Source organism: Frieseomelitta varia, unplaced genomic scaffold (assembly GCF_011392965.1).
Source record: "Frieseomelitta varia isolate USP_RPSP 00005682 unplaced genomic scaffold, Fvar_1.2 scaffold_778, whole genome shotgun sequence".
Taxonomy (NCBI): Eukaryota; Metazoa; Arthropoda; class Insecta; order Hymenoptera; family Apidae; genus Frieseomelitta; species Frieseomelitta varia.
The window spans coordinates 270,182-342,270 of NW_025110565.1; the positions used below are offsets into that span (position 1 = coordinate 270,182).

The window sequence follows — 72,089 nt, forward strand, 5'->3', positions numbered from 1 at the left end:
TTTTCGTCTTCCAGCCCGTCTCGACCGAGTTAATTTCAATCGCTATCTACGATCGCTTCCGGCTCCGTCGTCGTGAAGTTTCGCGAGCTTACGAAGAAAGTGCTAATGCGAGAATTCAATTAAATTTTCACAGCAGCAACAGCGAAAGACAATGCGATCGAAACGTTTCTTCTTCTCGAGCTGCATTGCTCGGCTCGATAACATCTTCAACCTTACGAATACTAACGAACTCATTACCAGGAGAAGGATAGGACGTGTTCGTATGGAACATATTAGAACGAAGATATTTAGAAGAAAGAGAGGCGTTAAATTTAGTATAATATATTTTCCATATAATAATTCTCGCTATACAGACATTATTTTACAAAGCATGATTTATACTACGTACTTCTTGCTGCATTTAACTTAACGTTAAGTCACACGATACTGCGAGACTCTCTCCGATCGTCACGGATTTACAACAACAAAAAAAAACGCCGTCTCCCCACTCTAAAGTGTTCCTTTTTTTTTTTTTTTTTTTTTTTACTTCGTACACCTGTGCCCTCGCCATCGTACAGCCTAATTTTATGCATTCGTAATACTGGTATTTCTTCGCTGAACAACGCGATAACCGTGTCTGCACCGTCACGAACTTCATCTCTGTCTTCCTGTTCGAACGCCTGAAACAATATCTGTCTTTCTTTTTTTTTTCTTTTCTTCTACGGATCACTCGGATACGACGAAACGATTCTGGGTCCCGGACGGTTCAGACACGCGTCCCGCGCGTTCCTCTACGTATACTGAAAATCTGAAAAATACTTCGTGATACCTTGTTTGATCACGGTTGTTCTCGACTTACGTCCTAGAAGTGTCTGCGCGACTTCGACGCGTTCGACCGGCCACTATTGCGCACGATACGACTTCGTCCTCGGCTGCGTAGCTATTTACAATTAAATTGTCCGCGAAAATTATACCGACGTTGCAGACCAATCTATTTACAGCTCGGGAATTTATTCACCAAGTAACGATCGATTAGCCAACTCCCTCGCTACGAACGGAATCCATCGAGGGGAATCCTCGCCGCTTGCTGAATCGCTCGGACAGCCTCTGTTGGACCCTGAATGCCATACCTACCATACTCCCCGAAACTCACCGTTTTCTTCTTCCCTACGGTTTCATTTTTTGTCCAACGACCGCGTGTAATTTCGTGTCATTTCGGATTTCTTCCCCCGCAGGCCAGGTCCCCCCCTAATGTCATATTAATTGTAGATTCGCGTTCGTGCGCGGATCGGCTCGTTTCCTGGCGCGACTCCGATCCTCTGGATCTGGCTCTCGATGGTGGGTCTAGCCGGCTCTCTAACCTATTCCTCTTCCCTTTCCCGGACAGGTGAACAGTTTTTATTTACACGGCGAAAAGCAGCCGCCTCGCAGTCGTTCAACGACGTTTCTACCAATTAACAATCATTTCCTTTTGGCGTTTCAACGTCTGCACGCGCAACAAACACACACACACACACACACACACACACAAACATACGAACGTACGTAGACAGCCATGCATATACGTATAGACAGACGTACACGATCGCCGGACCGTGCGAGAGCATAACCGTACGATAAATCTGTCGAGACGTCGCCGATTGGCCGATTCGTTCTTTCCCGATCTATACCGGGCGTATAACGATTATTACATCGAGTATGAATACTGTTTCAAACGTGCCGTTGGTTCGCTGAATGTCCGGGTCGCGAAACTTTGGTTAACCGCACGGCGTTTCCTTTGCGCGCGTTCTCATTATCTAGGAAATCCCGGACGTCCCGTGCCGTGTCACTTCCCGCGTTCCACCGTTTCATCGCGAGATCGACCATTTTGCGTATGATACTTGTCGCCGGTGGCAATATCGAACTCGGCTCATCGCCAGAACCCAGTTCCACGCAGAACGACGACAGAATCTTTCTTCACACGCTTACGTAACTTACGTAGCAGACTGTAGCTTGGCTTGAAAGGCCAAGTCGCGCCGTGATTTCTCATCTCTGACCTCAGCTGCTCAAGTACCATCGACTTCTCGCTAGTTGAAGAAACTCTCCCTCTTCGACGAAGCGCCAACCTTCTTCCAAGGGGGGAGGGGGTCAATCCTCCTCGAGAGAATTCGATCGATCTTCCTCGATCTCGACGTAGTTGCATCCCAATGGTTCTTTCGATTCGTCGAACCTTTCCACGACGATGTCTGTACCCTAGATGTCGTTTATACTCTCGTCGTCGCTGTCCGCTCTTATGCTCTGCGGGCTGTCTTCTCTTTTTGGCGAACGACTGGTGCTCCTGTCCCTCTGCCTGCTCGCCCTGCTCAAGTGTTCCCTCTCCCTGCCCTCGGCCATGTCCGGACTGTCTCTGTAGTAGCTGCCCAAATTCGACAGGCCCGAATTGGCGGTCAGCGAGCCGATACTGTTACTAGGCCCCGCTTGGAGCATCGTTGCCGAGTAGAGCCTGTCGTCCTTGCACATTGGCGACCTCTCTCTCAACGCGGGACTCTTGCTCCTGTCCCTCTGTCTCGACGCTCTGTTCATGCTTTCCCTTTCTCGACCGTCCACCGCTTCTGGGCTGTCTCTGTAGTAGTTGCTCAGATTCGAGAGGCTGGAACTCGCCGTGAGAGTTCCAAGGGTGTTGCTCGAGCCGGGTTGCTGCACCATCGTCGGCGCGTACAGTCTTTCCTCCTTCATCAACGGCGACCTGTCGCTGAGCACCGGGCTTTTGCTTCTGTCCCTCTGTCTCGACGATCTCTCGATGTTCTCCCTGTCCCGTCCGTCCGCCATTTCCGGCCCGTCTCTGTAGTAATTGCTGAGATTCGACAGGCTGGAGCTCGCCGTCAGAGATCCGAGAGGATTGCTAGGCCCTGCCAGTATCATCGTCGGTGGGTACAGTCTGTAGGGGAGAGGTTTCTGCAAGGTGACAGCCGCCGAGGCTTGCTGATAGAACAGACCGTTCGTTGGTAGCGCGTGTGCGCTCGGATACGGCCAATATCGTCCTGCCGCAGGATGCGCAGGGACCGCCGCCGCTCCGCTTCCGTACAGCTGCTGGAACGCTGCCACCGCGAAATTGTTCTCCGCCATTATCTCGAAGCCCACGATCGTCTGCCTCTTCCACTTCGTTCTGAAAACAGAACACACAGAGAGAGTGTTAATTTTCCTCGCGCCCTCTTCCTCCACTTTGTTTACGATTATTTACACTCCTCGATATCGAGATTACTTTTCTTTTTTACGAAACGGAAACAAAAATGGAGTCTAAGCAAATAGATGTTTTTCTATGTTTTTCATTCGCGGTATTCTTAACCCTTTCGTGATCACCAGTGTGTGCGTTAGTTCAGTGTTGGATTGAATCAGCTTGGAAAGCTTTCAGCCCCTGAAACGTTCAGAGGCGATTTACAGAGTAGAAATCCCACTGGCGGCTTTTTACAGTTTCTTCGAACTCACCCCTGCACCCACTTTTCCTCCCCGTCTGTTTCGATCGCCTCCCAATCTCTGTTCGCGTATGTAAATCTTCGATCTGGGACAATTACGCTAAAACGGGATGGCGTGCCGCCAAGTGGTTACGTTGGCCACACTGTTGGCGAGCTTATTATACTAACAAATAGCCCGTGGAGTTTCACTGCCTAATCATCGCGTATCATGCCACCACGCGCTCGAGGTTCGTACGCGGTACGTAAGCTCTTCGCCGAAGATGTGTCCGTGTGTCTCTCCAACGCGAGTTACCATTGTCGTTGGACAACGCGCACGGTTCGATAAAAGTTAACTGCGCGGCGATAGTGAATTATCGCGATGGGTGGGAAGAGGCAGCGTGTATACGTGTAGGCATAAGTCGTAGAAGCGAGGCACGATGACTCGAGGGAAATTGCGATCATTTGTAAAATAAAAGGGTAGCATTCGCTCGATCCCGTACAGCGATAGGGAACTGTTTCCGGCTATGAACTTGGAAAAAAGAGAGAGAGAGAGAGAGGGATTGAGAGAAACGTGCGCGAGGGGTCACGATTTCATGCTGTACACGTTCCATTAACCTCTTGCGCTGGAATCACGCACGTCGAGAATTTTTTTTTTGACCTAAAATTTCGATATTCTCTCGGTTTTAAGTACATTTAAGTATTGCCCAATTTGTTACTTCTCAATAATTTCTATCCAGTGATATCGTACCGACGAGTTCAAAGAGAAAGCGACGAACTATTGTACACGGTTTGGTCACTCGTTATGGTCCGCAATCGGTTGCCAGGGCAAGTGGTTAAGGCAGAGTTGTCTGAATGAATAAAATCCCTTACAAATCATGCAGTGTGTCATGGTCTTTGATCCTGCAGGAGTGATGCTGACGCTCTAATTTCGTCCTGCTCGCCAATTCTTCGTCGTTATTTAACCCCTTGCGCTGGCAACTAATTCACGGATCATAACGAGTGACCAAACCGTGTACAATAGTTCGTCGCTCTCTTTTCAAACTCGGCGCTGGAATAATATCACTAGATAGAAATTACCAAGAAGTAACAAATTTATTACTTACTTTACTGGATTATATTTAAATGTACTTAAAACTGAGAAAGTATTGCGATTTTGAAGCAAAATATTAAAACAATTAAGCTCGACACACACCTGATGTAACAGATAAAGCTCGAAAAGCTCTAAATTTCTGCATACGGTGGTGCGGCCGTTATAATGAAAACGGAACGTACGTAAGGCGCGTTCGCAAGGTGGCGATAGTGGAGCACCAATTGGACCAATTACGCAACTCGTTGGATCGCCGCGTAATTATCAAAGAGCGGAGAGGTAAATTACAGTCTTGCGTCCGAACCGACACGTGGTGATTTAGCTCTTTCTCTCTCTCTCTCTCTCTCTCTCTCGCTCGCTCGAGTTTCAGCGTATCACTCGTTTCTATCATTAACGTAAACGTAATGCCATGTCGCATTGTCTGGATGGATTACGTGAATGCGGCGCGCGGCTCACGACGCTGGAATGTCCCCGCGACGCGGACGAAAACGGCGATCAACATTGTCAGTCAAATGGCGTTGCGGTAACCAACCGGAGAGCGCGTGTGCGAGCTACGTGCGTACGTGTAATTTAGTCGGCACGAACGACGGTTAATAAAAACAGTTTTCCCATCGGCGCAAAAATAATTTGACGCGGCCGCGCATACTGGTTGATAATTAACGGCAGTTATACGCGTAATCGATTCCCGTTTAATATGGATCCATGGCTGCCGGTAACCTAAACGGCCAATGGTTCGGTCAATCCGTTCGTGGTAATTATACCGCGGGGTTAATTAGAAAAATTTGCAATTCGCGAGGGGGGAGGGAGGGGATATCAAAGAATTTTTCGGCAGCAACGAGAAGCCCGGTGGCTCGAACGAGCATCGTCAAACGCCATGATTATCTCCACGACGATAAATCATCTCGGCCGGTCGGCTATCCTCTCAATTAAAAGCCGACGATTCGCTGCGGAATTTCGGACGATAATTAACGAGCTACCCCCTCCCGCAACCGCCGACAACAGGGACATTCGTTACGTTTTTCCATAAAAACCGGAGGCGCGGGATAAAAATTAAAAAAAAAAGAAAGAAAAAAATATACAGCAGAGGGGGGGAGGGAAAAAAAAAACGTTGTGCCTTCGAAACGAGGCCGCGAATTTCACGGGAGGGTAGGCGAGCGAGCAAAAGGGGCGGGGGGAGGGGAGGGGGGGGGGACGAAGTTCGCTGTGAAGGGTAATTAATAATCAGGAGATCCGTGGCTGGCAAGGGACAAAGCGAGTTCTAACGGATATGCAGTTCGCACGGAAAATTCGACAATTAATATATTTCGTGGGGTGCGTGCTTCCCACCACGCCATCCGCGACTTGCTCTCTCTCTCTCTCTCTCTCTCTTTTCCTCTGCACGCGTACCGTTCGAAAATGTGGGCCACACTTTCTCTCTCTCGATATGCCCTCCCCTCCTGCTCTCTCGGCGCTTTTGTGCGATGCTCGACGATAGGGGAGGTAGCAGTAAAATCGTTCATGAATTTTAAACAGGGCCCTCGCTGAATCGGAGCGAGCACGATCATTTCTCATTTTTCCTGGCTGTGCGGCACGTTGGCGAGACGGAGAGACGACCAGGCACGAGAGAATACGAAAGATAAAGAGAGAAATGAAGGGTGAGCACGAGGGTAGGGGGAGGAGGGATGAACGGAGACGACAAGTTACTGCAATGAAAACCACTCGGCGCGATTATGTGATGAGTAATGTTTTTTAATACCCCCCCCCCCCTCCCTTGGGCCAGGGGTGGCCGGTCATTTTTAGAGTGCAGCCACTCTAAAACACCCTTAATTGCCGTGCCGGCTCTTTGTATCGGTATTGTATAGCCACGCGGGAGCGAGCGAGACGGGGCAAGGGTCGGAAGTAGCCGCGGAAAGAGCAAGAGTCATTGATTTATCGTTCGTCGAAAGGCTCCCGGTGAAGCCGTTCTTGCGACGAATAAAACCGAAGGGTAAAACCCGGGGGGGGGGGGACACGGAGGGAAGTGTTAAGAAAAGTGTAACGATCGCTTCCATCGGTGCTTAATGATCGTCGACTTTTCGAAGACGATGAGAAGGGGACTCGTCCGGCTCGAAACTCTGGGAAACGACGTTTCTTCTCTCGAATCAGAATCGGGAAATTTTTCGTTCCTCTTTTCTTTCTTTTTTTTTTTTTTTTTTTTTCTCTGTTTGACGTATTTTCCTTCGACTCGCAACGCAACGAGACAATGAGGGAAAACGCGAGCAACGTATGGCTGAAAGGGGAGGAGGATAAAGCCAAGGGAAAGAGAGACTTAATGCATTTATAATGGTGTTTGGGACTGGTCGGTGGTTTTGCGGTTACGAGTCCTCGCGACGCTAATGCAACCAAGCTGTCGACTCGGTTTGCGATAATAATGGCGACAGACAGAGAAAGGAAGCGGAGAATGGGGCGACATATTTTCAAATTATTATTTGCTCGACTGGCTACGGAACACATGTTCCTCCCGGATAGACGGCTGTAACACACGTATCAATTTTCATCCACGCATGGCCGTGCAAAAGGACGAAAAGGAGAGGTGAATTAACATTACCGCGTGTAACGTTCGGTAACCAGCTTTACAAAGTTCGCGTTCATTCTTTAGAGAGAGAGAGAGAGAGGCGTTACAAAGTCTTTCGAAACGGAAGAAAAACGATCGCCTAAAGGGTAGCTGGTAACGAGCCGCGTTTTCTCAGGCGAAATTACCGTGCTACTTGGTATTTTTAGACGAGGGGAGGGGACAAATGCGCATGCAAATATATCTTTACTACATACACTGTTAGTTATCGGTTATATAGCAGCCGGTTAGCCTCGTTTTTCTAGCTGTTTCGCGAAATTCCGCGGCCGCCTTCCACCCTCCGCCTCGTTGTACTTGAAATCGTACACGAAATCGGCGGCGGTTTCGTGACACGAATTTTCCTTCGATCACGGCCAACCGTGGATGGCTGGCTCGGTTCGCCACGGAAACCAGTGCATTTGACTAGCCGAGAAATCAAGACGATCCGTTATAAAGCGGTTTACCAGAGGCGTGGGAAGCTCGTGTGTTCTTCCGGCTGGTGTCGAGAAGCCTCAAGAAACAACGGAGCCCGGATTCTCACGATCGCGATGTATCGCGACGCGTTGGAGCGATGTCGCCATACTGTTACGGGCGCCGCGGCTTCGCGGAAAGACGAAGAGAGAAGGGAGAGAGAGAGAGAGAGAGAGAGAAAAATTGCTCGTGTTCTTTCGTTGGCATTTCTCCTCGTTGCGTTTCTTTACAAGCCGGTGCCGCGGTAAAATTTACACCTAATTTACTGTTTCAATGGAAATGTGTTTTGCGCGCGTCTCTAATTAACAGATCGCCTCGGGTGAGCCTGCTCGTGTTTAACAGCGTCTCAATCCGACGCTTTGGGTAATTGCTATATTTACGAGGACTTTCTCTTCCCTCGTCGTGCCCTTTCCCGCCGTACCCTTGTTTGCTGCGCGATGAATAATTGGACGGTTAAGTCGAAACAGGAACGACGTAACGGTACGAACGAAGCGCCATTAACGTGAAAATATCGTTCGACGATGAAACGTAAACGTGGAATGTGCAATAGTTCGATAGCGATACAAGGTCTGTGTTCTTAGAAACAATCGAATCTCTTGCAACAGAAAAAAGAGAGGAATTAATAATCCTTTATTCGTTCCTTTATTTGTGATTGAATTTTATTTATTTATTTATTTTGTTCACTAGTTGAGCTGTAGAATGACTCTTGTTATATAATATATAGTCAAGAAAGAAACTTCCATTTTTTTTTTGAAAATGATTTGGAAGTAATATTCAGATATTAAGGTCTGTAGACGTTGCTTAAATAGAAAAATTTAAAAAACTGGGACGTTTGTGTGCAATTTGTAATGCTCTTTGTCGAAAAATCCTCCTTTGCTTTTCAATACAGTTTTTACTATTTCGAACATTCTTTCAATTAATTTATAAATCTTTGAAAGGCATATTGTTTTACATAAGTGTTGTAAAATCTTTCAGTTGTTTTTGTTAGGTTGGATCTTCCTTCAACTCATGTAGGTTAATTAGCAGGTGACTGAAACGGTCAATTCACATTTATTAAAATTTTCTGATCTTTTTCTTTCCAATACCCTCTGCACGACTTGAAAGAACGCTTGGAATCATTATCGTGTCGCAGAATGAATTTAAAGGCAAAAATATTAGCACAAATTCTATAATCAATAAAAAGTTGAACTTTTAACTTTCGACTGGCAGAAATATGCATACGTTGTTATTGCTTTTTTCGCAAAATAAAAATTAAAGTCTTGTCATATTCACCGGATCTGACTTTTGATTCTTACTTTCAAGAACAATTATAAATAATAAACATCCTCAAATGATAAGAAAAAAATTATTCGATTAATTCATTAATTCTCCCAAATTGGTTGTACATATATCGACAGAACATATATATATATATATATTAATATATATATATATTAATATATTTCGAAGAAAATAGTAAGCACTTCGTAAAGAAGCTCGTGTCCTGTTATCCCTGAAGAGGCTCTTTTTTTGCAAACAAACGCCGTGTTTATAGTCGTTCACGTTAGCATAAACAATGAAAGACAAATTTCGACTTGTTGATAGACGATGGAAGTCCTTGGTCGTGTCGTTTAGTCGTAATTTACCCAACGTGGCGTTCGCGTCGTCGCGTTATTATTTCTATACGTCGTCAAATTCTATACCGCTACGTTCCGTTTTAATGACCATCGTGCTTCGTTACCGTAATGTTTCCAAGTACGTGACTCATTGTACTTTTAATATCAACTCCGTTCAAGTGTTCAAACGTTTCGACGAGAGATCCTGCTTCGACGAAAGAAAGAAGCTTCCTCGTTCAAAAGGTAAGCGAACAAATTAAGCTTCGTGATTAAGTCTTAACCTCTTGCGCTGGAATGACGTGCTTGCAATATTCTCTCAGTTTTTAAGTATACTCTCAGTAAAACAAAATAGGCAAAACAAATGATAAATTTATTACTTGTCAATGAATTTCTATCCGGTGGATATCGTACCGACGAGTTGAAGAGGAAAGCGAATTATTGTATACGAGTCGGCCGCTCGTTATGGTCCGCAATCAGTTGCCAGCGCAAGTGGTTAAGGCGTAAAATCGAATCTCTCGGATCACTTGGACGCGTGGCGTGTTCCAGGGTAATTTTTAATTCCTCCCCCTCCCCCCCCCCGGGGTTGACTTATCAGTATCTTATTATCGCATCGGCGAATAATTCTCTATCGCGCGGCCCGTTATACGCGTATCACTCTTGCCTCTTATCCAATGTGTGTATGAGGTATTACTTCTAGATAGCCGTGTAGTAAAATATTATAGCGTGTTCATGGTTGATGGTGTTTAACGTTGATGGTATATAACGAGCGCAAAACCGTGTGAAGGATTCTTGCTTCCCCTCCCGGGGGGCAAATTCTGCCTCGCTAGTGACGTTTTCACTTGCTCGTATGTGTTGTTTTCATATCGCGTGGCGCAGATAGTTTCGTCCCTCTCTTTAAGAATTATTACTCTTATTTGAGAGTCACTCGATTATTTGTTTTTTGTCGTGTCAAACGAGATCACGAAAATGTTTGAACGCTTAGCGCTTTATGAGAAACACTTCGAAATTTTTGATACCAGTATGAAGATATATTATATTTTGAAAAATGATAGACGATATTACAAATAATAACTAGATTAATATTATATATATTTAGATCATTTGGATACCTTCGAGATAATTAAAATTATTAAAATTAATTAATTAACCCTGATACGAAAGCTAGAAAAATAAATTTTACTTCTTTATTTTTCAAAGAAATTCACTTTCATTGTTTAAAGCTGTTAATAATATTATTAACTTTTAATTATTACTAAAATATATATTTCTCATTATAAAACTTTGTTTAATTGTATTAATTTAGAATTATATATAAATAAATTTATATTTTAATTCCATTCTACAGCTTTCTTGAAAATAATATTAATAAAATTTCGACTTGACGTTAGATTCGACATATCTCGTCCACTGTAAAACAATGATTTTATAATTATTGCAATTGAAATCCTTGATCGATCGTTGTTAATAATTATTTCGAGCTTCATTGTTCGTGTTTTTTAATCTAAATAGATCGTCCGCTCTCTTAACATAGCTTTCCGATAACATGTATTACGATCAAAAATTACAGGGTGTTACCGGATGGGTGGTACGATCGAGCAGGTGATGATTCCACGTGCGAAAATAAGTCGAAAAAAGAGGAATAACATTTTTTGGTTTGAAGCTTCATTTACGAGAAAATCGAGTTTGAATGTTGTTACGTGCCCATATGTAGTATGATCATTTTCGTTTGCACCTTCACATTCGTTGTTTTCTGTGTTTATATTCTGTCCTCGGTCGTACGGCTACCAGTACTACTCTTATTGTTAGTCTTTGTATCAGTCGTTTTGTAACAATGTCTCGCTACAGCAGCCGTGAATACATTGACATGGTGAAAGCGTTACGAGCTTGTTAAAGAAATAGTGTATGCTGAAACATAGTGAGAATCTTTCACAGACAAAGGAAAGAATAATAAATGTTTTCGATCAAGTAAAGCGACGAAATAATGTGGCATGATAAGAAGAGCGAGGTTATATATGCAATGTCAGCAATGTCGACACTTTCAACAGTTCAGCCTTAATGTAATGTAACTAATAATAAATAATATGTATAATATGCGTATTACCTACACATATTCAAACTCGATTTTCTCATAAAGGAAGCTTCAAACCAAAAAATGTTATTCCTCTCTTTTTCGACTTATTTTCGCACATAGAAATGGTACCACTCTGTATGTCGTGTTCCAAGTTTTATAAAAAGATTCATTGAAATCTCATAATCATTCGTGATTTTTTTTTTTTTTTCTCTTGATGTTTGAAATATAATCAAACGATTGACAAAGCATTAATCAATCAAGCTTCTAATCCTGCGTTTTCTCGATCATTTCCGACTCACTCACGTTTCTCAAAAATTAAGAAATATCCCAGGTTTAAACAAAGAAATTCTTAATGGATCCTGCGTAGTGATTCTTTGATTAAATTTTAAACAGCTTTTTGAATATATCGCAAGTCCTGAATTTAGAATTATTATAAAAAGACTCAAGGTCCAAGTTTCAAGCTTCAAATCGATAAATATTATCTGACGCTGTATATGCTTTTGTCACAATATTCTGAATACGATCGTTGCACATACGCGGGATCCGCCATTTCGCGCGCAGCAATCTAATACTTCGCGCAACACACGTAACAACTTCATAAGAGGTTTCTACCAGTGTTTCGAAGCAACGTTCGTAAACAACCGTAGAATTTGAAGCAGAGAATTCGTTCGTCTGAACACGGGCGGAAAAGATAACGGATTTAAGGATCTCTGGCTCCTTATCACGCGAGTACGCGTGATATTCCGCCTTTCCAGCGGTGAGTGCTTTAAGCAATATCGGTGTAATTTCGTTTTGCGACTCCGGCGTCTGCCCGTGTATGCACTTACGCGTCGCTATAAAGGCGAAGTTTCAACTTGGGGCAGATTCGGCAGCAATTCGGGTCTCGTGTGCATGCGAGAGAATCCCGTGCCCTCGGGACGTGACTCGTAATTCTAGAGTATTATGCGGTAGCCCCGATGCTGCTTCGCAGCTCGGCTTACGGTTTTTTTTCGAAATCGTTACCCGTGTACCCTTCCCTCGTCACTGAACGATCTCTCCTCGAACGATCGAACCACCGTTTATGAAATATCCCCGCGTTTTCTCCATTCCTCTGACAGAAAGAACGTCGGTGCGTTTAGCGTAATCCGAACAGTCGAATTGGATCATAAAATTCCGTTTATACGAGCTTGTCGCAGGGGAAAAATAGTTTTTACATGTAGAAGATGTTACACGCGCAAACTCCTGTCGCCACTTTAACATACCAGCGTTCTACAGCATCCGAACATTCTTTTAAGAATATTAAACATATGCAAATATAATTGCAGAAAGAAGTTGCTAAAATATGGGATCCAAGATTTTACATTAAGAGAAACGGTACTGTGGGAATACACGTGTAAGAAACGTGAAATGTAAACGATAAAGATTTGTCTGCACCGAATCGTTCAAGGCGTTTAAAAAAGGAGTTTGACGATTCGAGGTACAGGGAGAATATTATCCTACAGAGCCACATGTGTCTAAAGCAAAAGTTTGGTTAATTCAGCAACCATCGACTTAAATCGAGTTAAACAGATAAATTTCTTAATCCTCCTGTTTAAATATAATTTAATATTAGAAATATTAAATAAAACACGTTGAACGTTACGCGAGTTTTATGTAGTAGGTGACTATTTTCTTTTACAAGCAACTATAGTTTGAAATGTATTACTTTGTAACATGTAATTTTGAATCGTTGAACATTTTTTCAACGCATAAAATTGATCTCATTTTAATTAGTACCTTAATGTTCAATTTTAATTCTCCAATGTTTTAATCTTTTGATACTAAAACGTCGATCATTGTGGCAGTCAACGTGTTAAATATATTTTTAATTTTAAATATGATTTGATATTAAAAAAGTGGTAGTCATATTATTTGAAAAGTCCATCAACCGAGTACTTTTGTTTCTCTATTAGTTTGGATTAGAATTTTTAGAATTTATAGGTTATAGTAATTTTTAATTTATCCTTTATATAGCACGTCATGTACCTACTAATCTATTGCAAGAAGTTACGATTTACGTTATTGAAAATAATCTTTTTAATGAAATATACATTTTTTTTTCTTTCGAATTTTCAATCGAAAAAATATTTGAAAATATTCGAAAATATTGAAGTCTTTCATGTTGGCGAAATTAAATCGAAATTTCATTTTCCCAATTGTAATTTAAACAAATTCAACAGTAGGTACTTTATACTTCAAGGATTTCAATGTTTTCGAATGTTTTTGAATAGTCAAACTTCCGTTTGATCAAAAACTATATCGTATTATTATAGGATCGTTTTTGTCATGTAAATGTATAATGTTCGTTAGTTTTTATTCATCAAAGATGAATAAAATCAATTTTATGAACGCGGCAAACATGTTTAACTCTTTATATTACTTAATACTCAAAAGTACCGCTTTATATGTAAGACTTTATATCTTCATGGTACTAAAAAAACACTTGCCTTGTACAATACTATATCTTATCTTTACCAGTTTACTATCTTAAATATAATAGTATTACATGTACGTAGAGATGATAATAATCAAATGTTATGTCCTTAGAATATAATGTCATAATGATGATCTAACGAGATGATCTTCTAATCATTAACAGATATTCTGTTCTAACAATACAACATTTGAATTATATCCACTACATATTAAATTATTAAAAAATTTCTTTACAACACTTGCAACGTGTCGAAAGTCGTCCAATTTAGGCGTAAAAATTTCATAAAAGTATCTTAGACAATTGAATTCTAAACAAAGTGAAGGGCTAAAATATTTATTACGATTAGTCTTTCTCTTACCACACCAAAGAAGTTTAATCGTTTGTTTTATACGAATGATAATAGATCCAGCATTCGTCAGATCGAAAGAAGTTTGTCGAATTCGACAAGCGAAATCCCCTCGAGATAGACGAACGGTTTATTCGTCTGAACAGAATCGAATTTTCCGCGACGAGTCGTGAAACGTCACAGCCGGGGGGAGGGTTAAGGCCGCGATTCGAACCAATTAAAGTAACAGGATTTCAGCCGGTGGCTTTGGAGCGGTAAATCCAACCGCAGCCGCATAAATCTGCCGCGGGCGCATAAATCCGCGTGTCCGAGTGCATAAATTTCGATGCGCGTCGCGAATTACATAAACGAGCGAGCGGGACTCGTTTCATTAGAATGCAGTTTTGTGAACGTGCGGCGATAAGTGTGCCGGGGACCGAAAGCACGCCACTTACGGGTCCGCTGGATGCACGGCCGTGTACGCAATTAGCCGATAAGTAGGGGACCGTGCATGGCGCAGCAAACGTAACGAGTCCTAATGACTTCTAAATAACCAAGTTGCGTATGGCCGGCATGCGGCCGGAGAAAAACTGGCGAGCGTACCTCGTTTATCGGTCTGCTCGACGAGGCAATTTAACCGACGAGCTGCCCGACCCGATCGATTTCGCGGAAACTGACTGACCGCCCGCCACCGAGAAAATCACCGCTCCACGACGCTCTCGTGTCGATTAGAGAACGTGGCTAATGCCACGAGTATCACTCGATGACGGCCCAGCATCGTTCATTCGCCCGTTTCTTAGCTTGGGTCGTTTACGTGTCACTCGCTCAAACTGGTTAATCGCTCCGTTCACCGTCGTGTGTTTACTTTTGCCGATGAGATTCGTCGCGGTTATCCAACGTACGGAGAGACGAGAAGAAGCCGCGCATATCGAAGGCCGAAGGTGATAGTTTAGCCGAGAAAAAGGGACGTGGGGACCGTCTAGGTGGCGCCCGAGGTGTGGTCGGCGCCTCCGCGAAAAGGCGCCGAGTCACTACGGCCGCGAGTCACACCGAGCAACAAAACTTTAAGCGGGCACTTAAGAACCCGGCTGACAGAAGCGTCACTAATTTTCCCGGGGTTTTTTGCGCCCCTCCTCGCCCGCTCTTTCATCCCGAACCGGCGATAATCATGGCACGCGTATCATCATCGTGCTTCTTCTTCTTTCGATTAATTAACCCTCCCCCTCCCCCCCCCTTTTTCGTTAAATACGTATCACATGTGTGTACAATCAAACGAAAGTTAACCGCGAATGAGTCTCGAGTGGCAGCGATTCACCGAGAAATTCACAGGTGTTCGGATGGACAGTAAGTAGCAAAATTGCATCAATTTTTGTGGAAAATATTTTTTAAATAAAGTGTGTACAAACAATGGAAATAAACTTTACTATCTAAACTGAAGCTGGTTTTTAACTTTTAAGATGAGGTTTCTCCCTGGTTGGAGAAATTAAAACGCACAGAATCAGTTCTGCACCAGAATTTTCTCATTTACAAGCTTTATCATAATACCTTAATATTTTGTCCATAAGCGACTTTGCTTTGATAATAGCTCTAATACTTCTTGGAACACTTTCAAACAGTCTTGAGCAGAAATCAGGTGGCATTTGATTCCACTGATTTCTATAATACGAACACGTAGTTCAACTAGCGAGCTAGGAGGAGATTTATGTGCGTCCTGAATTTTTTTTTTTTTTTTCAATATACCTCGTAGATTCTCTATGGGGTTTATGTCGGGTCTTTGTGCAGGCTAATCTAAGATTGAAAATGCTTGGGTAGTCCTTTTCGGATCCCGATCATGTTGAAAAACGATTTCTTCTACAGCGAAGAGCAGTATCTTGCATACAATTTGGCAAATGTTCCATCGTCAAAGCAAATGTGTTAAGGTATGATAAAGCTTGCAAATGCTGACTGTGAAAAAATTCTGGCGCAGTACTGGTTCGTTTCCGTGCGTTTTAATTTTTGTCAACCAGGAAAGAAACCTTATCTTAAAAGTTAAAGAAAAACCAGCTTCAGTTTCCTAAAACTATAAAGAATCAGACTTCATGTTTTTGTACTTTATTGAACAATGAGAAATATTTCTCTCAAACATTTTTGTCATTGTCCTTTACGGTAGTACGCGTGACACGCGGCCAGTTGATTCACATTCAGAGAATCGAAATGGGAAACGATCCTGTGTTCTTTGGCCGCAATTAGATATCGGGCAGGCCACCGAAATACTCGCGGCTGACAACAGTTGGACGTCTGTCATTACGGCGTTCGGTTCGCCTCGTAATTGACAGTCTAATGGCACGGTTTTAGAATCTAAGGCTTTTGCCCCCTCTTGTCTCTCCACCCGCCGTTTTTGTCCGAACCTCGTCACGAACCTCGAGAGATTCTCATTAACGATTCGCTTTCTTTGAGCCCGATCGGGGCCGGCTTCTAACAAACTAAACGGCCCGAGAAATCGCGCAGTCACGAGTCGTGGGTGTTTCGAAGCTAATCACCCTTGCCGGAGAGGGTACGCTAAGGTACGAGAGCGTCGCTAACGACCGGGGGTGAGAAATTAGCGTGAAGCCGTTTCGAGGACGGAAAGTCACTCGAGAGAAATTTCGTTCTTAGCGAAAGGCGGAGGCTGCGACGCTGTTTTCAACCCTGGCCTGAGTGATTCTTCCAAAGTCGTGCGCGCCAAGAGGCGGTTCTCACGGCTCCTTTGAATATTCCTTTGTCCGTCAAACCGTGCACACTTTGAAATTCACAGTTTTTTTTTTTTCTATAAATTCGGAGGTGTTTGAATATTCGGAGGGGGGGATGGAGCAGCTCCGGGAAAGAATGGCCGCTTAAAGGATGTTTCAATGGCTCCGTATTAAAATGCAAGCAGCGTCGAGAGTCTAATTGAATCTGCGCGCTTTGATTAGAAATTCTTCCGCCGTCGAGAACGTCGTCAGAGTCTAGGAAGATTATTCCGTTAGACTCTGAGAGGGTTCAAGGAAGTTTCAACGAGGCGTTTTGTTTTTTTTTTTTTTTTTTTTTTTTTTCTTTCTCTCCGACACGACGCTTTAGAAGCGAATTCAAGAAGGTACCGCGAGATGCCTACGAATTCCATTTTCCCCCGGTGAGATTTTAAACATCCGGTTCCTCGTGACTAACGAGCGTGGTGATCGAGAAGAGATGGAACGTTGCCACGTATCGACAGGACGAAATTGCAGGCGCCACTGGATGACTCGGTGAAAAAACACCGTCCGAGTACAAAGGATACCGCTGAAGATACGAAAATCGAGTTCTAAACCTCGTCGCTTCCTTCGTTATCAATATCGAGAATATGTGCTGCATTGGGTTGGAATTTTGGATTCGTGTTTGAACAACACTCTGAAATTTTCGACAGCTTTTCAAACTTTCAAACTTTCGAACTGCTCGAAATCCTGAGGTTGCTTGAATTATTGAATCTTCAAATTTCCAAATATTCATTTTAACTTGGAGATACTTTGGAGCTGTGACACTTGTTCCAGAATTTTCGTTCATTCAATTTTTATTTTTGCTTTCTGTATTATTTCACACTTCTATTTACATATTTCAGACATTCAATTTTTGCTAGCGAGTCTTTGTTATTCTCTGACCGTCAGAACAAGAGTGACAAGTCAGTAATAGATTATAACTTTGGAAACGAGAAAATATTTTGTCGAGTAAAGTGACTTTGCTTCAAGTTGCAATGCAACTATAATACTCTACAACGCTCTTTGCGATGATCTTGAAATTAGAGATCGTCACGAAACGTTCGACAATATGTAACGTCGAAGGGAAAATGAAAAACATACACGCCACAACTGAAAATTAAATTTAGCTACTTGGTAATGAAAGTATATATTCGAACTGATTGTGAATGCGACGCATTGATGTCATGTATTGTTGAATTAATAGTAAGTCGTATCGTGGCGAACGATTCGTGACAATTTCTGAATTCAAGGCCATCACGAAGACGTGGTATAGTAGTTTGTCTCAGCATCGATTACAATGCTACGAAGTTTCAAAAATATAGTGCTATTTAAAGAAGTGAATGTAACCTTCACCTTTCACTCGACAGAAAATAAATATTGTTTGAAAAGTAGTTTTGAAAGTTGTAATTTATTGCTGACTAAGTATTGATTAACTTTTTGTTTCGAGTATCCTTTCCTCAGATTGGTAGAAGTACTCCAAAAGTAGAGAACTCATCTTGTACAAAGTGAAATTAGTTGAACATAATAAATATTAACTGCCTGTGAGGCACTGTAATAGTAAGCTTGTACGCAAGTTTTAACAAGGGTTTAATAGGGTTTGTAGAGGTTCATAAGGGTGAAACTTAGAGAAAATAATACAAATCAAGAAAATATGTTTTCCAGGAGAAGCTAAAATAATTTGAGTAAACTTAGATATTATTTTATTTTTTTTTTTTTATCAAAAATAAAGCAACTTACGATAATACACTTTTCATCTTATCAACACACACTTGTTGATAATTATATAGTGAGTTGTCCCAATACCTTTCTTCATGCAATTTTTTTACCTGTTTAGAATGCTTTTATATAAAGTTAAATGTCGTGAATTTGTAAGAAATTTTATACTATTTTGAATGATAATAATCAAATTAAAAATATAACAACGATATTATTGTTTTTACTGATATCTTTTTATTTACTTGTGATAGGTGATATATTTTTCTAATGTGGTACAATTTAAAAAATGGGATATGAATGAGCAAGTAACGCATCTGATAATTATCTTTATTTTATAAAAAATGAAATTTATTATTTGTTTGCATAAAATTAAAACCAAAAGTGTTATCAGTAGTTATCAGTCGACATCAATTAGTATTTGCATTAAATTTGTATTTTGTTTTACAACAATCAATTATAATTTATCAATCATTCATTTATATTTTGAGTAAATAAATATTTTTTTAAATCTTACATCTCATACTGAGATGTTTGAGGCAATCCATATCGAAAAAATCATTTTTATTTGAATCTTCAGAAATCATTGTATCAACGAAATGAAAACTAATCACATTTGTAATGATTACACAAAGTTAATTATATTTGGTAGATAATGACGTATATAGAAATAAAGATTGATATGTATAATATCAGTTTAACAATTCCTGTACAAAATCTCGGATTGTGGATTTTTGTTCAATACTCTTTCGCAAATGTGTATTTTTTTTATAATATTTGCATATAAGTAGACGTGCATTTGCATAAATAAACATAACTGATTGATATATTCGCCGTCAAAATTTTTAAATATCTGTGATTTTTCGTACTCTGATCTAAATAAAATTCATGATAAAATAGACAATGGCAGCGTATAAATCAGTATAAAATCAGAAAGTAATTCCCTTCTATATTCGTTCAAATTATAAAGATCGTCATAATTGGTTCAAAATTCACGTTTTCTAACACTAGGACCAACGACTAAATTGTCAAAAATTGTATCAGAGAAATCAGAGCGCAAGCAATGAGGAAAAAAGTTACAGTAAACACAAAATTGTACATTTTTCTCCAAGAATCACTCGAATCTCTAAAAGCGTAACACTGATAGATCTGCTGAACACTACTCACAGAAAATGCTAAATTACTCGTTTCGAGCATTTTTTTTTTGGTCTTCTTCGATTGACCAAGGACATTCGCGACAGTCGACGACGTTTCAGACAGTGGACTCCACTTCCGTCGAGTGTTCGAAACGTATCACTGTGGCTCGCGCGGCAAAAAATCGCAGTTCCCAGGGGTCGCAGTTTTTCAAAGGATCGGTTCACGCTGCCACCGATTACCGACGACGTCCGCGATGCCGGCCAGAAAGTGGCTACATGACTTTCGAAATATCGGCGAACGAACGTTCGTACGGCCGGATGATCTTTGCGTTTAACCACGTAAACAGCGCCTTTGTTGGCCGCCGCGATTTCCATTTACGGATTCGACACGGGCTGTCACGAAAGGCCTCGCCGCTACGCTACTCATTCCGGGGATGCCTTGATGAGGAGCATCCTCCGATTGACATGCACGGAGTAAACGAATGTGTCGAACGACCCCCTTGATCGATCGCCTTCTTCCTCCAGCTTCTTACCACACTGTTTCCATCGTTTTATACAGTCAATTCTCCATTGTTTGCCGCGGTTCTTTTTCTGTTTTTCATTTTCCTTTTCATCCTTTTTCTTTTTCTTTTTCTTTTTTTTTTTTCATTTACCGCGTACTGAACGCGGCCGTGAATCGCGCGTTTCTTTGTTGAACGATAACAGGACCTCGGCAGTTGATTAAATGGTTGGAACAACAACGTCCGTTTCTGTCAGTTTGCTTTCATTTCATGATCCGAGATTGAAAAACATTGCGTCGCTTGTGATTCGTATTGTCTCCGTGATACGTATTTGATTTAATTTAAGTTTTTATTATATTTATATATTATATTTTATATATTATTTATATATTATATTATATTTGTAATATATTTATAACATTTATATTATATCATATTATTTATAGGTATTATATTTAATTATATTAATTTATTATTAATATTATATTAATTATATTAATTAATTATTAATAATATAATATAATAAAAATAATATAATTAATGGTATTATATTAATTATATTATTATTATTATTATATTATATTATATATTTATAGGTGTTATAATTAATTATTAATAATAATATAATATAAAAATAATATAATTAATGGTATTAATTATATTATTATTATTATTATATTATATTATATATTTATAGGTATTATATTTAATTTTGATTATTTAATTATTATATTTACTACATTATATTCATATTTAATTTAAATTATTGTTGTATTGAATTTTATAATCTGAATTTTTTCACGTATTTGTGGGGAAGTTAACAACGTAAAACTGCACGTATGTAATATGCAGAGATATACAGAATGTTTCGAAGCAGTATTGAACGCAGCGTAGTGCAAATTAATTTCTTTATTAACACGTTGACTGTCATACGAATTTCATATATTTCACGACTTTAAGGGTCGTGATATTGTATCGGAAAATTTAACTTACTCGAGTATCTTTTATTTTGTTTAAGCTATTCGCGTCGTTCACATTAAAAACATTTTAATTTATGTAGTTTACCTTGTCTTTAATTATTTTAAAAAGCAACGTCCATCACCGATAATTACCGTAGCAGTCACGTTTTAAAATGACCTAAATGGAGATTCGTTTCACCTACTGAATATTGTAATACACACAAATATTGTATAACAAATATTACAATACGCGATTTATTTTGGAAATATTGGCAGACCTGATTTTCTTTTTGTGAAAACAAATGGTAAATTAACAAAATTTATTTCCATAAATAGTTTACTATTTGAAAAAACAATGCGCACAATAGCAATTACCAATAATGACAAAAATGGTAAAAATGGTAGAAACTCGAGGATCAAACGAGAAGTTTTTTTCCAGCTCTAGCACATATTTGAAATGTAAAATATTTGCAGTTGTTTAAAGACAAGCGTCATTTCCTAATGATAATGGCACGATATCGATTCAATAGCATTCCAATACTCACGAAAGGATATTTTGCAATTTTTCCAACAACATTCCGCCATTAAATACAGATCAAGCTTTGGGATTACAAATTTAACTCTCGAATTTTTATGTTTCTTGTATCATTATCGCAAGTATAATTCATTACTGGATATTGCTACTGTGCAACCGTCTGAAACAGATTTTGCCAACGTGTCATAAACGATATCGTCGAAAAACTAGGTGTGCGAATATTTTTTGTCACGAATTTCTCCGCGTCTTCCAAAAAACTGCACAGAAATCCACGGTCTAGTTATGACAGGCGAAACGAGTCGCTGCTCAGCTCCTGTTTCTCTCGAGTCGCGTTCAGAAAAACCGCGAATTTGCATAAATATCCGCAATGTCCGGTGATTACGGTATTACACAAATAACACGTCGGTCTATCAAGATATTCGTTCGCTCGTTGCCGTAGAATCTTTCGTAGCAACGATCCTCTAATTGTTCCCGGGCAGCGTATCATCACGCGAAGCAGCTTATTATTAATCAATTTACATTCAGTGGCAAACCTATTTAGCATCGTACGTACGATCCTCAAAGAAGAATACTGTTATTCACCGTCGTGTAGTCAAACGATATCGTTTACCTACTTTTCTTACTATTTGAAAAAACAATGCGCAATTATCAATAATGACGAAAATGGTAAAAATGGTAGAAGCTCGAGGATCAAACGACAGAGTTTTTTCGAACGAGGAAGACTCCGTCCTCATTTTATTCGTCGTTCAGAAAAAAAACATCGGTCAACGAGCTAGTTCGCTAATTGTTTCGCGAGCGATCGTCCTACCTTCTGTTCTGGTACCACGTCTTCACTTGCGTGTCGGTCAGCTGCAGCTTCGCCGCCAGCTCCATCCTGTCTTGCACGCTCAGGTACTTCTGCCGCTCGAAACTCTTCTCCAGTGTTTGCAGCTGATGATCCGTGAAAGCCGTGCGCGCCTTTCGCTGTTTCTTGCTCTGCGCGGAGCTGAGCGTGCTGGACGAGGAACTCTTCGGATCGTCCTCCTTGCCACCTGAAATCCCGGACAGTGTTAAGTTTTCGCTGCGAGTCGAATCGCGGTACGTTGTTTCATTTATTAGCCACGGATATTGTTCTCTATTTTATTCAGTGAAAGGAGTATATCTCAGCTGGGAGGGAGGGCGTATCGTTTCCTGCGTCGTCGATTTCTTGCACTCCGAGGGGGGGGGATCGTCTCGCTGGTTAGGATGAAAACAAGGAGAGGGCATGTAAATGGTATAACTGTAAAAAAAAAATTATCAAAATTGCACGTCTAGTGATATTTGAAAAATTTTAATTTTAATATTGATTAATTAAAATATTAATGGCATAACTATAAAAAAAATTATCAAAATTAATATAATATTTATTAAAATGTTATTAATATTAATTTTAATATCTATTAATTAAAATATTAATGGCATAACTATAAAAAAAATTATCAAAAGTTTAATAATATTTGAAAAATTTTAATTTTAATATTTGTTAATTAAAATATTAATGGCATAACTATAAAAAAAATTATCAAAATTAATTTAATATTTATTAAAATATTATCAATATTAATTTTAATATTTATTAATTAAAATATTAATGGCATAACTATAAAAAAAATTATCAAAAATGCACGTCTAGTAATAATTGAAAAATATTAACTTTAATATTAATTAATTAAAATATTAATGGCATAACTATAAAAAGAATTATCAAAAGTGCACGTCTAGTAATATTTGAAAAATATTAATTTTAATATTGATTAATTAAAATATTAATGGCATAACTATAAAAAGAATTATCAAAAGTGCACGACTAGTAACATTTGAAAAATATTAACTTTAATATTTATTAATTAAAATATTAATGGCATAACTATAAAAATTATCAAAAGTGCACGTCTAGTAATAATTGAATTATAAATTTGATCATTATTAATTCTATTCGAATTAATGTTCCGGATCATAATGCAAAGATTATATATAAAATACCGATATTTTTATGATTTGTTGATATTAATGCTATATTAATGCTTCTGTTCGAATTAATATTCCGGATCATAATGCTGAGATCATATATAAAATGCCGATATTTTTATGATTTGTTGATATTAATGCTATGAAACGATAGTTTCGATAGTTCCGTGTGTGTTATTTATTGATTTTATTCTTACATAACGTTTTTTAGTGTCTAATCATATAAAAGTACTTTTGTTTCGTACGAAGTTGCTTCTCATTTCGATTCGAAGTCGGAGCAAAAAATTCGCGACGATTACACGAACGACAATGCGAAATAACAATTTGAAGATAATGAGACATTTCCGGTTCAGAATCGAGCAAACGGAATAATTCACGTGTTATTCCCAGAAGTTGCTGCCCAGCTGCAAAATGACGATTAAAAACATCGTTTCTCACAATTTAACCATGCGATCATTCAGACGTCTCGTTTCGAAATCTAGTTTATCGTAAACTTCTTCAAGTTAATTAGTAATCCCTAATAAACAGCGAGTTTACGAACTCTTCGGAGAAATCGTCGAATCGAGCACATACGCAAAAGATCTTGCGATTTAAACCTGACGAGCCCAACTAATTACACGTGATGATCGAAGATGAGTCCATATCGCGGAAGAGTTAAACGCCGAGATGATATACGATTGTCGAAGGGCGAAGAGAGACGTTGTCAAGTCGGAGTCCGAAGAGAGTCGCTTTATTAGAAGCTTCCCGTAGGGGAAGTAATCGATGCGGTGGCGCGCTCCGTATATACGTAGCTGGCCGTTTTTGCTGGTCCCCTGCATGGCGATCACGGCCGCCTCTCCTCTCTATCGGCAGAGATCCTTTTGTTCTCCGTTCGAGTCCGCGCAGCCGTGAGCCGATTGGCTGGTATCGCGGATTGGACCACGCAGCCGCGTCGAGACGCCGCAAATTATCCCCCCGGTTCGCCAGCACCCACGGAGAGGGTGGGATTCCCCGAGGAAACCGATTACACCCGATACTCTCGTCGGCAAGTTGCGCTTCTCCACGCATACACACACACACGAACACACACACACACACGCTCGCGCGCTCGTTTCCCGGATCAAATCTGACGCCAGCCACGCAACATCCCCGTCTCTCTCTCTCTCTCTCTCTTTCTCCCCACTCGATTCATCTCTCCCTCGAATCTCGTTAACGCTGCTCCTTTATTTTTCTCATCGTCCGAGAGACGGCAATTTCCCTCTCTCGATTTTCTGCGGGGAAACCCGGCCCGAGAGAAACGCGAGAAATCCGAATCACGATGCTCGACGAACGCGATTGGAAATTGATTCGTTCGGAATCGTGGATGAAAGACAGGATATCGTTGCCCGGTAAACTCGCAGGATCCATCCTGTTCGAAGTCAAGTTCGATGGAAATCCCGCGAGGGCTGCATCCCCCACGGGGGAGGACACTCTGCGGGCTTCGGAAAAGTATTTGAAGGACCCGTTGTCGCGAGCTCATCGATTGGAACGGTCGTGGGTGGCGCGGAAGAAACACGACTGACGGGAGGGGCAGGGTGGAGAGACGAAAAGGAGAAAGAGGGGTGGGCAGAAGTGCAGGCGCGAGAAGGACAAGAAGAAGAAGGGGCGGGGGTGGTTGGGATGGAATCGGGATGGTAGAGAGAAGTAGCGGATTGAGTTAACTCGAACGAAAGCGTGGCTCTTAGCCTCCGTTTGATCGGCCAGATTCGCTCGAACGGATCCGGGACTGTCGAGGTCCGCCATGTTGGGAAAGATGGCTGACGATCTCTCAGGAGGGAAGCTCGCTGAGGAGGAATTTCATCGCAGTGACTCGTGCAGCCTCGAGGTTGAAGGAGAGAGAGAGAGAGAGAGAGAGAGAGAAGAGACGGTAAAACGGAGGTTGGAAAACTAAATTTACTATGTGATACAGTTAGAGCTCCGGGTCTCAACCAACGCGGTTCTCTTTTTTTAGACACTTCCGGAGATGTTGCAACTTTTCCACCTCCCTTCCCTCCCCCTCTTGGCTGCAAGGAGCTTGAAGTAACTGGAGAACTATCGCGAAAACACGCAGCTCGTCCTCTCTTTCGTCTCCTCTCATATCCCCTTCGTCTGTAAAAATACTCTTTCCACGTTTCTTCCGCCGCTTACTCCCACAGCAACCACCTAGCTTTGGAAGCTTCGAGCGTGTGCGCCCGTTCAGCCTTGTTCGCCGCTTTGTACGTTTCACTTTGGCCCCGAAAACGGGTAATGGGAGCCGATGCTCTCGAAGGGGATTCGTAAAAACGGGATACTCGGCGATCCTCGATCGATCGAGGCGAACGTAAACGAGCAACGTCGTCGTCCGATCGCGGACGTTGAAAGATGTCTCTCTCTCTCGCGGCTCTTTTTATTTCTCTTTCTTCTTCTCCTCTGATCAACCGTCGGTTTAATTCGATGAGAAATGAAGGGATACTCCTTCTTGCCCGCGAGTTATACGCCGGGGCCATTCTCCGGGGCACTCATTTTTCTTCGTTTCCCCGGTGACAGTATTCTTTTGACTTTTCCGCCAACTCTCTTTCCGCTGTTACAAGATGCTCCGAGTTTTGATCCACTTTTTTCCTCCGGCGCGCCGTCTTCTTCCTCGCGACTTCTCAACAAACACCATATATCTTGTCTCGCCTCTCCATAAACTTTATTGTTCTGCTCGTTGAAGTTTGAGACCAGAGCTGTCGGAAAAAAATAAAAAACAACTCTCCGGATTGTTTCGTGATATATTTCCCATAGACTTCGAAGTCGATCGATCAGGTTGTCGGGAAGAAACACAACCAGAAAAAGACCAGAGGCTTTGGCTCGCAACGCGACAAAGATTGTCCCTCGTTCGAATTCCGCTTGCACGAGCAATCACGTCGCCACATTGACATAAAAAAAAAAAGAAAAACGTACCGGATACGCGGGCGTGTACGCGCAAATGGAAATTGTCGTGCTTCGCGCGCGGAAAGAAGAGAGAGAGAGAGAGAGAGAGAGAGGGAGAAACGAGGCCCTCGCGTGCTACAATGTTGTACGGGGGAACGTAAAAGTGAGATTAACAGGATGTTTATCGAGCAATTATTCGCTGGGGCAATTAGTGCCAGCACGGCTGCGTCCACATCAGCAACCGGGTATCGTCTTCGGTCAAGTCCACGCGAAAACGTTGCCTTCCCCGTTTTACGACGAAACGCGACACCTGCAGGATGTACAGACGATTACGGCGGAACGAACATACCCGGACGAGTGATTACGTCGTACCTTGGCTGAGCAACCACGCGTGTTCTTCACCGATCTGTTGAATCAATCTGCCGCGAGGATTTTTGATAATAAGTGAAATTCTGCGACTAGAGATTTTTCGTTGTTCTTGACGCCGATGGTTATTTTGTTGGATTATATTAATTTACGGCGATTGAAAATTGTTACGTGGGTATTTATATTGTAGCACTACGGGTGATCAAACTGTGAAATTTATATCAGATAAATTAAAAAGAATGGAGGTGGATTTGTCATGGGGAAGTAAGTTGAAGAAGAGGAACAAAATTTTGTCGTCAGAGCCTTCGTTTTTTGAGAAGATCGAGTCTGAGAATTGAGTATATTTGAATTTAGTTTAGAATTAAGTCTAAAAAATTATTCTACGCGCAATAATAAACAAGAAACGAAGAATGAAATTTTTTTGTAAGATGATTCACCTTCGAGAAAGTCGAGTTTGAAAATTTATCAAGTAGTGTATTAGGGCAATTCAAGGTCTGTTTCTTTGAGAATCTTATTCTACATTTTTCACTTATCTTTGTACATGGAATATCCGTGTGTTGATTGTTCGTGCTTGTCCAGTTACGAAATTTAATTATACTCGACTTTGAGCGAAAACAATTTTGCTCTTTCTTTTCGATTTATTTTCACGTGTACATTCATTTTCAGCATGTACCACTAGACATTATTTGACGAAGAATCATTTAAATCTCCAAAAATGCACCGTTGTGAATCTGTCAGATTTCTCTGAGAAACTAAGAATCACTCACTTTGACTACTTCGATAGTTATGTTTAATTCTTGTGACAAATTAAAAGACAATCGTTCAACCTTGATATTGAAGTTGATAAAAATGTATTAAACAGGTTATTATGGAATATTTATTAAATTGTTATAGTAAAATATTGCGAAACTTTAATAGTGAGACGAGAGTACTAGAGGTCAGATCAGAAACAAAAAGTGAGTAAGTAAAATAGAAATTTATGTTCGAGCTTGAGAGACGACTAGATTTTTATACGCTTAAATGTTAAGAATATTCGCAAAATACAGGTAATTCTACACGAAAAGGAAATAATTCCAAAAACAGAACGAGACTTATTTTCATTCGAGGTGTCACTTTCAAGGAAATAAACTTTCAATACGCTCAACTAGACAAATTTTCGCTTCGATTCATGTGAAATCGAAAATACTCGTTCCAGCATTTACCAACGATAGTAAATTTCCCGTTTAGCCTCCATTGCGTTTAAAGAAATGTAAAATCACAGTCGATTAAAATTGATCAGAAATCTCGAGCATTTTATGTTACGCATGATCGTTGTTAAAACGAAAACCGCGTTAGAAACAAAGTGTGTCGAAAAGCGACGATCGCAGCCTCTGTTACGTGTGGTTTTGCATCTACATTCCGCGAATGTTAACGGCATTGCGCCAGCTTTGCGGGTAAAAAAAAAAAAGAAAAAAATAACGCACACTTGCGGACTAGTTAACCGCGGATAAATAAAGCAATAAACAAACGAAAATCGTCGCTACCGGCGCGGCGGCACAATGGACACAAAGTACCCCTTCTGTGCCGCCACACCCCATGTACACCCACTTTCCTCCGCTTTCGTTCCTCGTCTTTCTTTCCCAACTATCTCCGCGCCGGTCGTAAAGCAACAACGGCGCAACGGTTTGCGAAACTTTTATTATCGCTGCCTGCACGATCTGTCCAGATTAACTCGTGAAAACTCCGCCGAGTTTCTGCCAACCGCGGAAAGCGATCTCGCGCGGTTGAGTCGCCGTTTCTCGTTGCTTGTTCCATTTCGTTGATTAAAGGAGGATTGTTGTGTATTTACGGGAAGTTTGGAGAGCCGAGGATGATCGCAAACGACGTGCAAAAGCACGAAATTGATTTTCTACGTAGATTTCGGTTTATTTAGTTGGCCCTTTAAGGAAGATGGAAAATGGAAGAGAAATGCTCGTCGTGTAGACAAAAATTCGCTTTTGCCGTTTATTGTAAAATTTAGGTGAAAGTGTATATTTGTAATTTGAGCACATTTAACAATATTTCAAGGCAACGAAACAAACGAAGGAAATATGCACTTGAAAGTAAGAACGGGGATTGTTCGGGGCAAACTGACTGAAAATCGACACAATGCAAAGACATAAATTTAAATTTATCTTTAATTATTTTAATTTTGCAGATATTTGATTTTTTTACTTCTGTTTGTGAACTGATGAAAATTCAAGTTCTTTTCTCCACATTTTGAATTTTTAACGATGCTATTTTTATGGAATAATTTTCAAAAAATGAAATGCCAAGTTCTGTAAATACCGTAAATATCAATTAAATTAAAAATTTTTCAAATGCCAAAAAAATGCATACAGCAAGTGTGCATTTACTGTGTTTTCATCGAGTATACTCGTCATCGCCTAGAAATAATTCACCAGTGCACATTCTTAAAGTAAAATAAAACGCTTAAGGAGTTAATTGTCTTCGATGCGCGAATCTGTTGTATATTGCATTTTATTTCTCTTGTAATAGAATGTGTTTACCAATATCTCACACTATTTTTATGACTTTTAATCGTTACTAATATAAATACTGATTTAAATTTCAGAAGTTTGCCGATCAAACACATCAAATTTGAACAACTTTAAGGAATATACGTGAATAGAGGTAAAGCACTTAATTTTGTCAAATTTTATTTCTAACATTCGGTATGCGTATAGATATGTCAATGAATGCTTAAATAATATATAGCGTATTATGCACAGGATGTTCTGTAGTATGTGAAAAGTACAAGAGGGGAATGAATCTCCATGAAAAAATAAATCAAAGATGTAGAATAAAATCTTTTCAATTTAAAGCTTCATTCTCAAGAAAATAGACATTGAATAAATTGCCTTAGCACTTAATAAATCTTCAGACTCGACTATTTCGAAAACGAAACGTCAGATGAACGACGAACGATGTACTTCGCACGTACCAGAAAACAACACAATATAAAATTATACGAATATCCCCATAGTCCAGTGATTCAGTCGCGATAATTAACAAAAAAAAAAAAAAAAAAAGACAAAACGAAACCAGATCACAGGAATATAATCATTCAGAATTAACAGATTACAAACGAGATATATATTCGTAGAGATTGAACAGAGAAATCCAGGGAACACGTAGGAATTTATTTTTCCCGATTCCAGTCGCACCCCCAGTTGGTACGGTGGCCTTTCTTAGCTCATCGTGTACGCACCCTCTCTCGTGTTATGTACGGGGGTAGAGTCTAACCCCTCCTCTCTCTTTCTCTCTCTCTCTCTCTCTCTCTCTCTCTCTCTCTCTCTGTATTGTGTTACCGTGTCGCCACCTTTGGGGCTCGAGAACACAGGGGACAATGTTATAGGGTTAACGTTTTATTGCCTGCCCACTCTATTTGCAGTCACCCCGGGGAACAAACACAGAGCCAGGGGTGAGAATTTCAAAAACAAACTACGACGAATCAGTCGGACGGTGTCGAATTAGCGGCGTGATTTCTTAATTATTTATCGTTGATTAATCGTCAATGTACGATACGTCGGATTTGGGAAACGATTTGTTTTTCTTTTTTCCCCCACCCGGGGATCACGAGAGGGAACTAATATCTAATAATCCTCCGTGGACGTGTCAATTTTGTCATCGCGAAGTCTCGCGGCCGTTTTTAAAGGGATCTCGGCTCACGGAATAAGGACAGGGAGGTGTCGAGTGTCGGCTTGTACAACGATCTGTCGCAGCGTTGGAAACATTATAGGGAAAAATGCAATCGGGAGTTACTGTCAGATCGAATTATGCGAGCCTAAGGTTTCCGCGGGGTGAGTAACGAGCGCGTTTCTCGAATTTCATCGGCGCATTCCGCGTGGCCGGTGAATAGGAATACGACTACTGTACCATGCGATCGTTCCGAAGTAATTAGTTGGGACACCGGAGAAGTTTTACGCAGTTTCCCTCGACCGCACGAGTATTTTTCTTCGTTTCTCTCTCTCTCTCTCTCGCACGTTACGGACGAGCGTCGCTTCGAATGTCGCCGAGCCCGTCGGCCGAAGAATTCTCGGACGCAACCCCTTTTCGAGAGAGGGGAGGGAAGGAAATTAATTCGATGGCGAGAGAAACATCACTTCCGACGAGGGGTGGTTCGTGGACGAGGTGGAAACGCCTGGAAACAAGATGGAGGGTGAAACGGGGGAGAGGGGGATGCAAGTCTAGAGGAACGAGTGAGCTTACCCTAATCGCGAGTGACCGACGGGGAATGTAGTCGAGGCTTGTCTCAACTTCAAATCCTGTATTTACCTGTATCGACAAATCGAGGCTCGATCTTCGCGTGAAACTCGCGAGTGTTCATTTGTCGCGACGAGGATCTGCGCTGGCAACCGATCGCGGACCATAACGAGCGACCAAACCGTATACAATGATTCGTCGCTGCTTTCTCTCCGAACTCGTCGGTGTGATATCGCCGGATCGAGAAATCGTCGACAAAGTGACAAATTTATTATTTGTTTTGCCAATTTTGTTTTATTTAAAACTGAGGAAACATATTACAATTTTGGAAATCGTCATTTCCACCGCCAAGCGGTTAATGTTCGAAGATTTCAAGCGAAGAGGCGGTAATGTTCGCGGGGAGGCAGAGGTGAGAAAATTCGAGAGGGGTGGTAAAGTAGAGTGATCGAAAGTTGGTGGCCGACATGGCAGCCACACCGAAACTCGGTCCTCCTGACGTCAAGGCCGGCCTCCCGGTCACGCGAAAGTCGTGTTAGCGACTCGCCCAAGTGGCCTCCTAGCAGTCCTCGACGTTGCTCTAGGGGTAGTCGGGTGTACTTACACGTGTCCACTCCCCCTGTACTTACGTGGTGGTCGGTGATGAACGGTGTGTGTGTGTGCGAGTGAGCGTCCTCCTTCGTGACTTTGGCCGCGCGTTAATTGCGGCTGCATCGGGCGTAATATGTGGAAGGAAATTTTGGCGATTCCGGTGGCAATTAACCGCGGTGACGTCGACGAACGTGGGGAGTTTTTTTTCCCAGCGAGGTTCCACACGAGAATCGTGGCTCCTCGTTATTGGGTTAATAACAACCCCATTAGAGGATCGAGCAACCGAAAATAATCGGACGAGGTCGTTAGAGATCTTGCAGAGCGAAGAAAGAGGCAGCGCACACCGTTTAGCGATTTCTCCGTGGGATTATGGAGATTTTTTTTTTTTTTTTTGTTTTGTTTTTACGGCGCGAGGCAATACGCGTAATCGGAGCAGATTATCGATACGGTTAATTCGTTACACGTGGAAAGCCTCTCCGGGTGTTTGCAAAGTGGCCGATCCTAGATTAAGCGAACGTGATTAATTATGTTGCTGCGTTCGCGAGACAGCCCGTTTGAAACAATACGATCCGACTTTCCCGATTAAGTTGGCGAGATGTTCGTCGCGCACAACGACGTTCCTCGAAGTCGTTACGATCGTTCGTCTTTACCTTCCGTGGCCGATCAACGATTCGAACGAGCCACCATGACGCGACGGTGCCTCTGCTGCACCCCTGTACGCCTCGCGACGCTTCTTTCCACGAGTCCAATGGATGATTTACTTAGCAGGCTGCTATCGTCTGGACGATCGCCTCGCTTTCAGTCAGTACAATAAACAACGAGGAATTTAGCCTCTTTAAGGGGAGCGCAAAGCGAGGTCAGCACTGTCAACGCTGGAACGAGCGTTGTTTAAGAGGATTTCCGATCCCGAATCTCGTTAGGAGAACGTTGAAAACCAACCGCGCGAATCCCAACGACAGCAATGTAGCTCACTGTTACTCGAGCGCCGCGAACGAATGTTTAGGAATTCTGACAGTTCGTCCCTCCGTCTGCTGTCTTTACTTTGAAAAATCGTTTCTTTTTTTTCGCATTAAGTTACTTGTAACTCTTTTTTTTTTTTGTTTTATAAAATTTGTATTTTGTTAGGGTGTTTCTTGAAACGTTGTAGCATAGCTCTAATAAGCAATAAATTAATTTAGTTTATTAAGATCAAAGTTGGTGATTATGACAGAATAATGCCACGCAAATAATGATATATCTGAGAAACCTACTTGCGTTACGGATGAAATTTTGCACGACAGTTGATGTTTATGCAAATTTATATTTTTATGAGTATCTCCAAGAAAGTGACGCGTTAGGCAAAGATTCGTTTCGTCCATTAAAAAACGAAACTCTACGCTTTGGAAATCTACGTGTATTTTTAAATTTCCGATAGTCGCATAAGTATCCAGTGTTTAGAAGAACACGACAGTTGTAAAACATTTAGAAGTAGTTTTGAACGCATCCGGCCAAAGGCATGTCTGACACTTCCAAGAAATTCTACTTTAAGATTGTAGTTCTTCTTAATCTCCCAGGCTCTCCAATGTTTACAGCAAAACTCCGTTTATACGAACAGTTTATGTAATTGCAGTTCACGTAACAGGAGTCCACTAATTCTGCCTCCATTCAGATAAGCGGATTCAATCAGCGGAACTTCGACCGAATAAACAGAGTTCCATTATATTTACATTCTATCGGTCCCGCAATTAATCCGTTGGGTCGTTTAAAACGACCAAAAGTCGAAGAGTTTTCAACCACATGGCGCTGGCAACTGGATTGCGGACCATAACGAGTGACCGAGCCGTATATAAATAATTCGTCGCTTTCTTCTTGAACTCGTCGGACACGATATCACTGGATAGAAATAATTGAGAAGCAATAAATTTATTATACGTTTTTCCTATTTTGTTTGCACTTAAGTATACTTAAAACTGAGAAAATACTATAATTTTGGAACAAAAAGATTCTCGACGTTCGAGCGCAAGGGGTTAATATATTTATTCAATACGTGTCGTCTAACAACCGTGTCAGTTGTTTTATTATTGATTAGAATGTTTAAGTAGATCAGTGAGTTTGTTACCGATTACAAAACCATCTGTACGACACTCTAGCCGAGGATTAAACGTTCAAAGGGTGAACTCATCTCGATCCGGATCGTCGAAGATCGACTTTTGTCAAGATTCTCAGCTACCCTTCTCCCTTTCGGTTCCGCCGAAAAATTTTCAAGCCCGTTCGGAACGATGTTCACGGCGACACCCTTTGACGTTTCTATAAAAAGGCGACTCCGGCCCTCGATTATTCGGGGCACGGATTAATCCTGGCCAGATAGTCTCGTCAGTAAAGGTGACAGCCGGTTCTCTCCGTTGTTGTCAGGGTGTGCTCTCTCTCTCGTACGGGGCGCGAAAACGAACAAGAAAAAGAAAGAGAAAAATTAAGAAAGGAGGAACGAAGAAGTCAAAAGTCGCCATTCGTCTCGCCGGCTACGTGGCCCTCTCATAGAATTCCTAATCCGCGCCCGAGATCTAAACGGTTGCCAATCATTTCCGGTTCTCGGATTAGTCGCGCGCGAAAAGTCGGCCCCGTTGCTAGAGCGTGAAACTGGCTAGCCTCCTTCCGGCCAAAACGTCAACAATGAGGTGCCAGAAAACGAATATCGGCCTCGTAAGCCGATTAGAAGCCGATTCATACACGCGCCCGAAGAATCTCCCTCTATTTCGCGTGACTTTTCACGCGTTTTTTTCACTTTAAGGCTATCTAGCTTAAGATTGTCGACTCCTTATTAGCAGACTGCACCGTGTTTGTGCATTTGTTTCATTTGTTTATTTACGTCGCGGAAAAGAATTTTCTCTGTGATTATAGTTTACAGATTATAGTGGAAGACGCAAAGGGTCTTAGGGTTTTAAAGCTATTGTACATTGTGATGTTCAGAGTTGTCATTCGACTAGGTGTAAGTTTTATTTTAATTACAGTTTCTTGGTTTAGGTTAGGCGTTTTCTATCATCTTGTACGTGGATTGCGGATTTGTATGCATGCATTAGGAAATTTCGAAGTGTACAAATTGTTAGTGTAGTGACAAAAGAATATATAAAATATGCAAAGCGCTTTCTGTAATATTTAGCTAGCAAAACAGTTTTTTCTATCTAGGTTTTATTTTTTTGTAATTATGCCCTCAAGAATTTGGATTTGTAGTCTAATTGTACGTATATGCTGAACACGCGATGACTATCAATGCTTTAAACAGCCATAATTTACAATTAGTAAAGGAATGTCATGTGACAATCTATAATAGTTGGTCTCGTTTTGAAACGTGAAGCGTGAGTTTGTTTCTTCCTAAAAGATATTCTAAGCAAAAATTTAAATTTTTTTAAAACATGAAAGTTTCTTTTTCTTTATATCTAAATTCATAGTCTTGCAAGTTGAAGTTTTCCTTGTAGAATGACTTATTGCAAGATTTTTCCTTTTTTTCTTTGTAGCAATTTTATTGAACTAAAACAAGGCAATCAAAACTTTTTTTTATTTCTAAATTCATAGTCTTGCAAGTTGAAGTTTTCCTTGTAGAATGACTTATTGCAAGATTTTTCCTTTTTTTCTTTGTAGCAATTTTATTGAACTAAAACAAGGCAATCAAAACTTTTTTTTATTTCTAAATTCATAGTCTTGCAAGTTGAAGTTTTCCTTGTAGAATGACTTATTGCAAGATTTTTCCTTTTTTTCTTTGTAGCAATTTTATTGAACTAAAACAAGGCAATCAAAACTTTTTTTTATATTTAAATTCATAGTCTTGCAAGTTGAAGTTTTCCTTGTAGACTGACTTATTGCAAGATTTTTCCCTTTTTCCTTTGTAGCAATTTTATTGAACTAAAACAAAACAATCAAAATAAAAGCTTTGCGTTCTAAATTAAGACTAAGATTGTTATATGAGATTGTAACAATTCAAACTATAGACAATTCTTCATCAAAATTAGTTATGGTACAAAATTCACTCCATTTCATATGAAACAGTGATGATAAGACGATCGTGAAATTTTTTTTTGGTAAACCAATGCTATATATTTTACTTCCCTTATATTCTACATATTGTAAATAAAAAAGAAATTCGACAAAATACAATGCACGTTCAATTTTGCTCCTCACTGCAAATAACAACGTCCACGATGTTATATTTTTAAACCGTTTAACGAGAAATTAAATCTCCATTATGAACAGAGTCTGCGTTCATTAATCGACAGAAGATCAAAAGATTATAGCCCGAGGTTTCGTTCGAGAGTTGAAAGAGTTTGAAATGCACGCAACATATCGAATAGAACGATGAGCTCGTTACGACACTTGGCGAATGGAAACGGCTCTCTTTTAATTGCACTCATAGAAATATGATCCGTTCCAATCTCGCATGGTAAAATTATACCTGACAAGTTGCAGGAATCGAATGCAAGATGCGAAGATAGAAGCTGTCGGTGGAAACGCGAGTTTGATTTTCGATTAGTTAGAATTTTTATCGTGTGCGCTCCATCGTATAGGAAATAATAGAGGCGCGGATGCGCATAAAAAATAAAGGATCTACGATTGATCGTGGAAAATTGTCGGAGCCGGAGCGAATGGCGCGAGCGTGCCCGACGGCAATTACATTGGCGTTACTCCTCTTAATTGGCTTTCATTAATTCTTTATTGGATTGAACGTGCAAGGTGGACAACGGCGCATGTACCGACAATTACTCCCGCGAGATTAGATATGCGCGTGAAACGGCTGTGCAAAATAGCTGCTCGCGTCGACAACCATGCTTTCCCTCCCCCGGAATATTAGAAATTCTATTTCGACGTCGTCGCGTATGTATCTCTCGATACTCGTCCCCCTTTGGGAGTAAAAATGGCAAGAGAAAACAATGTGCGAATAAAAGGGTTGGAGGGTGCGCAAAACAATTACGAATCGAGAGTGTTTTAATGAGCATGATTTTTCTAATCAATCAGAGAAGAAAAAAGCTGACCAGGTGGGAGAAAAATTTTAATAATATTAAAATTTTATATATATATATAAATATATAATAATATTAAAATAATTATATAAATATATAATAATATTAAAATTTTATATATATATAAATATATAAATATATAAAAAATAATATTTCCTAATGTTTGGAAAGAAATTTCGATTTCCTCGTTTTTGTAAAAGAAAATTTGAGAAAGAGTTAATATTCTGTCAAGGGGCGCGTGAAATTGAGCGTGAAAAAATTACAGATCGACAGCATTTTAACAGCACGATCGCTCAGAAGAAAAAAAGTTGACGAAGCGAGAAAGACTATTGGATAAAATATTAAGAATTTCTAGTTTGATACTAGTCTCTCTTCTTTGAGAAGTAAGAAACAAAGCGCGGAGAAGACGAACATCCTGTTGAGAGACGTGCAAACGTTTTAGTAAAATAGTTACGAATCGATGCGAACAGCACGATCGAAGGAGCTGACCAAGCGAGAAAAGATATCCGAAAGTGTCTCGATAGACCGAGAGGATGAATCGTGCATAATCACCGAGTCGATCGTCCGGAAAGCGTGTTCGCCGGCAATTACGACGGCGTTACTCTTTCTAATTGGCCTTCGTTAGTTCTTTGGTCGACGATTAGCCGCGTGTGAGGTTAACCGCGACTGATAACGGCCCTCGAGCATACGTTACTCGGTCGAGAGGAAAACGGTCGGCCACGACACGCGCTTTGCACTTCCCCGGGGATGTTTCAGCTTTTCGAATCGCGGTCTGCGATCGCTGCGACTCGACGAGGCTATAAAAACGTCCCCTTATCGCGAATCGCTCGTTTCGGCGAGGATGACGATCATCGATCGACGTTACGTACGCGATTTCTCGACTCGAGATGAATTCGTGATTTCACGACGAGCGTGGGTAATTGTTGTAGAGGAGGATGAAAGGCTTGTTTCCGTTTTTTTTTTTTTTTTTTTTTTTTTGCGAGGGACCGAAAGTCTGTTCGGTTCTCACAGTCAGAAGCAGTATTAGTGCACGGAACCGTGCCTCTAATCACGTAGCCGTAGTCATGCGCGTAATTGTTCCTAATGTACTTTTTGTGCAAAATAAGCCGATTACGGTGTAAGCGTATGAACGTAGCCTTCGAAGGAAAGTACCTCGTGGAGCGTCGATCGTCGGCCAACGTGAAACGAGCGGTGAACGTGAAACGCGGCGGAAAGAAGGAGGGGGAAAGCTGGTTGTAAATTGACGGAAATCGTCTCGAGATGATCGGTATTACTCGAGGCTTTCCCAATGCCTCTGTCAATAGCTGGAAACTGACGAATGCCTGCAATTAGCTTCCCTCTTTTTTTCACCAATAATCGTAACTCGAGGAACACTTTGTGCTCGGCCGCGTTTAATCGCTAACGCGGCTTGAAACGTTCTTTCTGACGGGAAGTCTCGTCCGATGTTTGGACAAACGAGGTAGAACACGATCTCTTACGGCGCTGTACCGCGCGTAATTTCGAGTCACGGGTCGGTGAATCAGTGAAAATACAAAAAAAAAAAGAGAAAAAAAAAGAGGAAAGAGAGAGAAAAGATATAATATCTATAAACGAGAACGAGTAGAAATAATGGACGGAAGTGTCGAAATGGTAAGTTTCGACCGCGTAATGATCATTCGGGATTCCATTAACCCGAAGAAACCGCGATGGCCTCTAATTAGGTGACCGGGGGCCCGAATACCGAAGAATCATCGTCGGACAGCGTTCTACGAAATTTCGAAAGGCGAATCGATCGCGAGGTCACGCATTACGCAGCGGCGTGATCCTTCGGAGGGTCAACAGCCGTGGAGAGCCATCGGTCAATCAAAGGAAAAGACCGGACAAGGTTCGGTAAACTACGAACGAAGAAAGAATTTCCATCCTTTCCTCCTCTCGCGGAAATTGATTGCGATTTAACGAGAGAGTTAAACACGTGGAAATTGCAACCTGTTTCATCCTCAATCTCTCGGTGGAAAGAGAAGGATTTCCTTTGCGCGTCCGAGACTCCGAGAAACGAAAACAGGTAAATTCACTTGGCGCTCGGTGGGCCCACGGGTGTCTAAACGCTGTGAAGGACGGCCGCGGGACAGGGAGAGTTGAACGAAACAAATGAGGGTAACATAATTAAAGCGTTCGAGCGCCGAAGACCAATTTGAGACCATTAAAATCCGTAAACGATGTCGAGACAGAGTGGGTAAGGGGGAGGGGGAGAGAGGGAAAGGGACGATACATAGGAGAAAGGTCTTTTATCTCACGGGAAATATCTCTGATTCCCGTGAGCACGGTCCGAGTTGCGTTTCGTGTGCTCGCAACTACCGACGGGTGGCGACAGGGGATCTCTCGCCGAGTGGAACATCCGGTCGGGACAGTCCGCCCCATAAATGTCCTTGACACCTTCGTGAAAGTCCAGGCGAGCGGTCAGGCGAACAAACCGAGTGGCGAAATTAATTTCGCGCCTCCTTCGCCTTCTCTGTCTCTCCTCTTGTTTTCACTCTCTCCCCCACCTCCCTCTCCTTCGTTCACTTCTGTTACCGGTTGGCCAATTAGCCAACGAACGACGATTAAAGTTCGCTCGCGTTGCGCGAATGTATCGTACGTTGCGTACGTTTCGAAAGGTACCATTCCGCAAAACGATTTAACCCCTTTGCGCTGGCAACTGATTCGCGGACCATAACGAGTGACCGAACCGTATACAATAATTCGTCGTTTTCTTTTCGAACTCGTCGGCACGATATCACTGGATAGAAATGATTAAGTGGTAACAAATCTATCATTTGCTTTGCCTGGGTTACATTTAAATATATACTTAGAGAAAATATTGCAATTTTGGGCCAAATATTCTCGACGTGCGTGGCACATTATTCCAGCGCAAGAGGCACCACTTGATTGCGGACCATAACGAGCGACCGAATCGTATACAATAATTCGTAATGCTTTCGTTTTCTCTTGAACTCGTCGGTACGATATCACTGGATAGAAATGATTAAGTGGTAACAAATCTATTATTTGCTTTGCCTGAGTTACATTTAAATATATACTTAGAGAAAATATTGCAATTTTGGGCCAAATATTCTCGACGTGCGTGGCACATCATTCCAGCGCAAGAGGTACCACTTGATTGCGACCGAGTCGTATACAATAATTCGTAATGCTTTCGTTTTCTCTTGAACTCGTCGGTACGATATCACTGGATAGAAATGATTAAGAGATAACAAACCTATCATTTGCTTTGCCTGGGTTACATTTAAATATATACTTAAAGAAAATATTGCATTCTCGACGTGCGTGGCACATCATTCCAGCGCAAGAGCCACCACTTGATTGCGGACCATAACGAGCGACCGAATCGTATACAATAATTCGTAATGCTTTCATTTTCTCTTGAAACACGTCGGTACGATATCACTGAATAGAAATCATTAAGAAGTAACAAACTGATCGTTTGTTTCGCCTGGGTTTGCATTTAACTATACTTGGAACTGAGAAAATGTTGCAATTTGAGAGACAAGAAATTCTGGACGCGCGTGGTGCGGTCCAACGTACGAGACATACGAGGACGTAATTGAACAAAGAACGTAATCGAACCTCTTACCATTGGATGTAACGGATGCGCCGTCGTGATGGCTCGCATCGCTATCCTCGTCGAGATTGCTGTTGTTCAACGACGTCCTCGACTGATGCCTGACACTGAGGTCTCTCGGAGTTGACGGCGGACTTCCGGGCGGCTCTTGGCTCTGCAGACCGGCCGCCTGGTGCATCTTGCTCGACGCACCGCCGAGTATGTCGGTGATCATGAATCGCGATCTCTGCGGCATGGTGGTCGACGCGTCGCCACGTTCTACCAGCCCGTTGTTGCCACCGTGGTTGTTGTTCCTGGCGTCGAGCCCGTTCGACAAACGTTCCACGCTGACGCCGTTCCTCTCGACGATGTTCTCGAGCCGGTGCGCCTCCAGGCCGGACATCCTGCTCAGATTCAGGCCGTTGTTGGCCACGGTGACGCCGCTCCGTGCCACCACGTGGTGATTCTGATGATGATGGACCGTCATCACGGTGCACGTAGGTGGTTCCTTCGGGCTACGGGCACCTGCAGGTGCCTCTGTCGCCACCCCAGGACTCGCCCGGTACCTGGGAGACAGAATCTTGCCGACGGTGACGACGTCGCCTTCTGGGTTAGCAACTTCGTTTCACCGAATCCCGCACTTCACTGTGATAACGATTTATCCCTTCGAGCACCGTTCTCTCTTCTTCCAGTGTCTCTTTCCGTCCGTTGCGAACATTCCCATCGATGCGAGATATTCCCACTGTCTCGTCGAATTGTCACGACGAAGGGACTATGCGAGAAGGAGGATTCGGACAGAGGGGGGTCGTTGAATCTCGCGGTCGATTTCGATAGAAGAATAGAGAGTAAATGGCGCGTGAGATGGTTGCGATGCACCTTGCGCTTCCTCCCGTTCGCTCGGTCGTTCCACCTCCTCCTCCTCGGTCTCCACCTTCCTCGTCGTCCTCTTATTCCCCGCAATTAAGGGGCCGCTCCGCTGGTCTCCTTGGTTAATTGCTAATTGGCCACTTAACATAATTGCCGCGCGTAACAGCCAGTTCGCCGGCCATTTCCGCTCTCCTTTTTTTTTTCCCCTCTTCTCTTCGGCCGTTTAATTATTAATTATCTCTCTATATGAAAAAAAGAAACCCCTCGATCGCCTTTCGTTTTTCCTCTCTTTCTGCTCCCTCTCGCGCACGATGCACCCTGTCACGTCGAACCACTCGCTTTTAATCGCTCCTACCAGTTTACTCGTTTTAGAAACTCTCGCCTTCTCGGCGAGATCACTCGATCACTCGACAGTCACTCCGGCTTGCAGTCACTAACGAACAGGTTGTTTACCAAACAACTTTCTGTCCTCGGCCGGAATAATCTCACGTTTCTCAAACGTTCTCCCTTTCTTTCTTTAACCGGTCACCACAATCGATCAACCACGACGGTTCACACTGGGATTTCTCTTCTTCCCGATCGGACACCAACAAACGACATGCCCCGATCTCTTCTCGATCCGCGATTCACCCCGCTTGGCCAGGCCAGTTCGCCGATCGCGTCGCGCGGGAAATTTCGAAATTGGTGGCTGGCGATCGTAGAGAGAGCGTGCGGGGTGCGTCTGGCGCACTGGCGATTAGGCTTCGTCGTGGTCGTATGGAGCGTTGGCTATGAGGCGAGGCGTGCGTGTGCATCGGGTTGCCTCGACTGATCTACTCGCACTGAGCGGATCAAGCTCAGTTCGTTCGTTCCTGGGCGGCCATATCGGGGTTCTGGCACGCCCTGAGCATTCCCCTCTGCTCGTTTCACCAAGCCAATCCTCGACGACGGCGCTAACCAGCAGGCCAATCGCGGCCACGGCAACCTCGGCGCCTCCGCTACATGGCGCGGCTACGCCCAACTAATTTGAAATGTGTTTCAGCGGTAATTCGATATAAAATTGTAGTTAATATCTTTCATTATAGCGCGGGGGTAGGGTGGAGGGTCGGCTTGCGCTCGGCGCGCAGCGAAGTGGAGGGATTTCGGCACCGACCGAGCCTGGAGGGGTGCCGAGGTGAGGGTTGGCGGTAGAGGCCAGAGGAGAGATTGATACGAACGCGCTCTCCCACCTCGGTGCCACTTTTCAGCCACGGCTCTCGTTCTCTCCTCCGTCCGTTTCGAGATCGGTTCCCCGGAGCAGTCGAGCGGGAGGAGAGGTCCAACGCGACCACCTGGAAGGGGTTGAAGAGCCATCGAGGCCAAAGGGTGGTCCCAGCTCGAGCTTCCTACCGACCGCCGCCGCCGACGACGACTTCTACTTGCACGACACTTACCGCGCGTCCGTGCCGCGACCGACGATTCTACTTGCGAGAGCGAAGCCACGAAACGCAACGCCGCGCTTTTGTTTCTTTTTTTTCTGTATCTCTTTCTCTCTCTCTATCTCTCTATCTCTCTCTGGATCGAATCGATCGAACGAGCGATGTTACAGTTAGCATCTAACAAAGGGGACCATTAGTAAATTGGTGTCGAAAGGAAACGCAACTTGTCCGCCGAAAGTTTCGTCACCGAGTTGAATCTAACGACCATCTGGCTCGAAGGTGTTCTCCTTCTTCCAACTCGCCTCGAATTCACGAACTACGCCGCTGGAAATTCGCTCGAGCGCGGAAACGACAGGCGCACGCCTACTCGCCAAGGGATAATTACACGCCGACGACAAATCGAATTAGCCACGCGGCAGTGAGCCGAGATGGAAGAATTATCGAAATTAGGGGTAGACGTATTTACGCTGGCGACCCATATGGCGCGCCTCCACGGACCATCCTTTTCTTTTTTTTTTTTTTTTTTTTTGCGAAAAATTGTAAACAAGGATTCTCTCGCGTTAGTCGAACGAATTGGAAGAATCCCGGAAGCTCGTCGCTCGAGCAAATTGCGAAACCGTGCTGCGGCTCAACTCGGAAGTGCTTCCGCGAGTTGAGCGTTCAGCTATTCGCGCTAACTACGCTGCGTGACGTGTACCATTAAGCGACGATTATTGCACGCCGTACACAGGGAGAGACGAGAGAAAAAAGAGAGAGAGAGAGAGAACGAAACGGTATATCAACGTCTCTTCTTTTTTTTTTTTTCACCGCCGGTCTCCCCGTTCTCCGATTTGTACGAATAAGGCACTCGAACACCAAGATAGTCTTGGTCCGATGAAAAAACGGGTTAACAGAGCCTGTAATGAGACTATCAAACCGTAACACGATTTAAACCACGGCCGGCCGGCAAAAAGGCAACGCGTCGCTTAGTTTTCCTTACCTTTCTTCGTTTGCACCTACGCCCCGGCTTACGTTCCACCGCTGCCCTTTTGCGGATGTGCGCGCAAGCCGCCACCCGTGTGTGTTTTCCCCTCCTGTGGCTGCTGCACCTGGAAAACGCTGACGCGCCCGCTCGTGGGCGTCTCATTAAACGAGCATGAGAGAATTAGTCACGAGTGTCGCGGGCACCGAGGCGACGAAACGAAAAGGTTCGCGTCTCGTTGGGCTACAGCGCCGCGAACAACGACTTTTCCACGTGCGCTTCTCTCCTCTGTTTTGACGTCGTGAGACGAGTCCAGCGGGACGGATGGATCACGGTTTCAGGGATCGAATGTTTTAGGATTGTTGTACGTTACGTTCCGGAAGTTTTGTGCAGCGAAATTATGCAAGGGTATCTCTACATGATATTTAATAAATAATTTTATAATTATATAATTTTATATACTTGATATTTAATAAATAATTTTATAATTATATAATTTTACATACTTGATATTTAATAATTAATTTTATATTTTATATACAGTGGTATTTAATAATTAACTTTATATTTTATATACAGTGATATTTTATTTTATTTGATATTTTATATACTTGATATTTAATTTTATAATTATATAATTTTATATACTTGATATTTAATAATTAATTTTATATTTTATATACGTGATATTCAATAATTAACTTTATATTTTATATACAGTGATATTTTATTTTATTTGATATTTTATATACTTGATATTTAATAATTAATTTTATATTTTATATACGTGATATTTAATCATTAATTTTATATCTTATATACAGTGATATTTAATAATTAATTTTATATCTTATATACAGTGATATTTAATAATTAATTTTATAATTATATAATTTCATAATTATAGAAAAGGAAAAGAAAATTTTAGCGGGTGAAACTTTTCTTGCTAGTGAGACGGACCACGTGAAATTGTTGTGCAACGATTGTTTTTTACCGGAAAAATTGTCCCGTTGACGAAAAGAAATAACAATACTTGCCAGATAATATTAATAATAATTAATAAATAATAATGATAATTAATTCTAACAGTTAACCAATGTGCAAACAAAACACAGTACCAATAGTCTGTTGGTAACTAACAAAAAAAACATCATTGCGACAATAAAAAATTTTTGCAGAGATAAACCGAGGTCTCGAATCAGGAGAGGTGATTCACATCAGGTGACTTTACTCTGTCAGTTATCCCGTTCGAGTTTCCATCCGCGTGGTTGAATTCATGAATCATTTGTGTTCGATCTTAGATAGAATCGCGCAAGAAGATGGAGCGAGCGAGAGAAAGAGAGAGAGAGAGGAAGATGTGAAGAAACGCGGGGCTAGGTTGAATTTTTTTAAAGCTCGACATCGCACCGAGCGAGCGAATTAACATGGATACACGTATCGCGTTAACAGCCTAGACAAGTGTACCCACGTGTCGGTTATTAAATATACATGAGAGCCCCGCCGTCCGGTCTGCCAAGACCAAGTGAAAAGTTAAAAGCGTTAAAACTGTTTTCATCAACTTGCAATTAACCCTCATGAATCCCGGCCGCGTCTTCGACTCGCCACGTGGCTCCAACTTCAGATTAGTCCCTCTAAGGGGAGCTTTTAAATCTTGAACAGATCTTGGACTCGATGCATTAGCAAACAGCAGGTTCAAAGCTCTCCTCCGCGATGAAAATTTCTGTAAGAAACGTTCACAACTTTACAATGGAATCGCGTTTCTATAAATCGATATTAATATTATTATGGCGAAGTTTGAGTAAGAGGTTAATATAGTTATTCTAGAAATAAATAAAATAAAACTTTTATATTTAATATCAAATAAATTTTCATATCAAATCATTGAATAAATTCCTGCAGCAACTAATGTTGATGAATGAACTAAAGATGAAACTGGAATAGGAGCTATTATTGCTATTGGTAATCATACAAAAAATGGAAATTGTGCTCTTTTTGTAAAAATTATTATTATTGATATAAACATTAATAATTTTTATAACAAACGTTACAACTTTACGATGCGAATCGCGTTTCTATAAATCGATATTAATATTATTATGGCGAAGTTTGAGTAAGAGGTTAATATAGTTATTCTAGAAATAAATAAAATAAAACTTTTATATTTAATATCAAATAAATTTTCATATCAAATCATTGAATAAATTCCTGCAGCAACTAATGTTGATGAATGAACTAAAGATGAAACTGGAGTAGGAGCTATTATTGCTATTGGTAATCATACAAAAAATGGAGATTGTGCTCTTTGTGTGAAAATTATTATTATTAATATAAACATTAGTAATTTTTATAACAAACGTCACAACTTTACGATGCGAATCGCGTTTCTATAAATCAATATTAATATTATTATTATGCCGAAGTTTGAGTAAGAGGCAGCGTAAATAATTTTCTTTTTTTTTTTTATTGTTCTTTAGTCATTTTCTAGCCTTTCTTTATTTATATTGATAGTGCACTGTATTTATTATCATAATATTATGGCACTCCCGTCCATAAGTCACCGGACGCTACGACAAAACGAGGTACTGGCAATTATATTCGATGAAATAACTTATTTTATGAACCGAAATTACTACTTATTACATATGTATGATATTTAGAATAGATTTGTCAAACAGTTTATATGTCGATAATCTTACCAAGGTTGTATCTAATGTATCTTTGTGCAAATGTGACGGACAGAAATAACCGTGGCATGCATTCGTTTAATTTTAACAATATTTCGGAATGAATTTTTTTCCGCTCTTCTTCTAATTTCTTCCATAAGTCTTTTTTTCGATTTTGGACACATTTCTCTAAATCTTCTGTCCAATTAACCTCATAATTCATCGAGTGGATTCTTTAAATATATATACATATTTTGAAATATTTATTATATACGTAAAATATCAGCTTACTATACCATACATATCATATACGTAAAATAAGCTTTGTTTTCAAATATTATTATAAAACAGAGTAAATAAAGTACATATAACAAGATTGTATAATAAAATTAATCCAGAAAAGTATATCTCTGCTCTAGAAACTATTTAGCTCAAAATAGCAAATGTCCGGTGATTTATGGACGGAAGTATGTATATATATATAAAATATAAAATATTTCATAAAAAATCAAAATATTTTAGTAATATATAATATAATTATGATATCGTAATAATATATGATGTATGGTTATTACGATATATTACTATATATATATATATATTATATCGTAATAACCATACATCATATATTATTACGATATCATAATATTTGTATTACTAAAATATTTTGATTTTTTATGAAAAAAAACTAGTGCTCTTGTAGAAAGCTTTGTCCACTGTAGTAGAAGATATTCATTTGGATGCTATTTGTTTTCTATCGTTTTCCAACGACGAGGCAACGAAATGATCCAGTTCTCAACTAGTAGAAGAAGTAGAAATCCGTGAAAGCTTCCGACAAATCGCGCGTCACGAATTATCGTCCAAAAAACGTTTCAGTAATATAAATGTCCGGGTAATATAAAAGTACTATAAAACGCGTAGTAAACGAAGGGATCGACGCTCGAATTTTCCCTGGTCGACCACCGGCGCTCGCTCCTCGCCGAGAGAAGCGATGAGAGAGGCGAAAGAAGAAGGACCAGGCGATAAACGCTGGAAAATTAACGATCCTTTAAAACGGTCGTAAAATTCGGGAGGCCAGATAAGGGATCCACCTTCCACTTGCTTCCCTCGTAGGCCGGGTATCGGCCCCGGCACGCACGAGAAACGCACTACTCGCGAGCTCACAAATTACTCCCACGCGCGGTTAACAGCGTCTCGCGCGTGCAACCTGCAGGGCGCTGCCTACGCGCAGCCGATCCGCTCGGCGAAAAATGAAAATCCTGGTTGGCCGGTGAATTATGGACCGAGCAGCAGTACGGGGAATAGGAAAGGAACGTTTATGCCCTGTTTAAACGACCGCGCGATGCGCGACGATTAATCGCGCGACACGCGATTGGTTGGGTTGGAACTGCCGAGCCGATCCGAGTCTCTCTCTCTCTCTCACACACTTTCCGACAATTTCGAAGGAACGAACACGATTTCAGACGCGCCTTCTTGTCCCCCGTTTTCTCTCGGCAGGCGATTGGCAAGCGGTCGAACGCTCGCAAACCGAGCGTAAGGCAAACGCAGGTAAAGCCGTAGGTGAAAACGTAGTCGTCGTTGTACGTACTACGTGGCACACGTGTGTAAGCGTTCACATCGGTGGTAGACCTCGTACCGTGTCCAATGCATATTCATACGGCCATACATTATACGCGAGCAGTGCACGCGGCAGGCCAGAGCTGATCTTAGATTAAGGTAAACGCCGGTTAAGTTAACGGCTAAACTTCCACAAGTCGGAGGTGCTCGCATGCGCATCGCGTCGCGTAAACCAAAGAGCCTCTCTCTCTCTCTCTCTATAGCGCGCTCGCGCGCGCGCGCGCGTTTCCACTTTTTTTTTCTATCCTTGTTTCCACCCTTCCACTTTTATCTCACTTTCTTTCCACTCATTCACCTTTTCTCCTTTTTTTTTTTTTTTTCCACGGAACCCTTCGTGTGAACCCCTTCCTCCTCCTCCTCCCCCCTCTCCCTCTTTTTCATGGAACCCTTTTAACACGCGCGCTCGAACCAGGCCATGCGTGTACCGTGCAACCCTGGCAACCCGATCCGATCTTACGTTTGTTATGCTAAGTGCTCGTTAAGATCGCAATGCGTTCGCAGCCGGGCGCGATAGCGGAAATTTGGCGCACGGAAGGAGAAAAGCGGCGACGATGCTCGGGATAGGGCGGGAGGGGGGAGGGGTTGATCGAAGGTTGAAACTACCGGTCGCGTTTCGCCGATGCAAATTGCACCGTGCATGAACTGTTACGTGTCTTTACGCGAGCCTGCTGTTAAACACGAACAGTTTTGGCCACTCGATGATTTTCAAGGGAACGTTTTCGCGGCTGCCACAACCGTCCCATTTTCCACTTGAGCTTCCGCTCGACCGGCAGCTTTCGATCGCGTGCAAATTGCCGCGTGATCGCGTTAACGACCCGTTATCGATTGCCGCGCGATTTCACGCGGCTGGCTCGAATTAATCGGTCGCGATCGGGGAAACAGTCTTATTGGAAGCCGTCTTGAGCGTGTTTGTTTCATTTCGAGGATACGCGCTCGGTGTGCGTAATCATTTTCTAGGCGAGTGTATTCTCGTATATTACATAGAGGACAGAGTAAATGCACTTGACGTGAGATTGAGTTAAATTACAACAAATGTGATAAAATTTTTTGGTGTATCTTTGGATAATTTTAATTTTATTGGTATTTACGGTAATTGCAGAACTTGACGTTTTACTTGTTGAAAATTATTCCGTAAAAAAGAAAGTAAAATTCAAAATGCGGAGAGGAGAATTTCTTTCTTCAACTTCGTTTAAGTTGCGCCAGAAATGATTTTCGTACTGTCACTAATAGAGAAAATATTTAGGCGACTTGGTTTTCGCGAAACTCTCTGTATATTTTCTACATAGGAAATTACTTTCATTATAGATTTAGTTGCAATAACGTAAAGATAATATAAATAACAGTAGGTAAATTTATAAAACGCGTAACGTTTTATTATACTTTTCAATTTACAGAAATGACAATCGTGATTTTTCGAGTAATTTATTTAATTAATTCGTTCTCAAATAATTTCGTATTTGATTTATGTCTGTTTCGTTAACATTTCAATTAATTATATACAGTACAACATTTTAATCTAACTGATACATATTTCAATCTGATGCACTATTATTGTTTATTAAATCCATTTACAACCTCAAAGGCAAAAATAACGCGTATCTATACCAAGAGACAAAATAATCGAAAATAAAGTCGAGGCTGCCAAGCCTCGTCCAACATCGTGCAAAGTTAAGAGACAAAAAGGAAGAACATTTCGGCCACGGGATCGACGATGACGTAGATGATAATTAAAACTGTCCCGAGTACGTTAACGAATATAAACGCAACCTCCGATTTCTTCACCCAATGTTCGCGCCGACTCATTATGCACGGATCCGGAGTTTCCACGGGGTTACGGGGCCCGGTATGCATGAGAAATTAATTAAAGTCGGAGAAGCGTTATTGACAGGATACAGCGCCGGCGGCGGAAGTTGCCTAAAGAGCGTTGCCAAATACGCGATTCGTCATCGTGGGTGTCGAAACGAATTCGCCTCGGTCGCGTCGTTAATTGCCAAACTTAATAACCATCTCGCCGCGATATGAGCAAATAAAACAGATAAAAAAGAATCCCCCCTCATTTTCTCCTCCTTCTCCGCCACCACCTACGTATTCTTCTTTAAATTAAAGGCCATTACGTTCGCACGCGAACGCGTCCCGATAGGACACGAGATTTTCCGTCGACGACACAATCGCGCAGGCGAGACGATTAAAGAGAACCACGGGCGAACGATCCCTTATCCCCCGTACGTATCCGATTTCGTCTAAGAGCCTCCATTACGGGCAATTTGCATTGATAGCGAGCCAGATAACCTTGAAACCAATGTAAGAGGCCACTTTGCGCCTCGCACCTCCACTCTTGCACTACCTTGACAGTTCCACGTGACGGACACAGCTGCGGATATTCTCACGAGAATTTCACGTTCGTACAGAAACAAAACGCGTTCGAGGTATCACCTCGGTTCTACCCCGATCTGCAACTTTTCCCATGACTATCGGGGCCAACGGATTTATTATTATTTAACGTTTCACGCCCGAGTTTCTACCGAGTCATCGTTGTCACTCGGGATTGTGCGGTGCGTGGGCAGTTTCGTTTTTTCAGGGGTCGATAATGGCTGCGCGCTGCCCTTATTCATCGGCGGGGTAATCTCGACGCGGTCACACTCATTAAGTGCGGCGCAAAGCTGAAAGAAAAAGAGAGAGAGAGAGAAACAGAAACGACGTTTCCGCGTAATGGCCGTACTTTTCTATAGCAATTAAGATAATATTTGCATTCGGGGGTTGTGATTTCCTGCAGGTGTTCCCACCTGGCCAGGGGTCGTTAGTTATACTGTGTGTTCCGCATGTTACCCACCCACCCACACACACACACACACACACACACACTCTCTCTCTCGATATTTTACGTATCGCATAGGCGTCGATGAATTTTTTTATAATTTTCCGCAGTAAACGCTGTGAAAATTCTCGTCGTACGTACGTACATGTACGTGAAAGCACCGCAGGAGCGTGCTCGTCGATCAAGCGTGCACGAATCGTGACGTTAATCGTTTCGCGGGAACGATCAGAGCGCCATTAAACCGCGACCATAATGGCTCGCGTTGCGGGCGTCGTGGATGGAAACTAGAAATCGCGGAGAAACGAATTACGCACTTTCTCTAGAGGGGGTTGGGGGGTGGGAGCGTGACACGGGACACGCTAATTACTCCGTGACGGCGTATCAATCTCGAGAAATCCACGCCTATGTCCCTTGTAACTGCTTGTAACGCACACACACATACACACACACACACGCACACGCACATACGCGCGCGTGCATATACGTCTGATTTGGATCGTCGGTGTGCACGACAACGGATAGACGAAGAGACGCGAACGGCACAAGTGGCAACGAGTATGACACATCGAGGGGGTGGGTTCCTTCGCACGTATGTACGTACACACGCGACGCCAGGAGAATTAGCGAGGGCTGAACGAGGTGGTAGGGCACGCCCGCTATTAGATCTTTCTCATGCTGATAAAACTATATAATGGGCTTAATCGCTTTGCGGCCGGCTCTCGACGAAATTTTTCGTTATTTTTCATGGGTGCCCGGGCAGCCGTAGACCAGCTCTATCGCCACGACAGATCTACTCCCGTTTTTCGGCCTCTCTGTGTTCCGTTTCTCTTTCTCTCTCTCTCTCTCTCTCTCTCTCTCTCTCTTTTCTTCGTCCCCCTTCGGCCGTTTCGCCTTCCCCGGCCCTTTGTTCCTCGGTCGCGGATCCATTGATCCCGCGGGACGCGGGACACGCACGTCCGGTGCTAGCTCGCCGCCGATGAAGCACTTTCACGGGCATCCATCGTTCGGGAAATTTCGAAACAAAGGAAGGAACAACGGGGGCCGCGCCACCCCAACCCCCCCCCCCCCCTCTACACCCCCCGTCGATCGCGACCAAGATTATTTGTTACTTGTCGCGTCTCGTCGATCCCGGCTTTTTCGCTTTTCACCCTCTCCCTCCTCCACCCTTCCGAGACCTCTCCTCTTCCACTGTGTCGCCACCCTTCGACGGCTCCCCCCACCCCCTCGATCCTTTCAACTTGAATCCGCGTATTTATTGCCATGCCGGGGGGTGGCGGGTATTTTACTGCCGTGAATGTTAAACTCCTTAACGCTCAGATTCTTTTTCACCGAGCTATTGGCTATTCGCGCTATACGATGTATGTAAAATTCATTGTTCTCGTGACAACCCTTTGCCTGTCAACGTGCTTGCTACGGGTTTTTACGTTTCTCAGAAATATACGTACGTATATTTCCCTTCGTTCTTGATTACACTCTCTGCGCGATCAATTTTGAAATTATCGATCCGCTTGCACGTTCACGTCCTGGAGGTATATTACCCTTACACCGTGTCGAAGTAGTCTTCTGTGAAGTTCAGTTCCTCACACCTGGATCATGAAAACCGAATAATCGTAAACGGATGAGTTGTTTCAGTGGCACTTAGTATTCTATTCTGAAATTCAAATTTTTTTTTTTTCAGCAGGAAAGATTGCTATTTTTGTGGAAAAATGGCACGATAAAAGGTGTCATTGAATAATATTAATAAATCGTATTTCGTACAACAAATAATGCTAGCAAAAATTTATAGTATTATAGTACATACGTATTACCGAGTATAAAATGCTATAATTTCAGTTAGATAGTTGCGTTTAGACTGAACGAACGAATGCTCCACATTGATTAAATTAATAAACATAAACAAATAATAAATAAACTAAATTTGTATATATTATATGTTGTATAATATTGCAATTCGTGACTAACAATAAGTTTATAATAAACTATGAGTACGGATATCAATTTGACTAAAACGACCAACATTCGTTGATTCGTTTAATAAACATAAACGAATAGTAAATAAACTGAATATAATATATAATATACGTTATAATATTATATTATACTTTTATATTATACTTAAATAAATTATATTATATTATAATATAATTTATTTATGATAGTAATTATAATAATTTTATAATAATTTATTTATTTATTTATAATAGTATAATATAATATTATATTATACTTAAATAAACTGAATATAATATATAATATACGTTATAATATAATATAATATATAATGTGTAATAATTATACCTGAGAGTAAATTTAAAATAAACTAAAAATACAAACAATTTAATTAAAGCGACCAAGATTCATGAATTCGATTCCGAAGAGCCAATTCTATTCCCCGAATGTCGCGGTTTCACATAGATTGAACTACTCACTTACCTGTCTCTTTCACCTGTAAAAGTCGTACAAATCGTTGCGAACAATCTCGCCTTGTGGCAAACGAAGGAACGGATACCAAATCTCAGACAAATCTGTGACGATACAACGGTCGATTTTCCACGAGACGAACGATCATCTCCAGGCACACGATCCATGGTACAATTTTCTACGGTTTCACGAGACTCGATGTAAGACTCTGTTTTCGTCTCACCCTTAGCTGGGAGAAAGGGCGGTATGAGTAGCCAGCCAATGGAAGAATCCCGGGATACCCTTGCCGGATCGAACAACCGACAATTTGCATGTTCTGTTAGCCGATGGCGCCCGAGACCGCTTTTTAAGGCGGTTACAACCATTACGGTAATGTTCGAGGTCGAGCGAGTCAATGCCACGGAATCGCTGTGCAAAATCTCTTTGGTGGTACACACAGAGCCGAGACCGTTTGCAGGAATAGGCAGCGTTGCCGTCGGGATTTACGACGTATAAATACTGGGACTGGGATTATGAGAACTTTTGTTGAATTTAATTGCGATATGCAATCGGCCGTCGAATGTGAAACCGTTGAAACGATCAATTAGTTACGAGGTGACTGTAATTATTGTTACCTGTTTCTATTTAATACTTTTCGATACTTTTGATACACTGATAATTAATTACTTTCTTTTTATTGTCTTTAGTTACTATTGTTATTTGCTCTTTCGGAAAAATTTATTTCGTGAGATTTTTATCTTGTACGTTTGTCTCGCAAATAAGTTTCATCTTCTCCACATAATAAACATTTATTCTACGCTGAGGAAATTAATGTTGTGACGAGTAGAGTCTCTGCAAACTTTTATTTGCACGAGGGTGGGAAAATTCGGAAAGTAATGCTAGCGAAATTGTTAGCGAAATGATACAGTTATCTACATAAACATATTTTATAATTTATCCTGCTTTCAATATCTTAAGCAACGCCGACTAAATTAATATTTCCAACTTTTATATTTTACTCAAAATTACTTAAAATATTTGCTTGAAATATTGTTCGTTTACAAGTTCATTCAATTTCAACAAATTTCACTCTTGTACGATAAAATCAATAAAATGACGATTTACAGCCAAGCTTTTACGTGTGTACGTAGAGAATTTTAAAACTTTTATATTTTACTCAAAATTACAATATTTGCTTGAAACATTGTTCATTTACAAGTTCATTCGATTTCAACAAATTTCACTCTCTTGTACGATGAAGCCAATAAAATAACGATTTTAACAACTTTTAAACAGCCAAGCTTTTACATATGTACGTAGAGAATTTAAAAACTTTTATATTTTACTCAAAATTACAATATTTGCTTGAAACATTGTTCATTTACAAGTTCATTCGATTTCAACAAATTTCACTCTCTTGTACGATGAAGCCAATAAAATAACGATTTTAACAACTTTTAAACGGCCAAGCTTTTACGTATGTACGTAGGGAATCATTGGACGGTGTCTCGTGCGCGTCAAGGGTCGGCGTAAAAGTGGAAATTAAACGGAAGGGATATACAATTACAAGGCACCGGCTCGGTACAGATGCAAATGCCCCCGCGCATGTATTATTGTGGCAATTAAAGTTGCCTTTGTGGCTGCGAGAACGCGGGGACCTTATAGGTATGCGCGAGCAGCCACTCTCAAGGGCGAACCAGCTAATCCTGAGCAACTAAACTAATATAGAAACTTGCTCGTACTTATCCGCGATAACGCCGCTGACAAAACGAGTACTTGTGCAATACGTGCACGTGACCTGTGTCTGTGACTCAATCCCTTTCGATATGCAAGCTAGACGCGAAGATGTTCAAGGGACGCCGATGCGAACTGATCGACAACGAAATTTCTACGTTTACCCGTGCAACTTTGTTCATTTGTCTCTCGTGAAAGGTTTTTTTTTTTGAAGACTCGATGCGAGAATTGAAAATCACAAGTGATAAGTTGCTCTCTAAATTCTTTAAAAATTGTCACGTACATGACTGATGTGATGTGATCTTGTTTATGTAGATTTATCTTTAATCTTCGCAAGTTATCGTATGTGTAAGAAGAATTTTTTTTTCATGTATTTTTTTGTAAACGATAAGTACAAGAAAAGAAACGAAAGAAGAAAAGTACTTTTCTTTTTTTTTTCTCTCTGTTTAGAAGCAATATAATAGAATTTCTTTTAGAAATGGTCGATTTTTTTTTTTTTAAATAAAATGCTATTTTTTCTATGTTATATAAAAGGTTAAATCAGTACGAATTGTATTGAGAAATGATATAAAATGACTTTCGGGATCATAGAAAATCCAAAACAAAAAAAAAAAAAAAGAATCGCCTCATATTAAAGTCCTTTATTTTTAATTTTTATTTTTACATTCATCTTTTCTGAATTTTTCTTTTTACTTAATTAATGTAACGAATGAAAATGTGAAGATACCTACTTTTTTCTCGAAAATTGTCACGACTGAATTTGCTATGAATTTAAAAATTAAATCCTTCCTTTTGCAACAGTTTTGTGAATACATTTCATGTACGATTCCTCTTGGTTGTTTCATCGAACGCAAATGAGATACAAGATATCCAATAAATATTAATGAAAAGAGAAACTATAGAATTCATTACTCGCTTTCTGACAAGATCTTCGACGTTTTCGACAATTTTCGTTGATCATTCTTACAACATCACAACTTGTCAATGTTTTTCCATCTAAATTTCTTTAAGCGTTTACTAATTCACGGACAGGAGTATACATACTTCAGACATTACAAATACTTCCCAAAAAGTTGAAATACGTACTCATTCTCTCAAGCATTCATTATCATCAGATTAATTGTGCAGACCCATATTAATTAAACAGCGTGAATTTTACATCTCGTCAGACTTTTACCGAACAACACAAAAATGATCTCGCGCTAGTTTTTATCCTGGTACGTATTAGACACGGTCTTCTGGCTACAATCGAGAAATTCACTCGTTGAGTACGTCAAAGCTCGTTGATATTGATCGAGGATGCTCCTCCTTCGGGGAACGTCATCCGGTCCCATCTTTAACGAAATTTACGCGTGACAGTGGGAAAACAAGGTGGTCCCCGGCTGCTCTGACGAAGTTGCACGCACACATCGCGGCAACTATTCCCTTTGGACGAAGTTAAGCAGCGAGTTTCTGCATTAACTCTCGAGCTGTTTGAGCGACTCGTGCTGGCGGAGGAGGGCGGGAAGAAGCACGGTCTAAGAGTCGTGGCTGCTCGCGCGACTTTGGCCGGCCGTGTTCCAGCGTTCGTTCGTCTTGGAGTGGCTCATTAGCATAGAAACAGCGGTAAACTCGTGGCTAGCTTACCGAGCTAACAGCGTGTAAAATAACCGCTAAGTTGTCAAGACAATGTTCCTACGCGCGTACCACGCCGCGTGAACACCCAGCCACGGGGGCCAAGTCCTCCGCGACTTACTTCCTTCGTCGCGGCATTGTCCAAAGGACCAACCGAGACGTCGTCGAAACTTCCGTTTTCCCCCGTTTATAACTAGATTTTCCCCCATTCGAGGATCAACCGCCGAAAGCGGGAAAAGACAGTCGCGCGGTGTACCACTGGCCGACACACGGCATCGATCAACGCTGGTTTTTGTTCAACAAATTGGTTTGTTGAACAAATAAACATCGCCATTCTGCGTAACTTTGGAGAATACTTTGGAGAACACGGCGTTGTAGCGGTAGCATTATGGATTGGTGAGCATTATATATAAATGTTTTATTAAGATAAATTTTCTTTGGACATATTGTTATTTTAAAATTGTATTATATTTTTATAAATTAATTATTCATTTATGTACATGTATATATATGTATGTATTATTTAATAAATTATATATAAATATTTATTAAAATACATTTTTTTAGACATATTATTTTAAAGTTGTAGTATATTTTTATAAATTAATTATTTATTTATGTACATGTATATATGTATATATATATATTATTTAATAAATTATATATAAATATTTATTAAAATACATTTTTTTAGACATATTATTATTTTAAAATTGTATTATATTTTTATAAATTAATTATTTATTTATATATATATGTATGTATATTATTTAATAAATTATATGTAAATATTTCATTAAAGTAAATTTTTTTAGACATATTATTATTTTAAAATTGTATTATATTTGTAAATTATTTACTTATGTACATGTATATATGTATATATATTATTTAATAAATTATATATAAATATTTATTAAAATACGTTTTTTTAGACATTATTATTTAAAAATTGTATTATATTTTTATAAATTTATTTTTATATTTATTTTAATAATTATTTATTTATATATATGTATATATGTATGTATATTATTTAATAAATTATATATAAATATTTTATTAAAATAAATTTTTTTAGACATATTATTTTAAAATTGTATTATATTTTTGTAAATTAATTATCGCGTTGGTAAACTTTCTTCGTCTGAAGTCCCGATTTTGGAGAAAGTCGAGTTTGAAAATTTACGAAATGTTTATGGGAATAGTATTGTGCAATTGAAATGGAAGAAAAAGGAATTGTTCAATAATTTAGTAAACAAACGAAAGTATGTTAGAAATAATTCGTTTTTAATTCGTTGAGCTAATTGTAAATTATTTTTTCTGTTCTCAACAGTTCCTTGTAATAAAAAAAAATGAACATTCTATAATAATTATATCATTTTTAACCAAAAACAGAATGATACGATAGCATAGTACACGCATCTATGTATGCTATGAATGTTCAAATTTTTATTTAATCGAAAACAAAGCCTCGGGCCAAAAATTTTTATATCACGTTCTTTATTTTCTCACATAGAGTTAGCTTCAATCCGCTTGTACTGCTATTTATAAACCATCCTGTATATTGTTTACTATGTTGCATGTTGTCGATATTCTCAGGCATTAACGTATACAATTATTCATAAAAGTAATACACATAGAAATTGAAGAGTTAATTAATTTGTTATTTAAAATTGGACGAATTCTGAGATACTAACAATGCTTTATACATTCGTTTGAAAGAAACTACAAACAAATCGGAAACGTTATTAGTAATAAGCGAATGAAATTTATTCTAATGATTTATTTTGATTGTAGTAACATAATTCATGATTTCTTTTCTTCCACTAAACAGATATAAGAAACATTGCCACCTTTCTAAGAATCTGCCAACTAATAATTAAATTAAAATATTCGTGGAATAAATTGAAATATTTTTTAAAATTCTCGTTCTTCTCTAAATTTGCAGATGTATGCAGAATTTCATGACCGAATGAGGTGGAAATTATTTTTTACAGTTCACGTTTCGTTTCTCAGGTATGTAAATAATTTTGTTCTATTATATGTAATCTATTTTTGGTTTAAGTCCTAATTTTGTCATGTTACTTTTGTATATAATATATGTCACGTGTTTTGATACAATACTGATCAACAGTCTGTATAGATTTTTTTTTATTTGTAAGTTTAATTTATTGGCAATTGAAATTAAATTATAACATGTTCATTTGATCGTTCCTGCATCTTCTGCAGAAATATACACGTTGAACATACGTCGAATACACAGATCAGGAAAATAAATAAATTGAAAACGTAAGAATTGAACATAAATCTCCTCTTTTAACAATTAAATGTCTTTTTGTCAGCATTGCTAATTATTTAAATATATATATAATAATAATAACTTATATATAAATATAAATAAAATTAAATATATCTAATAATAATAATAACTTATATATAATAATTTATCGATACTGAATGACGATTTCTCGTTTTCTAGAAATTACCTCTCTCACTTTTGCAAATGATCAATTTTTCGCCTTTCCATTTGCAATAGAAAGTTGTTTCTGAAATTTTTATTTTCATCTTCTCTGAAATAAAACTTGAAACGAAAGAAACTGGAAGCGAACATTACGTGTCTTTTCCTACAGTCTGCTTACGTAGATAAAACGTAGGTAAAAATCCGAAAATGAACGATAAAGTAAAACAGGATAAATATTTATACTCGTTAGAGAAATTAGAAGGAACCAAGAGATAACTCCCACTCCCCCCCTCCAAACAGATTTATGAATTCAGATCTGTCGGTGTTCTTTCTCGCTGGTCAAAGCTGCAAATTCACGTCATTATCGAGCATTCGTGCGTTCATGGTTTGCTGAATACGTGATAGCGAATTGAATCGCGCCAGGCGTAAGAGCCGGTCAGGCAATTTCATATAATATAAATCACCGTAATGGCGGCGAATTAGTTTGATGTCAGGAAGTAACTATACTTCATTATGTGCTACGGCGGTCGTGAAAAACTTTTCGCATTGCACGGCGATTTTGTTGCTAAATACGAGCGATCTTATCCGAGCGCCAGCACATATTTACACATATGTACATGTGTCTACGGTGGAAACACGAGCGTGTACAACTCTGGCGTTGTTAATTCGTTGTTTCATTTTCTTGTTCTCCCGCGGCGGATCCTCCGATGAATATGGATCACGGATGAGTTATACAAAAAAAGAAAAAACAGTGTTTTCTTTTTTTTTTATTGTGGCTTCAACCAGGCCAAAGGATTTCTGAATCGTGGCCAATTATGTGGCGAAATCTCGTTCGATCTAACTCGTCTTCGTTGCTGTTCCTCGAAATTTCTAATCCAATTATCATTGTCGAAACTTTCCATTGCGATCGTGGATGGATACGAGCGCGGTCAAGTTGAGCTGCTCGTCGAAACACGGCGTGTACGAGTCGTAACGCGACGCACGCTATCGTGCGTAAATTGGACACTTACAATTCGTTGACCTTCCGAGAGTTTGGGTTCATACTGGAATTTTGCAATTTTACAAAATAATTGGATTAGTTGTTAGAGATTCAAGGAGGATTACGTAATAATAATGTGTATATTGAATAAATGTGTCGAAAGATACGTGTTTAATCCTTGAACTACTATGTTGGATTCATGTTTTTTTTTTTTTTTTTTTGTACTGATTGAAGGGTTAGAAATATGAGTATTTCTCAAAAAAAAGCCTTTTTTCCTATTACTGTATTTTCAAAATTTATATATTTGACTTTATATTTGAATTTATATTTGACTTTATACGAAAAAAGGACACTTTGCTGAAAATGTCCTTTTTTAAATCATTGCAAATCGTTGGTGTATAAATCCTAAAATCAAAAAAAAAAAAAAAGAAAAAAATGAATTAAAAATTTAAAATTGAAAATTCAGTCGTATAAATCGTATAAATATAGTAAAATTCTTCTTCTGTTTCTAATAACAGATAAATCGAACTGGCGATAAGACATACTCTTATTATTCAGCTTAAAATAATCAAAATGAAGTCTTTTAAAATACAATGTATCACCCTGCATATAATGAAATGTAGCCCTTGCTTAGAAATCTTAGAACAAGTACTATATTTGTATAATAAAAATAGTAACAGTAAATATAAATAATAAATTATATACAATATTTGCAGTATAAATATAATATTTAAAATATTGTACATTGGTATTTAAAGAATATTTACAGTATTATAAATATTAAATATTATAATATTATAAATATTAAATATTATAATATTATATATATTAAATATTAAGTATTATAATATTATAAATATTAAATATTAAGTATTATAATATTATAAATATTAAATATTAAATATTATAATATTATTAAATATTATTTTATACAATATAGTATTATACAATATTATAAATATTACTTAAATATTTATTATTATCATTATTTGTATTTATTAAATATTAAATATTAATAAATACAATATTTGCAATATAAATATAAATTGTATATACAATATGCAATATACAATATAAATTGTATTTACAATAAATACAATACATACAGTATAATTAAATACAATAAATATAAAGCGCATTTTATACAATAATATATTAATATATCGTATTATTGTATTACTACATGTTACATTACAAAATATGTATACGCAAAATATGTTAACAGTAAAAATTCTAAGAAATTTTAAACAGTACGTACACGGATTGTTTCTCACAATTAATCCGAATGAAGCATTTAAGAGTTGAAAACGACGTATTCACAGACGTATTTGCATTTAAATGACATATCTCTATTTTCTTCTACCCGATATCGATCGTGCTTTCACATTCTGCGCTCGACGATCGAAAACATTCCCGAGCGCAGGTTTCGAGGACCGCGAGAATTCTCGGAAGGCAATTAACTTTCTGGTTAGATATAGTCGGTTCGTTCGTGGGGAGGGAGGCGTACAATTGAAACAATTACCAAGCGTCGTGTTTACGAGGACAGAAAATTCCTTCAAGGACTGGCCTTAATGATATCCTAAAGCTCGCCTAAACGCGATACCATCTGACAGGAAGCCGTGAATGCGTTTCGCCGTCCACGGCGAGAGGAGAGAAAAAATATTGAAACGGAACAAAGTTTTATACGGCCGCCGCCGTGGCAATCGCGTGATTCTCCCGGGAGGAAGAAGGAGGCCGACGAATCGCGATCAAAAGCGGCGGTTCTTAATTGCCGCCAGGAGCGAGAGGCACGCGCAGGCGCGCGTTCTCCTTCGTTTCGTTCGTTCACGGGAAAACACCGAGCGCGCGGGATCCTTCGAACAGGAAAAATCGTCGAGCGACGCGGAAACGAACGGGACGAGAGCGACGTTCACTTTGTGAACACATTTTCGATAGAGAAACCGCGCGATGCCCGGCTCGACTCGCTCTTTCTCGTCGCTGGTTTTACATTCGCGCTAATTAACCAGTCGTTTTCCATTTTTATCGGGGGAGAAGTCAAAGACCGAGCGAGGAGAAAGTGTTCTTCCTTGGGCACGCCGCTCGATTTGCAATTAATCGCGGGCAAAACGAATTTTCAACGGTGCACGCTCACCGGAAGCGCTCGATCGGTTATCCATTCATCGCTGCATTCATCGGCGTTATCGGTAGAAATTTCTCGCTTCTTTCTCGAGGGATGGTGTTGTTCTAAACACGCGGGCAAATTAGTCGCTGACGAAAGTGTTCGAACACTTATCTTTAATGAAACATTAATTATCGTTGATGAACCCTTATATATATATGTGTACACTGTCGTTCAAAAGTCTTGGGACACCTTTTATTTTTAATGTACAATACTTGCCACTGTATATTTTGTGATACAATATATGTTATAATAATACAATAACACAATATGTTATGTTATATATTATATATAATAATAATATATAATATAATATAATATATATAATATAATGTATAATGTATAATATAATTCAATATATAATATATAATATAATATATATAATATAGTATAATATATATAATATATAATATAATATATTATATATAACATATAATATAATATAATATATATAATATAATGATACAATATATTTATATATTAACGAAATCTTTATTGTGCGAAGTATGTTTTATATTTATTTTATATTGTATATTATATATTTAAATGTATACCTTATTTATACTGTGTAATTTATTTTGTAAATATCGTGTTTATTGTATGTAATCTACAATTTATACTTATTGCACTATCTTTATTATACAAATATGGTACTTGTTCTAAGATTTTTGAGCGGAGGTGCGCGTCTACTGTGTGCAACGTCTTCAAATTTTATAGTACAAAGTCGTGATTACATTCTTGAAATTTCAAACCAGTCTGAAAATACATAAACGTAGGAATTACAAAATATTTATTGCAAGTACATATTTAATAAAAAGTCTGTAGGTAGATATGACTATAAATAATCATCTTTAGCAAGAATGGTACATAAATAATACATAACACAGGCAACTATCTTAAGCAAAGACTTGAGGTTTATTGGTACAATGAATACCTAATAATACCTAACAATTGACTGTTGAAATATTTCTGGAATCTATAAGAAATATATCGACATTTATGTATTTATTTTCAGATTTGTTTCAAACTTTCATAACCATGTCTGTATTCATTTTCTTTGCGTTAATGAAATTTCGAAAGATTTGACACATCTGTAAATACATATAACTATAAGAAAATCTTGCATCGTTTTAATATTTCAAGTACTTTCGTGAAAAATTATCCAAGGTTTATTACATTGTAAGCATTTTATTACTCGTTTTACATTGACAATGAGAGTCACAGAAGTATTCATCGTTGACTTTAAACGAATTTCAAAGTTGTATATATTGAAATACATCCGAAGTAAGCATTAATTGTAACATTTATAATCTCATATCAAAGCGTTAAAACATTCTACGCAGCTTGTTCTTTCTAATTTTCAAATCAAACAAAATTTAAATGTAAAATTCGAATTCGAAGTGCGTGGCGCTACTATTCTCTCTTTTTCTTTTTTTCCAAATCGAAACCACGAGAGTGACTCGATATTCAAAGGCAAGAGATCAGTCAATTAGCAATCTCATTGGCGCGAATTTTAGAACTCGTGCCGTAAGGAAAAAAAGTGAGAAGTTTCGTTCAAAATTGGAAATTGCTAGATGGATGCTAGGATGTTGCTTCTGTGACACTCGCTGGGTCGAACATTTTCTTTCTTTTTGTTCTTTCTCCTTTTTAAATGCCCGAAGACCGAAGAAGACACGTCGCAATAGAAAAGTCCCTTCTCCGTTGTTCCGCCAGTTCTTTCTAATCCGCGCCGGTTTCTTTTTTTTTTTTTTTTCCTCCCCTTCCTCTCGTTTGCGAAACGCAATTAAACCAATTACCGCGACCAGAGCGGAGAAATGAAGGCGCGGGAGTTACGTAAAGTAATTGGACGGCTCGGCGATGTGCGCGCGGATTTCCTAAAACGATAATTAACGAGTTATTAAGCGCCGGCTATCCCGCGTTCGACGTTGTGTTCGCGTCGTTATCCGCGTTTCACACGAGCGCCGAGTGAAATCGTCGGCGATCGTTCGCAGATAGCAAGAAGAAGAAAACAAAAAGAAAAAAAATGAGAGGAAGAAAGAGAAACAAGGCTCGAGCACAGGGCAACGGGACAACGAGCCAGACGGCGCGAAAACGGCGACGATTTGAAACGGCCGCGTGAAATAGGGCGCGACACGAACATGAGATCTGTCCGTGTGGACAGACCTTAAGCGCACAGGATGCAATTACACGCGGGCTTAAGCGTTATCGTTAAAAGAAAAATATACGCGCTCATAAATTGCCGGGTTCTCAAGTCGACGCGCATCGCGCCGCGGTAATGTATCATGCAAATACGCGAGTTTCATGCTCGTACCTTTTCGAATTCATTAGACTTAATTGTTCCCGATTGAGACGCTACCGTGTTTTCATCGAGCATGAATTGGGTAATCGCGGGTGCAACAATCTGCGCGAGTTCACCGAGCTGTAATTTAGCCTCTTGCGCTGGAATGGCGTGCCACGCACGTCGAGAACCTTTTTCGTCCCAAAGATGCAATATTTTCTCAGTTTCTGAGTAGATTTAAGTATAACACAGGCAAAGCAGACAATAAATTTACTACTCCTCGAGAGCGATTTCCATCCAGCGATGTCGCACCGACGAGCTGAAAAGGAGAAGAAAGCGACGAATTGTCGTTTTCCGGTTCGGTCGCTCGTTATGGTCCGCAATCAGCTGCCAGCGCAAGTGGTCTAATGGCACGTTTGCATCGTTGGTGCTTGATAGATTCAAGTTCGGACGTCGTCTCTACTGGTGTTTCGGAAACTTATTTCGAGGCAAGGCTAATTACTCGCGCGAGAGACGAGTTGAGAACCGTGAAAATAATTAACGTTACAGGGCTCACTGCTCATCAATGATGGCTGTCGGATAAGGCGTACTTGTTAAATTACATACGTTCGCCGAACCACCGTGCGAGGCTACGGTACGTGAAAGCGGCCATTATCTAGTTTTGCTTTTGCGCAACTGTGTTACACCTTACCAAAACGCGTCGTCCCATTCCCGAGGCCTAGTTATTCTTATTCGTGACGCAACAACGCCACAGTTGCACGCGGCCGCGATAATTTGTCACGAAAGAAAGGCGCCCGTTCGACGTTCCGTGCCGACGTTGTGTGTAGGAACCCGACGCTTTTCAATGCTCGTTTCAAAACCCGTTTCGAAATCACGAACTTTTCTATTGAAACTGACGGAAGAAAGGAGAATAGGATACGCAACGATCTCTGTAATTGATGATAATGACGAAATTGAACGATATAAAATTCTAATTATATTTGTTGATTTTTTTTATAATATTCAAAAGTCTAATAGAGTTTATTGAAAATTCATAAATAATTCACTTCATTATTAAATTATCAATCATAAACATAAATATATTTAAAAGGAATTAAATTTCATTGCTTCGTTTATCAAATGATAAATAATACATAATATATGTATTTAATTTTTAAAATTAATATAAATTTAATAATTATATAAAAAGTTCTTAATTTATCGTCAGGGTATGAACCTGAAAGCTTATACTTGGCTTATTGTAGTATATAGTATATAGTGTATATTATAGCATAGTATATATTATATAACATATAGATGTCTGATAAAAGAAATAATTTTTTAAATTAAAATATAATAATAAATATTTTTTCTAATGGCTAGTTTTTTTCAAAACTAAACTCCAAGTAATAATATAAATCAATTATATATAAATATTTTATCGAAATATATAGTATATAGTGTATATTATAGCATAGTATATATTATATAACATACAAATGTCTGATAAAAGAATTAATTTTTTAAATTAAAATATAATAATAAATATTATTTCTAATGGCTAGTTTTTTTCAAAACTAAACTCCAAGTAATAATATAAATCAATTATATATAAATATTTTATCGAAATATATAGTATATAGTGTATATTATAGCATAGTATATATTATATAACATACAAATGTCTGATAAAAGAATTAATTTTTTAAATTAAAATATAATAATAAATATTATTTCTAATGGCTAGTTTTTTTTTCAAAACTAAACTCCAAGTAATAATATAAATCAATTATATATAAATATTTTATCTATTTCACAAAGTTACCCACCAGTTCAGCAATTATCTGTTATAAAATCACGAGCCGCGGCGTTTCCTCGCGGTTTCGAAATCGAGCAACGTTTTCGGCGATCGGTGATCCATTGTGTGTTAGACAGATCGATGGAGGCGGACGCGTGCTTGCAGGAGGAATGAAACGAAACGAAACGAAACGAAACGAAACGAAACATCCGGCGACTCGCGAGGAAGATGCTGGAGAACCGCGTGATTGCACGTCTTCTCTGGACCATGATGGCCGCTCTGAGCACGGCTATTGGTCGATGGATAATCACACGGTCTCCCTTCTTCGCCGGGCTCTACGTATGCTCAAAGATACCGTGAGCCACCGCGAGGGGCCCCGATGCTGTCATTACTCGATCATTTTTTGTTTCAACGGCATTTAATTTGAATCGTTCCCCTCTTTGTCCTTCCTCCTCCTCCTCATCCTCCTCCTCCTCCTATCTACGTGTTCCCCGACGAGCTGAGCAGAAAGCTTCGATCGCTTTATCTCTCCCTCGGAACCATCCTCGACCCGTATCCGTTCTCCCTCGTCCGACGATCTTCTTATTCTGTGGCCCGCGAGCCGTGCCCGAAACCCGTTGCTTTATCCGACTAGCCACGATTCATCCTCCAAGACGACATGTTATTACGGAGATCCTGGTAATGGACGTTCCAACGACGGACGAACGTGTGGATGTAATAATTTGCTCGTTTTACGACCGAGTAATTAGGCGCCTCGTGTCTCTCGCTGAGGATTGTCCTCTTTGAGTTTGGTTCCCTTCTTTAACAGCTGTTCGACTTCTGCGATACTGTCAATAGATGCGACTGTGACCAATAATACTGTGTTTATTTTATTTGATATATTTATAATATATGAAAATATATAAATATATTGAATAAAATATATTTAAATATATTTTATTTAATGTATTTATATAGTTTATTTTATTTATTGTATATATATATATTAATTTATATTATATATTTATAAATATCGGTATAATAAAAACCTTTTTCTAAAATCAAACGCAGTTCTATATATATATAAATTTATAAATATATATACAATAAATAAAATAAACTTTATAATATATAATATAGTATAAACTATACTATACTATACTATATATAATATAATATAAACTATACTATAATATAGTATAATATAGTATAGTATAAAATAGTATATAATAAACTATATACTATATAATATATAGTTTAATAAACTATATATACAATAAATAAAATAAACAATATAATATATATATATATATAACTATATATATATAGGACTGCTTTCAATTTTAGAAAGAGGTTTTTATTATACTCGAATTGGTAATCTTGTGGTCAGTCTAGCGAATGTGTTTTCAAAACTAATTGTATCTGACAGTTTAATCTTAAATATATATATTGAATATATATTGACGGCTTTTTCGACCCGGTCACACAATACTTCTTCTTTTTTTAATCAATACCTAATTAAATGAACTCTCGCTGATTGAATCCATTTATTTGAACCTAACACGAACGAAAAATTACTAGCAGACGAGAGTTAACGAGTGACCTTTTATTATACGAATTCTAATTATTTTATCTCCGACGTGTTCACAAAAGCGGAGTTTTATTATAAACGAAAGATTGCCAGCAGAGAATCAATGGACTGCTGTTACTTGAACTCGATTATATTATTAGTTAATATTATTGTTATTAAATAATTAAATTAATTAATATTACTATTATTAAATAATTTACATATATTTATATAAATATAAAATTATTTAATAATAGTATTATTTAAATTTAAATTATTTAATAATATTTAATAATTTAATAACTTAATAATTTAATAATAATTTAATAACGTAACCAATTTGAATTCGTCATTTGTTCCTCGAGCAAGTTCACACAACGAAGAGAGTTCATCTTCCGTGTAATTGAATCGAGCTCTCGCCGAGCGTAGCCAGCGAGTTCGATCCCCGAACGTGTCGCTGGTTTACGATCGAAGCCGAACCACACCGTGGAATTCGGCGGTTCTCGTTCCACTTGGTTGTTGCATCGCGTCAATTAAGGCCGTAGACTCGTGTGATCGTCCCAGACTGGAAGCCCGGCGACGAAATCGCTTGGCGCCAGGTAAAGTCGTGGAATCGTCCCACGCAAGGGACACGGGTCGTTCGTCGGTTCGTCTGGACGGTGGAAACAGGTACACGACGAGCTAATTTCGTGGTGCAACTGTGGTGCCACACGGTTCTTTCTAAACCTCTCTCTCCCTTTTTCTCTCTCTTTCTCTTTTTCTCGCGTCGGCCCGTTTCCAGTCGCTTCTTCTTCGCTTCTGGGACGAAGTGAATGAAAGACTCCCCGGGGGCACGAGCGATGTTTCGATCGCCGCGTCGCCGGGCAAGGACGGAAATCCAGCCGAGAAACCACGGTCCATTGAGCAGGCCGTGGAAAAAAGACCGGGCCACTGAAAGGACCGGCCGAAATCTCTGAATGAGTGTAATCTTGTGGCTCCGGGCGAGGGAACGGGGAAAACGAACCTGCTAGAGCAGCGTTTCTCAAACTTTCTAGTATTTATAGGCTCGGCTGCTCGGTTAGGTGCTTCGTTTGACCGTTTCTGCAGTTTTCAGTAAAAGTATACTCGTGGAGATTACGTAGATTTGAATTGAAAAGCTTTACGATCATATATATATATTGTACGAAACATTTCGAAATTTCTATTAATACTAAAAAAACAACAGTTTATTTTTAATTTAAATTTAATTTATTATATTTTAATTAAATTTAATTTAATTATATTTAATATATTAAGTTTATATTTAAATAATGATTTATTGCAAAGATTTATTTAATAAACGATTAGTAACGTTATACGTGACTTTGTTGACGATTAGTAACGTTATACGTGACTTGACTCATAAATATATCTATTAAAATACCTATTAACCTCTTGCGTTGGAATGACGTGTCATGCAAGAGGAGAGAGAATTTTTGTTCCAAATATTATAATATTTTCTCAGTTTTAAGTACATTTAAGTAAAACAAAATAGGCAAAACAAATAATAAATTTATTACTTCTCAATAATTTCTATCCAGCGATGTCAAAGAGAAAGCGACGAATTATTGTGTACGGTTCGGTCACTCGTTATGGTCCGCAGTCAGTTGCCAGCGCAAGTAGTTAAGGATACCTATAAGTAATGTCGTTTTCTGACACTGTAGAAAATTTTATTTAATTTAAAAGTTAATACAGCTTTAATCTGTAATATAGTTTAACAATAAACACACTAAATGCCAATTTAACTAGAATTTATATTATAAATTATATTATATAAATAAAATTTAACTAGAATATATATTACATTAGGCATAACATAGGTTATGTTACATGTTATATATTATGGCATAACATGTTATACTAAGTAAAATTATATATTTAAGTGAAACAAAATAGGCAAAACAAATAATAAATTTATTACTTCTGAATAATTTCTATGCAGTGTTGTTATACTGACAAGTATTCAAAAGAAAACGAAAGCGACAAATTATTGTATACGGTTCGGTCACTCGTTATGGTCCGCAATCAGTTGCCAGCGCAAGTCGTTAAAATAATGAAAATTTTCTACAAAATGAATAATGTCTTTTACACGCAGTGGCCACTCTCAAGAAGGTCATTCTCAAACATCTTGTTGAAAAAGACATTATACACATGCATGCAATAACTGATAAATATGGTATCGCCGAATATTGAGATTTATGAATTCACGACGGATAATTGAGTATTTAAATATCCTGTAATTTCCGCGAAATATATTTAGCAGATATCTCGTAGTTTCGTTGAGAAACAAACAGTTAGCGTAACTAATGTTCATGTTGTTCGTAAATAGGAGAGCATTAATTTCCCGCGTTATCCATTTTCTTTCATACAGATAACAGCGACGAAATATCCAACATAAATTATACTCGATATCGCCAGTCGCGAGTGTAATCTTTTGCTGCCACGTTCTGACGTTGATTATCTTTGATGTTGTACATGAAAGTATACTTATAGTATATTGGCAACCTCCCAGCCTCCATGTCTATTGCATCGTACTTGTTACTCTCCTTTTTATCGCTACTGCCTCATACAAAATTCCGTTTTCACTTCCATCATTCTACTTCTAACCTCTTTTCTTTTGCAAGTCGAACGTTAAGCACTTGGCGCATAATTAAAAAAAAAAAGAAAAAGAAAAGAATAACTCCGAGAAATATACGTGTAATTTCAAAATTACGCACACAGGTGAACGAGTGAAATTTCAATTCGCTCTGAGAATCGCTGTCGAAGAGGGGGACGATAGAAATAGTGATGACGGTGCTAATACACGTACGATGATATCGTATATATATATATATTCGAGGCGTGTGTCCGATAGACGACGGCCACGGATGTGCGCGACGAGGGCCGACGAGGGTGTTCATCTACGCGGCATTCCGCGCCGCGACCAACACGAAATTACAAGAAATCAAATGACACACCCGCCGCGGATTATCTCTCGAAAACGACTTATTAAGCCCCGGCTCCGAGAGCCGGACGATCCGCACACACGAGAGCTTTCTATCCGCAGCGGAGCCCGGCTTGAATCGCGTACAATTACGTCGATCGAGCCGCTCCGAGTTCTCTAGCGTTTCCCACCCCCTCTCCCCGCCCCCCCTCGTCGTCGTTCCACAGAAAATCCGCCAGCGAACGACCCGATGATATGTAATTTCGATAATCAATCGCATGAACGTCGTTTAATTTTTATAATAACCTACGCGCCGCCTCTATATCTCGCATGGGAATCTGGCATGGGCTGCGCCTGCGATGCAATAAAACGTTGCTTATTTAGAACTCGTTCGGGAAGGGGGAGGGGGGGGGGATCGGTGAAATTAGTATCATTCGTAACAGCGCGATCGATTCCCCGACATTCCGCGACGACTGTTTCTAGAAATGTTTTTTATTTTTCCTTTTTTCTTTTCTTTTTTTTTTTTTTTTTTTTCTCTTAAACATTTTAATTTCACTCTGCCCTTGCGGTTCCATTAGTAACATCCATCCATTAGCGAGAATGAAAAAGGCAGCTGTGAATCGAGGCTGCCGTCGACAATTATCTCGTAGAAATCTGTTACGAAAGATGTCTGTTTGCCAGGCTTGTGTAATTCACCTGGCTGGCTGAACGTGTCACGATATTTCCCATCGAAATTGAGAATGGCCCGGCGTTACGGCACCTTATGGTACCTTACAACTCATACCTTGTTCGTTGCACCTCCGATTCCAGGACACCGGGCAAACGACGACGATGATCGAAGGTATCTAGTCTCTTGGAAACTCTTGGATACTCGACGTGCACGGTACCCCCTGAGTTTCGAGTGTCCTTCACGGCATTCTTCGTGGGAAAACCAAACAAACATCTTGAGTTCACGACGCGGGCGGCCTCGGCTTGTAGTTATAGAGTGCCTCTGAAGTATCTACCGTGTATCATCCGCTACGTATATCCACACTAATATCGATGGATATTAATCGAACACACGGATAAGCTGGATCACAGGAAATCCAACAGTTACTTATGACCCAGCAATTATAAAGAAATCTTCGAGTATCTTAACTTCTTTCCACGCACGTTGAGAATTTTTTTGCCCCAAAATTGTAATACTCTCTCAGTTTTAAGTATATTTAAGTAAAACAAATAATAAATTTATTATTTCTCAATAATTTCTATCCAGTGACGTCATACAGAAGAGTTCAAATAGAAGTCGACGAATTATCGTATACAGTTTGGTCACTCGTTATGGTCCGCAATCAGTTGCAAGCGCAAGTGGTTTTAACCTCTGAATGCCACGCACGTCGACAATTTTTTGCAATATTCTCTCAGTTCTAAGTATATTTAAGTAAAACAAATAATGAATTTATTATTTCTCAATAATTTCTATCCAGCGACGTCATACAGAAGAGTTCAAATAGAAGTCGACGAATTATCGTATACAGTTTGGTCACTCGTTATGGTCCGCAATCAGTTGCAAGCGCAAGTGGTTTTAACCTCTGAATGCCACGCACGTCGACAATTTTTTGCAATATTCTCTCAGTTCTAAGTATATTTAAGTAAAACAAATAATAAATTTATTATTTCTCAATAATTTCTATCCAGTGACGTCATACAGAAGAGTTCAAATAGA

General features: G+C 39.7%; 1 protein-coding gene across 1 annotated transcript; it reads right to left on the bottom strand.

Moving 5' to 3' along the window:
• Positions 1-1,937: 1,937 nt before the first annotated feature.
• LOC122535826 (homeobox protein B-H2) lies at positions 1,938-43,077 on the bottom strand. The gene is made up of 4 exons (XM_043667660.1): positions 43,068-43,077; positions 40,204-41,056; positions 22,361-22,583; positions 1,938-3,124 (listed from the first exon to the last, which is right to left on the bottom strand). Exons 2-4 carry the CDS (start codon positions 40,655-40,657, stop codon positions 2,212-2,214), a joined length of 1,590 nt encoding a protein of 529 aa, XP_043523595.1. The 5' UTR covers positions 40,658-41,056; positions 43,068-43,077; the 3' UTR covers positions 1,938-2,211.
• Between the last annotated feature and the right edge of the window lie 29,012 nt (positions 43,078-72,089).

Excerpts from the sequence above, each read along its gene's own strand:
- LOC122535826 (XM_043667660.1), bottom strand. The coding sequence starts at position 40,657 with ATGACGGTCCATCATCATCAGAATCACCACGTGGTGGCACGGAGCGGC. Across the intron at positions 22,584-40,203 it reads CGCATCCGTTACATCCAATG|GTGGCAAGGAGGACGATCCG; the intron begins GTAAGAGGTTCG and ends CCGGGATTTCAG. Across the intron at positions 3,125-22,360 it reads ACGTGGTACCAGAACAGAAG|AACGAAGTGGAAGAGGCAGA; the intron begins GTAGGACGATCG and ends TTCTGTTTTCAG.